Source organism: Polypterus senegalus, chromosome 10 (genome assembly GCF_016835505.1).
Source record: "Polypterus senegalus isolate Bchr_013 chromosome 10, ASM1683550v1, whole genome shotgun sequence".
NCBI classification, from domain to species: Eukaryota; Metazoa; Chordata; class Cladistia; order Polypteriformes; family Polypteridae; genus Polypterus; species Polypterus senegalus.
The window spans coordinates 23,630,539-23,689,546 of record NC_053163.1 but is presented as its reverse complement, the minus strand read 5'-3'; the positions used below and the strand labels follow the sequence as shown (position 1 = coordinate 23,689,546).

General features: G+C 38.1%; 3 protein-coding genes and 1 non-coding gene across 5 annotated transcripts in view; 3 read left to right on the top strand and 1 right to left on the bottom strand.

The window, feature by feature from the left end:
- rps19bp1 (ribosomal protein S19 binding protein 1) overlaps nucleotides 1-2,187 on the top strand; it is a 7,869-nt gene extending 5,682 nt beyond the window's left edge. The window contains exon 4 of the mRNA XM_039765538.1: nucleotides 1,479-2,187. Coding sequence (XP_039621472.1) covers nucleotides 1,479-1,622 — 144 coding nt within the window. The 3' untranslated portion in view covers nucleotides 1,623-2,187. The remainder of the gene's footprint in view (nucleotides 1-1,478) is intronic.
- A 4,839-nt stretch (nucleotides 2,188-7,026) lies between these two features.
- On the top strand, nucleotides 7,027-21,502 carry mief1 (mitochondrial elongation factor 1). The gene is made up of 5 exons (XM_039765537.1): nucleotides 7,027-7,127; nucleotides 10,707-11,461; nucleotides 13,091-13,271; nucleotides 13,809-14,086; nucleotides 18,737-21,502. The coding sequence occupies exons 2-5, from the start codon at nucleotides 11,315-11,317 to the stop codon at nucleotides 19,541-19,543; spliced, it is 1,413 nt and encodes a 470-aa protein (XP_039621471.1). The 5' UTR covers nucleotides 7,027-7,127; nucleotides 10,707-11,314; the 3' UTR covers nucleotides 19,544-21,502.
- A 14,512-nt stretch (nucleotides 21,503-36,014) lies between these two features.
- Nucleotides 36,015-36,088, bottom strand: trnai-aau. Its single transcript has one exon. It is a non-coding gene; the product is annotated as a tRNA-Ile (tRNA).
- A 19,174-nt stretch (nucleotides 36,089-55,262) lies between these two features.
- On the top strand, nucleotides 55,263-58,420 carry atf4a (activating transcription factor 4a). Of its 2 annotated transcripts, none has more exons than XM_039765536.1 (3): nucleotides 55,263-55,447; nucleotides 56,552-56,905; nucleotides 57,214-58,420. In XM_039765536.1, the coding sequence occupies exons 2-3, from the start codon at nucleotides 56,659-56,661 to the stop codon at nucleotides 58,128-58,130; spliced, it is 1,164 nt and encodes a 387-aa protein (XP_039621470.1). In that variant the 5' UTR covers nucleotides 55,263-55,447; nucleotides 56,552-56,658; the 3' UTR covers nucleotides 58,131-58,420. The 2 variants fall into 2 exon arrangements, with proteins under 2 accessions (XP_039621470.1, XP_039621469.1); XM_039765535.1 differs by having other exon boundaries at nucleotides 55,264-55,447; nucleotides 57,211-58,417.
- Nucleotides 58,421-59,008: the final 588 nt, after the last annotated feature.

Genomic DNA, 59,008 nt, shown 5'->3' with positions numbered 1-59,008 from the left:
TGCTCTCGTCTCTTATAAATTTTATTATTACAATAATTTTATACGTTATAGATGACACGTCAACAATAAAGCAAAGAAGAAAGAGCTTGGACAAACATTTGAGAAAGTAGTCTTATTTATTAGAGAGAAAGAAACGATATTCACTCACAGGCAGTTATACATTGCGTTGTCACAATGTCCAAACACAGAATCAAAACTCAATGCAATCTTGAAGTTAATTCCAAATATTGTTTTTACTAAAGTTTTAAAGTAAAAGTGAAAATAATGCATATGTAACAATTCCCATAAAAATAACAATCTCTTTAAATTGTATATCCCGTAAACCAAACCAGGGGGTGGGCGAGCAAAACGAGAAGGGGGTGGAGCCCCCTAGTGATCAAAAAAAAAAACACACTGGTAGGTTAGTTATATTGCACAATCCACATGTCATCTATCCAGTTATAGATACATTGATAGATAATATGTTTTTGGTCGCAAGGGGTACATTAATACTTTTTATAATAATATTATAACAAACATCCACCTCCCGAACAAACAGAGGAGCTTTAAGCTTGGATAATAAGAGAACTGTTTCCATCTAATTACAGCTGTGTATGATTGATCAGATTATGGTCAGAGGTGTGCACTTATGCCACAGGTTTGCGTTTTAAAGGCATTTAACACTTAAACAAAGCTAGTCCAGCTTGTTAAGTCCAAACATAGATTGTAACACATGTTAATGGATGTCTTGTAATTGTTCCACCCAGAGTTCCTTTGATTGAGGTCCCCATTATTTCATCATGAGAGTGTTGGTAACAAAGAGAGCCTCCCCCTCAATCACTGTGTTCCTGTTTGAAGAGGGAGGGATATAAATATTAATTGGGAAGATGTCACTTATCTCCCAAGGCAGTACCGTGGACACATTAAGTTAGTATCCTCACAATGTCCAAGAGAGATTAAAAATGTTTCTTGGCCTTCATTATAAACTACATGGAGTAAGTAACATATGAAAATATAATTTTTGGGTGGAGTATTTCTTGACAATGTGAAGGAAAAAGGGCAGTTAACATTTTTGAAATAACAGACATCTCGAGAGTGTGTCAAAGGTTCTAGTAGCTGTTTGCCATAAAACTGAGTGAGATTTTCAGCAGGGCTTTGGGCGAGTGATAAGAGGAGTGTCAGAAGATGGCATGAGCAGGAGAAGTCGGGATTCAGACTGTTTTGTTATGTAGATTGGTTTGAGAGAGCTGCACAAAGACAGTCTGGTTATGCTAGCTGAATTGCAGTGTGTTTGTTACTGCTCTGTATGTTATTTCTGTCAGAATGTTTTGTTTGTAATAAATCGGCAATGATGAAAAGGAAGGGTTAATTGTTTTTCTGGATGTATTTGTTATTTTGAAGTCATGTTTTAAAGGTAGTGCGTATTTTTATCTGATACACATACGAGAATTTCTGAAAACATCATTATGGCTAACTGTGTCTGTGTTTTGATTTTTAAGGTTGTACACCAGAATTATGGCAGAAAATCCCGTGATCAGCCTAATCAAAAGAAGGAAAATAAATCTGAGAAGTCTATGTTCACAGAAGCAGATTTCCAGCATTTCCAGAAGGATTACTTTGGACGTCAAGTGGAGAGGAAATAAGATTTTACAAGACACTACCTGAAAAGGTGCCTTTGCTGCTTTATGAGTGTTAATGTGTAACAGATGAATTCAGCCTGAATGTTTTGGAATGAACTTATTTCTCTTCGAGAGAGGGATCAATTTGGAGAAATACATAAATGAATATGTGCCAAAATATAAATCTGTTACCATTCAAGAATGAAGAGAGATGACAGAAAATGATGGGGGCCAGTTGTGCTCTAGTAAAATGTACAGAATGTGATGTACTGAAGTTTATAACTACCACCTACTGTGAATATCTTCTTTCATTTTTTATTGTCTTGGTAAAGTCAATACACTTTACGTTATGATTATTGTTAGGGAGGAAAAAAAAACACGAATGAAAAAAGTTGGTATAATTTCAGTCATGAATTGCATTGGTATAATTTCATTTTGTAAATTACTTGGCAACCTTTTTGGATACTGGCAATAAGCAGAAGGAAGTACTAAACTTTTATTCATATATAAAAAATAATAATAATGGAATTGGTTTACTCTGCCTGCATGGATGATCTAGCCTTCTGCAGTGTACATTTAAAAAAAAAAATCTACAGTTCAGAAAGATGAATTTTTAATTTATAAAGACAATAAAGCAATTCCAGAAATCAAACAAACCTTTTAAAGACATTCTCACCACTGCCTAGTAAAACCTGAATACATTATTATATAAAACGTACTGTATAAACACTCATAGGTTGATTTTTTTAATTTTTTTGTTGAAGATTGGCTGCTGTCAATTCTTTATTTCATCATTATATCAACCATTACTTCATTATCTTTAACATGTGTACTGTAGTATGGCTCACTCTTCATGATTTTTGTACTTATTTATCTAAAATAAATGAATTTATAATCTGGTTTGATTTATTTATTTATTTACTTCGATGCCTATGTGGGAAACAATCTCCTTTAGTTGTTTATATATAAAAAATTGCTTCCTTGTTACTTTGTTTTTCCATTCATTTTCACATCAGTTTAAAGTTGACCTTCTGTGTAAGTCAAAGTCAGTTTTAGAATTTGCAACCTCAACAATAACAACTTGGAGGACATTAATGAGATATACTGTGAAAGATAATTTTAAGTTTACACAAATTCTGCATATTTCATTATTGTTTCCTCAGACACCTTACTTTATGGTCCGCCAATGCAGCACGCACATATCTAGGATGTGGAGGGAAACCCCATACAGACACAGGTCACAAAGAATTGGATTCAAAATGCGGTTTCTTTCTTGTCTCCCTCCCATAAATGTCATTGTCACACTAAAGTCTTGGTCTGATATTGCACCTTTACTCCTCTCTCAGCCATTCAGTTGTGTAGATCTTCTAAGGTGATGGTTGGCCTCACGGTGGCTTACACCACAGGTCTACTTCTTGCTCAGATGACGCATTTTGACTTTCATCCTTTTCTAGGAAATGTGGTGCAATTCTGTTTCTTGATTACTGAGTTACTTGTGCTTAGAGGAGATCCTAATGCTGATTATGCTTTTGAACCCGATTCCTAATTAGTCCTCAGAGTAATCTTTGGTTTTAGTTAGATCTCTCCTTCACATTTACCATGTGACCAATGATTCCTATGGGAATCTTGACTTTTTATCCATAAAATGTGAATTTTGACTTCAATGACAATTCAGTCTTCCTTATTGCATTTTTTTAATGTTTAAGTAAACAAATGTTTCACTTTTAGACGTTTTAATGTCTTGACTTATACCTAATTTGGACTGTGTCTACAAATTATTTTTAATCAAAACAATTTGAAAAGCTTGACAGTGTCTGAATATGTTTGCAAGGCATTGTACAAGGGAGTGTACAAGATAGCAGAAAAATCCAGTAATGCAGTAGAACCAGAAAGTATTCAAATTACTTCATTTTCTGCACTCATTATTGTGTTGTAGATTTACTTTTAAATAGTTAAATTTGTCATTTTTGAGCACCAATCTACACTCAATAATCCATAATGACAAAGTGAAAACATGTTTTCAGAAAGGTGTCACATTCTTTAAAAATCAGAAACTGAAATCTATCATTCATATCAGTATAAACAGCCTTAATCCTGTACTTTGTAGAAGCACCTTTGGCAGCAATTACAGCTTCTAGTCTTCTTGGCAAACCTCTACAAGCTTTGCACTCCTGGATTTGAGCATTTTATCGCATTGTTCCTGGCAGATTCTCTCAAGCTCCATTAAATTGGATGGTACGTGCTTATAAACTGACATCTTCAGGTATCTCCACAGCTGTTCTGTGGGGTTTAAATCTAAGCTTTGTCTGGGCCACTCAGGGACACACAAGAGACTTGTCCTGAAGAAGCCATTGTCTTGATTGTATGCTTTGGGTCATTGTTAAACTGAAATTTTAATTGTTGCCCCAGTGTGCCACTGAGGACGCTCTAGAGCAAGTTTTCTTCAAGGACCTCTCTGCATTAGGCTGAATTCATCTTTCTTTCAATTCTGGCCAGCTTCCCTGTCTGTGCCACAGAGACCCAACCCAGAGACAAACCAAAAATACCATCATGCTGTCATCACCATGCTTTACCATAGGAATTTTACTACACAGGTGATGAGCACTACCTGTTTCTGTCAGGAGATCAATTTTTGCCTCATCAGACCAGGGAATCTTTTTCCTCATGCACTCAAGAGTCCTTCAAATGCAGCCATATGCCTTTTACTCAAGAGTGGTTTTCATTCTGCGACTCTACCATAAATGCCTATTCGATGGCATACTACTCAGATAGTCATTCTTCCAACAGACCTCTGGAGCGCTGTTAAGAGTGACCACTGGGTTCTCAATCACCTCCCTGACCTCACATTTATTCAGTTTGACCAGACAACTTACTGTAGGAGGAGTTCTTGTGGTTCCAGATTTCTTCCATTGCACAATTCCTGGGGACATTGCATTGCAAATGGTTTTGTACCCCTGTCCTGATTTCTGGTCCACCACAGTCTGACTGCACAGAATTCTACAGATTTCCTTCAACTTGTTGTCCTGAAATGCAGTGTGAAATGATGGACCTTATACTGTATATAAAGGTGTGTGCCTTTCTAAATGATGTCCAACCGATTCATTTTTCCACAGGTGGACTCCAGTCAAGGTCTGGACACAACTCAATGAGAATTAAAGTAAACCGAATATACCTGAGGTAAACTTGGAGTGCAACAGCAAAGGGCCTAAATACTTCCATGAATGAGAGATTTCAGTTTTTGATTTTTATTAAATTTGTAAACCTTTCTAAAAACACGTTTTCACTTTGTCCTTATGGGTTATGGAGCGTAGAGTGTGCAAGAGTTGAATTTGAACTTTGTTCTGATGTGCACCTAGCATGTGCTGAGTTTCACATTTTTATCTTCTGAGCTTATGCTTAGAGGCTGAAGGTGGTTATTTGGATATTCACTATGATAGAGCCATTTTTATTTATTTTATAGCAAAAATATATAAAGCTTAAGAGAAAAGGTCACATTTTAAGGCAAAATCATTGTTGTATTGTAATGCTTAGGCTAAGCCTCCAGTTGATGATCCCAAATGGATTAAAAAGGAAAAGCGCATTGTCCCGCAGACCCTGAGAAATGAAATGAAAGTTCATGTAGCGTAATTTTGCACACATTTTTAAAGTCAAATACTCCTAAGCTGACAGGACGATCAATCAAGTTAGTGGACCAGGTTAATTAACATATCAACGTTTGTCATGTCCCATTAGCAAATGGATGTAACCAAATCATGTTAAACATTTTCTGATTGTGTAATGAATTCCTTGGAATTGTGATCTAATCAATGAAGTGTAAATATAGCGCAGATGATGCTCCTTTCTTTTGTAACACTTGCTAATAAGTTGCTTCCTCATGCAAGACATAGATGATAAAGAAGAATGACTGGTGCTTTTTCCTGCCTGCTTTATTGCCTAATACACCAAGGCATCCAGTGATGGGCAAAAATGGCAAATGTATCCTCTTAAAGTTAAATAACTTTACAAGTAAGGTGTATGGGATTGAAGAGGTCAGAATACTTTCTGAATCCACTGTGTAATACTGAACACATGATTTCATTTTTAAAATACAGACTGGAACATTGTGCTTAAGTACAATTTGTAACCACCACTATTCAAAAATGTTAAGTGTCTGAATGCATTTGCAAGGCACTGCACAGGGTGTAGACAAAATAATAGAAACAGCCAACAATATATGAATCTCTCTCTCTCTATGTGCCATGTCCGATGGAAATGTTGGTGGTCATGGTCCTCGACCTGTCTCTTTTTCTTTGCTATACTATACATTGCAACTCTTTTTGTTCTCTAAATATCTCACAGGATTTTCACTGATGGCATTTCTCTGCCTTCCTATTGCTCTCTTTCTGTTACTTTTACCCAGCATTGTGTCAATTTCAGTGCCTTAAGTTCTGATCCTGTGTCCTAAATATTTTAATTATCTATTTTTTATCAAACTCGGTAAATGTCTTTTTGCCTGTGCTCTCTTTTAATACTCTTTCATTTGTTTTACTACATCTGTCCACAAATGTTAATAGCCTTCTTCTCAAGGGCAAAATAAGAAACAGGGCTACTTTTTGACTTCAGAACAGCATCGGTGTCTGATGTAATGCTGTAATCCAAACTCTGAGCTGTGGTAGTGTAATATTTCACCATTTTCAGGAAAAACATTCAGTTCTTTCAGGGAACAAAAACATGGGAATCTTCCTTCATTCTGTACTTGTATCCAGACCATTTTCTAAACCGCTTGATATTCCAGAAAGTACAAGGCACAAGGCAGGGACAATCCCTGGGCAGGGCGCCAGTCCATCACAGGGTGAACACACACGCACAAACGGTCCAATTTCGCACTGCCAATCCACCTTACCTGCATGTCTTTGGGCTGGGCAGCACCCTGTGTGGACCTATGTAGCCAAAAGGAGAACATGCAAACTCCACACAGGGAGGTCCTGTGCCTCCGTGTAAGGTGCACTTTTGTTAAGTTTATGCACGATTCTTTGACGCTCGTATGATGGAGAAATATTAAGAAACTTGTCAATATGACTGATAGATTAATGTCGGCGTTACTTAACTTTATAGCAACACATCACCACCAGACTAACAACTTTGCAATATAATCCAAATATGAGTAACGTGGAAGACTTCAAAATGTTGACGTTACACAAACTTTATTTTTTAAATTTGCATTCCATATTCGATAAACGCAAAATTTCTCCTTACATTTATTAATTTTATGAACACGCTTAGAATGTGACTACAACAAGAAACATACCTGTATGTTCTCCTAATTCTATTAGGTATACAGTAACATTCAAATGAATATCCTACTTGCAAGAACGTCGTTATCGGAGAATTATCGCGATCGTGACCTTGTAGCTCTACGGACGAGAGCACGGGAGGAAATGCGTAACCGCCTCTTTGACGCAACTTCCTGTTTGTCCTGCTGACCCAGAAGTGTTTCATCTCTGCCAAGGCGGCCATTCCTATTTCATGGTGGTGACCCTAGGGGTACAGGTAAAGAATCCGTTGGCTGGTGGTTGATGGCTCTTTATGGTATTTTTGCACAGATCATTTTTCTTTACTGTATCACATATATATGGGAGGCTGAAACGTTTCTAAAAATCCCATAAGGTTAAATGGTGAAAGCCTCAGGAGTGGCAACTTGACTTTAATGCAAGTGCGGTTATTATTTTACTCATACTATCATATGTTAGTACGTTTACAGATGGTCTTGAAAGCTAGTAAAATTGACAGCGTATATTTGAAATGTTTGAATACATTTCACCTTTGTAACATATGTGTATATTTTGAATGTTTGACCGAAAACAGCTCAACAGCGCAGCGATGAAATACTTTGAAGAAGCGCGGTGCTAATTAAGTCTTAAATGAAATCGGAGAGCTATTTAGTGATTTTTTTTTAATTTATACAAATGATATGAAGATTCTTAAGCTGGTTTGCCTTTTTATCATAATTTTTAAGTAATAGTATAATTATATTTACCAGTGTCTATCGTGGATTGCTCATTACTCATAAAGTAGTTAGAATTCTAGTTTCCAAAGTTTCAAAGATGCTCATAAGATCCTATGTTTAGTTAAACTGGCCAGCTGGAGCATCTTTGTTTTCATTGCCCTTTATTCCCTACAGAATATTCCAGCACCCCCATTACCTGACGCTTTACTAAGAAACGTAAAATAGATCAAAATAAAGTGTTATAAAGCAAGAGAGTTTCGTTTTTTCAGGTTTTATGTACTTTTATTTTACTGGACCAATGTAAGCGAAATCAACAGAGGCCTCCTGAATAACAATCTCCAATGTGCTTCGTACTTTATGGAAATAAACTTCTTGTACACTGTAACTAGTGTGCCAAACTTTAGCCTTGCATCTTCATTCATTTCCCAGAATTGGAGGCATTAATAAGGGGTTGCGGTGCAAATTTCACTTTAAAAGCGCGTGCCTCTAAAAACGGGAATGCTCCATAAAATAACTTTTAAACTGTTACTGCCAGATGCAGGAGTGTTCATTCGTATTTGATGTCTTTAAGTTCTAAAATAGTTGGTCCACCGTTGCATATTTGCCAGTTTATGCCTTGCTAAAAATTGTTTAAAAAGATGTTGTTCATTCTTTAGAATATGAATTCCCAGCCTATTACGCCCTGTGGCAACTTTTTGAAAATAAATTAACCCCCGCCCTGTTTAGGTCAGTAATTTGAGTTTATACTGCTACCATAATAAAGCGATCAACAAAGGGGACATTTTAATATATTGTTTGTAACATTTAAGTTCAAATAACAATAATAGCACATGATAATGCTATTTCACTTATTTTAAACCAACTAAGCAGATGCTGGTATAGCAGAATGAAACATACCGAGACAATGAGAGCACATCAGTCAGTAAGACAATTGTTGCTTTTCACCTACGATTTTGAATTACAGTATCTTGGCGCAGTAGTTGAAAGAGCAAGTCTCCTATCTTCTTTAAGAATTAATCAAAATCTTCATGACTTCAGCTTTTTTTTTTTTTTAAGCAAATTTACCCTCTGAGTAGGCAAAATTTACCCCTGGTTGTTAATCCCTCCCTGCTTTAGAGCAAATTTGGCCCTTTTATATCTCCACATTAAGCTATATCAGATCGTTTGAATTTTGTTAGCTATTACTCATGTTATAGTTCTTCTTTAGCAATTAGGTGCCTGTCTGAAAGAAATCAAACTTTCTGTTTTGTGTGGGTTTAAAAAATGGGAAAAAATAATTTCACGTTTATTTCAAATGCATATTGACCATTTATGACAATGTTTTCCATATAAACAATTATACTACTGGAAAGAGCTTATTTTAATTAACAAATACACAACATATGAAGTGGGTACTTTGAACCAAACTGCTGTTTATTTACTGAGGTATTCAATATGATGTGTTATAGTACTTGTAAACAGAAATGTTCTTTTATGGCATTATTATTATCATTATTATATGCAGATTCTGCCAGTAATCTTTAAAGCCTGTGAATCAACTGAAAGCTTTGATGACTATCTTTTAGAAGTGCATTGCTGTGTGCTTCTACTTAACAGACTTACATGATTGTTGAGGTCAGCAGAGCTATGCTACTCTTGATTATCTGGGTCAGCCACCATTCTTCAGACAAAAGGCATCTGCTCATTTGTTATACACATCCTTGTTTCATTGTGGATTTGAATAGAAATCATCCAAGAGCAATGGATTGAATTGCTGTGAAATCAGCAGTCTGTCTCACAGACAATTCCTGGGAAATTTGCTCTGTGTGTCTATGACCAATGTTGCTGAATGGGCAACATCAGAGGAGGAACAAGATATACAAGTAATATTTATTCCTCCTTGTGATCCCTCTAAGGCTTACAGTTGGCCCAAGTGATATGGTATTTGTTGGGTCCATCTTGAGCATGTCATGTAAATCATACACCAATGGGGAGGCAGTTTAAATTACCAAATGATGAAAAATATATAAATGTGTTGTTGAAACTCTTAAAGTAGGCACTATTTCTTTGCAGTTTGTCTAACTTGTAAAACTGTGATTAACAGAATATGGCAAAATAAAAACATTGACTATTGACATAAAATGAATGAATTCCTTGATACATTTTTATAATTACACAATTCTGTGATTATAAGCAGTATGCCTCTGTACTTTGTATTTCTCTTTACAGTAAAACATGGCATGTTTGATACCTTAAAAATATAGTTTTGTTCAAGGTACCAACTTCTTATTTTGTGTATATACTAATCAAAACACACTCTTTCCATTGGTATAATTCTTTTTATGCAAAACATTTCCACACATGGCCAATATGCTTTTGAAATACAGGCATGAAATGATTTTTTTTCCATTATATATAATCATTGCTAGTAAACTAGGACACAAGTCATACTTAAGATCTGTGTACTTATCTGTCCAGCATTTCAAAACAACTCCTAGGAATTGTACTAAAACTGACTAGGATAAGAATTTGTCCTACCTCAGAGTAGCACATTAAAAGTATTTACATTATATCCTGAAGAAATCCTGAGACCCATGGCATAGTCCACATTCACACTGAGAAGTTTACTATGGGGAAGCTCTGGTATGATAGTGTTAAATGTAGAACTGAAGTACACAAATGAGACCCTGGCATAAATAGCTGAAAGTATAAATGCTGTACGATGTAGTGGAGAGCCATGTTTACTGCACCCTCAACTGAGCAAACTGTAGTGGGTCAAGGAGAGAATTTGTGACAGACCTGAATGCTGAAGACTCGGAAGTTCAGTTTTTATTTTTACAGAGATCAGCGCCACTGGTCTGTATTCATTTAGATAGTAAATCTTTTGCTTCTTAGGCACAGGGATAATAGTGGACTTTTTGAAACAGGCAGGGGCTTGGCGGAGTAAAAATTTCTGTAAATACAGGCACTATTACAGTTCATTAAGAGAAAGCATCAACGTACTGATGCCTGTCCAGTGATTGTTTGTTCTTTATACCTGAATAAGCAGGTTGAGAAGATGGATTAATGGATGTCTTAGCTCCAGTGTATGATTGGTTGTTGGTTTGCACTTTTAATTTTTGATTTTTTTTTTTTCCATTCAGGTGTTACATCTGCCCTAGGCTGCAATCTCCCTCTACCTGATGGGTGGCTGGTCACGATCATCGGTTTTGGGGCTATATCGAGCTCTGCTGCGGGCAGGACGCCACCTTCAGTACACTGACAGAGATTATTACCGCTCTGTTGTTGCACGCGAGTTTCGCCGCAGTAAGAACTTGTCCTCTCTGGAGGATAAGGAGAGAGCTTTTCAGAAGGGACTGTTCTTCTTAAACACCAAGCTAGGTGGACTTGTTTAGGTCAACAAATTGCAAAGCAATAAGCTGGTACCAAGAATTTTTAACCTAATGGTACTCATTTCTTCCATAGTTCTAAATGTTTTCCTGTTCTTAAATTGTCCTGTAATAATTTCTAATCAATAGCAAAACATGCTTTCACACAGAGTGCAAAAGTTAAAATGTTAAAATAATAAAAACTACTTACCAGTAGGCAATATATTTTGTTATGAGGCAAAATTTCCCCCTAAAACCTAATCAGTTTTTACTGTATAAACGATGTGTGATTGGCTATGAATATTAACACGCTTTCTGTGGTAGGAAAGTATTTTATCAAAATTATCACTGCTGCCTTTGCTGTATCCAAGCAGTATTAGGCTATGGCAGGAGTTAATGGCAGCCAAAAAAATAAAAAGGAGGACAATGGAATTGGCACGGCTATTGACTTTGTCCTGTCCAATGCCAGACTGGTACTGGGTGTTGGCGGGGCTGCAATGCTGGGAATTGCAACACTGGCAGTTAAGAGGGTGAGTAGAGCATTGTATCCTAGTGTTTTTAATTTATCCTGTTTTTCTTTGGAATGTATTTTCTATTTGTCTTTGTAGCAATTCTGTAATAACACAGTTGTATACATATACACATATACATGTTTATATGTGTGTACATTTCATTTTATTATATGAAATTTCATATTCATATTAATTTTCATTATATTATGTTTGCTGTGTAACTTTTAATTCTGTTAATACAAATTTATTGATTTTTTCTCATTATATTTTTGTGTTTTGTTTGTTTTTCTGATTATAAAATTTTAGTATACTATATGCAGCTACCTTCCTATGTAATCTGATTTTTTTTTTGTTTTTACTCTGAACAACTGTTTATTTTTTTCCTGTGCTAGGAAGAAAGATTAAAATACTTCAATCCTTTCATTTTAAGCAGAGAGGTTAAGAGGTGAAATTATTTAATTTTTTAAAATAATAAGGTGTATAAAGGGTGGATGCAGGTAATACCAGAACAACACAGGCAAGTCAGCTATAGCAAATTTTCCACAAAGGCAGAGGAGTATTTTTTTTTCTTCACACAGTAAACTGAAGATACCATGTGGTATAACTCAGAGTAATGTTTAGGGGAACCTTTACATTCTGACTTGATGATATTTTTAAAGCATTAGGAAATTCCCTAAATAGAAACTCTAATGTGTTATATCTAAATAATAACTAACCCATCAGTTTATGTACTGTAGATGTGTATATTTAGACTCTATACTATACACTATATTACCATACCATATTTATTTGTTGAGCGCTTAAAAACACAGCATTACAACTGACCAAAGCGCTGTACAGTTACAACAAGCAGGACTAAAAGCAAAATATTAAAAATAAACATTAAGAGAGAATTAAAACAGAGATACTAAAAACAGGTCAAGGGACCAAATAAAATAGAGAAAATAGCAAAAGACAAGTGGAAAATGAAACAGGTTAAGAATTAAAAGCCAATGTGAAGAAGTGCGTTTTTAGGCGAGATTTGAATGTGGCGACTGAAGCGGCTTGCCTAACCACTAAGGGCAGGGAGTTCCAGAGACTCTTATATTATATTAGACTCTTTACAAGCAGTATTTTGTTTGTTTTCCTACTGTGGTGACCTAGACAATGGGCTTTTACATTTGAGTTTCCACCCTGTGCTGGGCTGTAAAAATGTCTGTCTTTTGAACTTGCTTATTCCATTAGAAGCTGCTGAAGTCTTGTCTGGCAGTTTCAGGTAAAAAGCAGGAACCATATCTAGTAGTCCCATATACAGTGTTAACCATGCTGGTTTATCATAGGTCACATTCAAGCATACTCGCCATCATATTGGGCCACTTCTTGAACCATATAAACACAATGTATATGATTTCAGTTATTTTACAGAAAAGGGTAACCATTAATTTTGGGTAAAATTTAGCAATCCTTAAATATACACAAAAATACTTCACCAGTTTTGTTGGTGGATCAAAACGAGCAAAATAGAGTGTTAAAATGTAGTCTTGGTAAAATATTGGGTCTGAACATTTAATTGAAATTATGCACAATTATGATTGATAGATCATTTTGGATTTTTATCTGCTGTTTTACTTCGAGTTTAATTGATTCCAATTAACTTCTACATTTCAGATGTATGACCGTGCTATTAGTGCGCCAGCCAGCCCCACAAAAATTGGTCAGTCAGGGAAAAGAAGCTGGGAGGAGCCCAGCTGGGTGGGATCCTCTCCCAGATTGCTAAACCAGGACATGAAATCTAACTTGAGTAGATCCTTGCAAACACTGCCTACCAGTACATCTGCATTTGATTCTGGTGAGTTGTGCTTTCTGGAGAGCAGTGATTATTTATATGTTGAAAATGAGTGAATATTGTTGATGACAGAGCAATTGAAACTATTTTATTCATATGCTGAGACATGGTGATTTATGATCATAGAACATACAAATATGTCAGTTAACCGTGAAAGAAAGAGCCATCAGGTTATAAATGTGCAACAGGTACTTGCATATTTTCAAATTGTGCTAGGAGTTGTCAGCATTTCTTATAAAGCTAATCTGAAAATCAAGGAATACTCTTATTTTAACTTCATTCTAGGCAACAAAGTAACAAGAATTTTCAAACATTGAAGCTAATGTAAGTTGTATTTATCTTGTATAAATCTAAGCTTTACAAAGATTTTCAAGACTTTAGGTTGATCTGTTTTGTGTTGTTCTGACTAGAATGCTCATTATCATACTAGGTTACACTGAACCACTCATAGATTATTTAATACATGTATTACTTTTTTAGATTGTGCTGGCTTTACTAGTAACTTACAGTTAGTTTCTGTCCTTTTTTCTTTATATTTAGACTCACTACCTCCACGTTTTCCAAAAGGGGATGTTTCTAGTGTCAAGAAGAAGAAGAGTCAAGCAGATCTCCAAAAAGCCCGTCTACGATTTTCTCTTCAGGACAAGCTGTTTAGCTATTATCGTCGGAAAGTATCCATTTCGGAAACAGAGCAGAACCAAGCCCGCCAGGCAGCAATGGATATTTGTTCTGAAGTACGCACCTTTCTACGCGCCAAACTTCCCGATATGCCACTTCGTGAGATGTTCCTGAGTGGCAGCCTATATGATGATCTGCAGGTAGGTTACTGTAGGTACCAGCTAGCTTAACATGTTTTCATTAAAACCAGGGTCTTGAAAGCACTTCTGATTTCATATATTGTTATGAATATTTAGATTCTTTTCTAGTGCCCTGTCATAATATTAATCAACTTCAGTCACAGTTAAGTAGAATATAAACAGAAACCATAATCGTTCTTCGACTGTTTTTTTTTTTTCTGTAATATAAACATTGCAAATAACTTCTAATATAGCCTTTATCCATGGCATTGAGAGACAGTAATAATAAAATCCATTTAACCCTCTGACCACCAAAAGAATTGGGCTCAAGTTTAGTGCTATTAAAGTATAAAATATAACTAGCTGAGTTATTTGCATTGCCCATGTGAGTAAGTGGAACAATATGGAGGTTGAAAAAATAAATTGTATTACCAAGCTGGGGTGTCACTGTGGTGCAGTGGTAGTGCTGCTGCATCGCACCAGGGAGGCTGGGGTTCATATTGTATTTATTACGATGCAGTAAATATTTTTTAGCATTAAGACAGCTTATTTGTATTCAGTAGTCCTAGTTTTTTTCCATATAGATGTGTACTTTATTACCAGTAGACTTGTATTTATTATATACACTAAATATTTTTTTTAGCATTAAGACAGCTTATTTGTATTAATTAGTCCTAGTTTTTCCATCTGGTGCCAAGAACCCCGAATTGCAGTTAATAACTCCGGAGACCATATAGCACCATCTGGGGTGGCTTGGATCCAGGAAAAAAATGGTCAAGGAAATGCTTGATTAAAAAAGAAGGTAAATCTAAAAGCCTGGAATCCAACCTGGATTTCTTGGTTCAAAACAAAGCACTCTCACAAGGACAAATGGTGATGTTCTGTTTTCCTGTTGATGGACCACAGTTTAGTATTTCATACCACTGCACTCACTATGTTGAAACTGTAGCTCCCTTTTCCCATTTTGCTTGGTATTCTTTCCGAACTTTGCTGTAAATTTAAATTCTAATTGTTTGTAGAAAAAATACGACATTGACTTCAGTTCATTATGACATTTTACTAGTGGATTTTACAATCACTTGGTGTGACCCTGAACTACCCATGTCTGCCCCAAAGGTGAGAGCAAGGGCAAAAGTTAAATGTGGAAAAACCTGACTTTCAGAGCTTCAGATACAACAGAGCAACAGTGCTGGACAGGTTTAGACTATAGTGAAATGGAGAGAGATTATACTTTTCAACCCAAATTGTACTAAACGGCTCAGAAGAACATAGCCGCTTTCCCACTTGTAGAATTGAAAAGTCTAAATTGTACCAAACTGCATGAAACAGGGACTTTTTAGAAACTCTGGAATATTTTTTGCATTCCCACCACAGGAACTCAGGCCATTTGTAGTTCTGGTACTTTTTGTTTAACCAGGAACTGCTGTGGGTGGGGCTCGGGTGATGAACTGTGCTGGTTGGTTGGCCACAAGCACTGGCCCCATCTTACAAATATATTTGTAGTTTTAGTTTTGACTTAAGAGAGTTTTCAATGAAGATGGAGTAGTGCAGTTCACACCGCATCACTCTTCATAGCCTTCTGCCATGCAGCACATTGAAGCAATAATCTTCCCTGTGAACTCACGATTGCTTTGAAGCAATAAGTGTGTAATACCACAATTGCTTCAAAGCATTCTGTGTGTAAGAAACATAGATACAGAGGATTTAGATTGTTAAGCCTTATGAAATACACATTCAGGCTGTTGATTCCATTGATAAGTCCCATAATTTCTTTTTCCCCCCAAGAGTGTCATTTTGTGTTTAAAAAAGAATTCAGTTGGGTTTTTATCAAAAGTCCATTTTTAAATGAGATACAAGAATATATATGGATATTAAATTAGATATATTAGTAGTAACATTGCAAGGCTCTAGAGTGCGACCAATTTGGTCGCACGTTCGACCTAATTTCTCAATGGTGCGACTAAAAAAAAATCAAAGGTTGCACCGGTGCGACCAGCCGTTCGAGGGGGAAGAAAAAACGAAACTCCGTGACTCTTAAAGTCTCTCTGTTGTTCAACAACAGACACACATTAGGCCCATATCGTGGTCTAAACCAATCAGAGATAGTGAAGGGCGGATCCCGCCCCAACACCCCCCCCTTTGATTGGCCGTGGTTCAGATATTCCTGTATGTGTGTGTACGTTTGAAAATGCATGTGATGCAGTCAGACAGAGAGAGGTGAGTAGCCCATAAGGTAAACAGTGGATGTAGCCGCGGATTATGAGAGAAGATGAAAAGAACGATTGACAGCTTTTTCGTTAAGAATGTTAAGTTAGGGCCTGATCCGTCCGAAAATCATAACCAATGCTCTGACATGGAGCCATCAACCTCCCAAGTTATAGCAAGCCCTGGTCCGGAGACGGCTTTAGATAATGAGCCACATACGATCGAGTCCGAGCCCACTGAAATTAAAAGGGGTAAAGTGTATACATTTCGAAAAGAGTGGCTTGACCAATTTCCCTGGCTAAGATACAGTAAAGCCGATAATATAATGCATTGTATGTACTATAAAGAGTGTGGGAAGACCATGGCCAGCAGTAGTGCATTTGTGCATTTGTGTTCTAATACATTTAGAATTGAAACGCTGAAAAAGCACAATGCATCTATAAAACACATTACATGCCGCGATAAATGCACTGCTCAAGTGTCCCCTCTCCCTGCTGCCTTTCAGCGGCAGGCAGCAGCAAACAGATCATCAGACGAGGCCGAGATGATAATTAAGTTTAACGTTGCCTACAATATTGCAAAAGAAGAACTTCCCTTCACTAAATTCAAGTCCGAAATAATTCTTATGAAGAAAAATGGCTTGAACGTAAACCCGACCTACAGCAATGATGTCGCGTGCGCCCAATTTATAGGAGTCATCGCAGATACATTGGAAAAAAAAGACATCTGTGCAAATTGAGAACAGTGCGTACATGGCATTCCTGATCATCGGAGACACAGATATCGCCACAAAGGAATGCGTCATTATGTACGGTCGTATCTTGCGGAGAGGAAGACCGGTGAATATACTTATTGGACACATTGAGGTCGAGCATGCTCATGCCTAAGTCTGGAAGATTTTGATGCTTGAGAGAGTGTGGCCAGCTGGTTTAGTCAAGGCCAAAGATCAAGAAGATCATCCGAGGGGCATGTGACTGCAATGGAGGATAGTCCATAAGACATTGAGCCATGAGATGTTCAGTTTGAAGCCCTTAAAACACTTAATTTAGATTTTCTTTTTAGTTAATGTATGTTGAGATTTTTTAAGTTTAAATTTCAGCTCAGTAAAGCACTTTAAGCACCAACACTTTTTCAGTAAGTTACCTTTCTTGTAGAATTGTGCTTGCCTTCAAATAAAGAACTTTATATTGACCAGATTGTTAGTTAATCATTTACAAGTCAATATTGCCTATATGGACAGCGATTAAAAAAACAAAACAAATAAATAAATAAAGTGAACGTGTAAAACTGTGGTGTTAAATGTGATGCGGTTGAAAATTTTGGTGCACCTAACTTTTGTGCTGGTGCACCTAAGAAAAAAAGTTAGGCGCACCAGTGCAAAAAGTTAGTCTAGAGCCCTGCATTGTACTTTTTTTCTGAAATATTAAGATAAAGCAAAACTGCTAGCTAGACTGAATTCTTAAAAGAGCAAGGTGTCTGCTTACAAAATTGACTGAAGAAAGGATCTTTATAAATGAGTATTCCACCCAAATTGCCCAAATTGCTTTTATTCACCTCATGTTATTTGTAGTTATTACCAAGAAAAAATTGTAATCAATATAATTCTTAAACAATATTTTAGCAAAATTGTGTTTGGAATATTGTGAGCATATAAATGGATTGTTGACATATGGATTATACTGTAGGAGTAAGCACAGTTTTTGGGGGAACTTTTGATATTGTTTGCTAGCTTTGATTCATATTGAAGGCTGTGGTGTCCGGCACCTTGTTATCTTGAATTGTAACTTATTATATGAAATTAAAAAATAATGTTCTCCACCATTACTAGAAATAACTTGGGTTACGTAACAGGTAAATTATTTTATGGTCGAGTATTCCTTTAATAATGAGTCAGTAGTCAGATGATTGCTATGTTGTTTAATTGCCACATTTTTTATGTAAACCTGATGTTCATAAATCAGTGCAGGCAGCAAATATTTTAAGAACTTCTCTAATTTTCCAGAGCTATGAGGAACAAAAACATCCTTTTTTATTTAAATATACCCAGTTTGTTTGGTTTGAGGTAGGGCTGCATGCCTGCATGGCAGATCTTGGCTTGTGTACAGTAAAGAACTTCACCCTTGGCAGAGTATTTTAGGATTGCAGTCAAAAATGAAACAGACTTTAAGATGTTTGCTGCAGACTTGTTGGGGTAGAGCATTTTAGTTTTTGATAGGCTAATAGTATTTAAAGAATACAGCTCTTTGCTAACCCAATTGTCAAGAAGAGCATTTCTCCAATTTTATGTTTTCAGTGATTCCATTGGTTTATTTTGGTGTAATATTTTGCATTGTGGAGGTGAAACAAAGAAGAAAAAAACATCAGATTTCGTTTCTTTGTGCTCATACAAAAGCTTTATTTTTTTACCAACATGTTTTAAGATCATTGTATGTCATTTTACTGACTACCTCCTTTTTGGCCTTTCAGGTGGTTACTGCAGACCATGCTCAGCTTATTTTGCCCTTGGTCCTGGAGAAGAACCTTTGGTCACCCATACCAGGTGAGGAGACCATCATGAACGTACCTGGCTTCTGCTTGATCCGGCGTGAAAATCTTGAGTACTTTCCACGTGGGAACAGTTACTGGGACCGCTGTGTCGTGGGTGGTTACCTTTCCCCTCGCACAGTGCTGGAGGCTTTTGAAAAAGTGGTTTGTGGCACCATCAACTGGCCAGCCATAGGTAGTGCATTGGACTATATCATCAGACCTGTGCTCCCAACAGAGAGCTTGACTCTGGAAATACAGTATGAAGAGGACCGTAGGTTGTACGTGGATTTCCTTCCACTGGTGGTCTTTGATGATATCTTACTTATTGCTAAGCCTCACCGAATAATCAGGCATGAAAACATGTGGCGTCAAAGCTTCCGGACTGCTGAAACAACACGGCTGCGCAGCCTGGATCAGGAGGATGGTGGCTGTCGCAGTCTGTGCCTCAAATTGCTTAAAGCCATCTGCAAACTCAATCCATCTCTTTCAAAGCTGAATGCCAGCCAGCTGACCAATGCCATTCTCTTAGCCAGTGAAAAGGAAAGGGACTGGTCTCAGGAAGCCCTGGCAGACCGGTTTTTGCAGCTCCTGCGAGAACTAGTTGGTTACCTGGAGGCAGGACACCTGCCTTGCATGCTTTGCCCAAAGGTGAATCTGTTTTCTGAGCTCACACCTGAAGAGGTGGATGAACTTGGATACACCCTATACTGTTCCTTGTCCGAACCTGAAACCTTGCTGCAAACATAAATGAAGAAGGAGGTGCCTGCAGTCTTCTATATGTTGGAAACAAGAGTCTAAATCTCACTAACCTGCAGACGCCATCACATTTTGCTCTCTTACTTTGCAAAATACATATTTAATTTAAAATGCTTCTGACATTGAAATAAATTTGAGTCCTAGCCTGTCTTCACAGTAGAGGAGCAGAAAAATCTCCAGTTAGCTAGATCAGGGGATTTGGTTTTATGAGAGCAGAATAATGTCAGGTTCTCCACAACTCTCGGCAAAACACTGTGCAACTTCCGAACATCTGCAAAAACATGTTAATATTTTGCATGGTATTAAATCTTTTATGAAGACAAAAGAAATCAGACCTCAAAATCAAATCATTGACCGCTTTGTGTATTCAGTTATCAATTGCTGGTGTCATGATAAGCAAACTTGGTCATGGTAAATTGAGTTTGCATTTTAGTTTTCTTCCCTTTAAAACGTCGACTGCTGCTTTCTCATTAGTCTCGTATTTTTTTATGTGTGTACCTTTTACATAACCATTTTGGTATACAAGCAATATTTACTAATCTCTGTATCTGTCTTGTGTCTATATGTATTCCATTTTTCAGATGGCCCTTTGTAATGAACTGTATTTGTTTCACCTAAAAACTTCATTATACTGTCATATTTAGGCACTCACACATTTTCTTCTGACTAGTCCTAGGATGAGATGGTAGTTGTACAGTGTGGTTACTGAGTGATTCCGAAACACAATGTAGAAGGTTTTTTTTTCTTCAATCTACCCTGATAGAAAGATGCCGACAAATCCAAAGACTGGTGCCAACCACCCACTACTTTGCTAATGAATTGTGCTGACTTGTCCTGCACATTGCAGTCTTTGTTTGTGTTTCTACAGATAATCACTTACCTCTTACACATTACACTGTAAACGTAAACACAATAAAGCCATGACAAAGCCGAGAGTCTAGTGCATACGATTTTTCAACGTGAAACTGTATCATAGTTATGCGAGAATTTGAGCTGAAATTCACAACAGATCGGTAGATCCATGAAGTATGAATACTCAAGCTGCTCATGTGTAGGGAAGGAATACATTCCAGTCTTTTTCAAAAAAATGTTAAGGCGACCTAATACGCCACATAGCCTCAGAATGGTGCTCTACAAGCCGGGCATTGAAAGCAATCCCATGTAATCTTATATTTGAAGGCTGTCCTACAGTAAATAACAAGCAAAATGCACTTTTCTTTGAAACAGAACAAGTAATGTTAGTTTTAACTAAGCATCAGGAGTTTTTTCTCAAGATTGTGTGTCCTCCCCGTTGGGTGCAACCAAAATGATTTTTTCAAATGTACACCTCAAGACTTGAATGTGGAAAAGTCCTTTAAAGACAAATATGTCTGCTTTTTTAAGTATTATTTTATTTGCTTGTTTGTATGGCTGCTACTGTCATTCTGACGCCCCCCATTCCCCCCTCCCACCTTTTTCCTTTTAAACTTGTCCCACATGCATGGCCATAGTCTTGAGCGCCTGGGATTCACACTGTGATTGATTGGGCCCAATTTGTTCATTTCACTTTCTCTGATAATGCAGCCATTCTTTTATTAATTTTAATGCACCTTCAAACTCGAGGGGTCCAGTATCCATCTTCTGATGTTAATTTTTTTTTTAAGCAGGTGTTGGCACTTTCTAAAAGATGATATAGAAAGACTATTATGTAGGCACCTGGTGTTCTGGGTATTTAGTATTGGAATAACTAGTGGTGTGAATGAGATGGGCTGTCAATGTTACCTTTTTTGGGTGTGTGTGTGTGTGTGTCTTACATTTATTGTGTGTGCCCAGTCTGGGATTTCAGATTGAAGTTTGAATCAGAAAAACCTACAGCTCTTATCCCAACAGTATTTACTTAAAAATCCATTCAAGCAAGATGTCTGAAATGCACTGTGAAAACCAATAAAGTTTATTTTCTTTTTAAAAATGGTCAGTCTGCCAAAGGTGTGTTTTTGTTTTAGTGGTGGTATTGCAACAAATTCTCTACCTCAGTCTAGTGGTGTTTGTAGAATGAGTCGACCAAAGCGCCATTAATGGCTGGAGTTTGGTTCTGTGAATTTGCTACTGGAGTTGCCTGCAATGTTCCACAAGGCATTGGGAATGCAGGTGACTTGTAACTCTCATGCCACTTCCTTCTCAAGAGAGAAAGGCTTCCTTTTTGCAAAATATCTCCTAGGATATTGTAAATGATTTGTAAACTGAAGCGAATTAGTGATTCTTCGTCCTTTTTCGTTTCAGTGTTTCTTCCTTGAATTTCATTGCACCAGATTGTTCATGTTGAATATACAGAGTTTTAAATGGAAACGCGTAAGACAAAGAACTTTTGTTTCCTTTGTTATTTGCATTTTGTTGCTAGTTAAGGAGCAATTAAAAATGGCAAATGCAGCCGTTTAAGACTAAAATAAGGAATTCAGGGTGAGGAAATCTTAGACAACCAAAATGAAGCAGAAAAGTGTTGTTTAAGCAATAAGTGGTTCAACAGCAATAGTTGTCTTCTCATTCAGAAATTGGAGTGGAACAAAAACTTGCAGCCAATATGGCCTTGAATACCAACTTTGCCAACCCCTGCTATAGTGAATGCCCCTACACTGTTCTGAATACAGTTAAGCCATGTACAGTTTGAGGATGGTATCTGTGTAAAATACATGATGGGCACATTTACATTATTGCTAGGCATAGCTCTTATTAGATGAAAGCAAATTGTGTGTCAAAATACATCATACTTAGGATTGACAACAGCTAAAACAACAATGAGGGAAAATCAACAGCATTGCACAAACATTGGGCATAGCCAATACAACAGTCTGGAAAGTTCAGAAAACGAAACCACTGTTGTACTAAGCAACGGACATCAAACTGATCTGCCATGGAAAACAACAGTTAATGACAGGAACATTGTAGGAGCTGTGGAAAAAAAAATAGTTGTCAGTGACCATCTTATCACCAATAACCTCCACACAGCAAGGATGAAGGAATCACAACCCACCACTTGAAGATGTTGACAGCAGAAATATAGAGATCATACCACAAGATGCAAACCACCTATCAGTAGTAAGAACTGAAAACCAGATTGAATTGGCAAAAAAAAAGTACAAATAGAGACAACTTCTGGAAAAAATGTTTTGTGGACAGACGAGATTAAGATTAATCACAACCAAAGTGATGGAGAGTATGGATGAAGACAGGATCTGCTGATAAGCTCATCTGTCAAACGTGTTAGAGGTAGTGTTACGGCTTGAGCTTTCATGGCTGCTTTCTGGAACAGGCTCATTAATCTTTATTGATTATATAACCCATGATGGTAACAGCAGAATGAATTAAAGAATTTACAGAAGCATTTTGTCTGCTAATTTATAGAGAAATACATTCAAATTGATCAGAAGGAGCTTCATGCCAGCAAGACAACTCAACAAAGGACTTCAGAGAGGAAAAAAAAAAAGTGGAAGTTCGAGCTCTTTTTGTCTGTTTCTGATCTGAAAAAGGTGACTCCTGCCTTTATTTCTTCATGACTGGACCACTGTAACTCATTATACACTGGAACTGCTCAGTAATCCCTTTCCTGTCTACAACTGGTCCAAAATGCTGTGGCTAGACGTTGAATGGGCACACGTAAGCGTAATCATAGTTTTCCTTTTTAGCTTCCTTTGCTTGGCTTCCAGTCTGTTACCAGATTGATTTAAGATGCTGCTTTGTTTGTTTAGGTGCCTAAATGGATTAGCACCTTTTTAACAGTTTACCCTCCTTACATTCCATCTTTCCAGTTTATGCTACGTTCCGATGTCGGAGCAGGTAATGACATCACACCCGAGTTGACTGTGTTCCCGTAAAACATTCAGAAAACCAATATGGTAGCGTCCAGACAATCCTTTGTTGTGCTTGCCCAATTGGAATAAATGGCATTTGATGATGAAGAAGCATCACATGGTATTCTGTGCATCCAAGCACCACAGTAACATGTTTACTTAGAGAAGTTGGATAGTACTGTGTGCACAACTGATTTAATGAGACACAAGTAGACAGAAGTGCTGCTAAGGAACAATATACAATTATGGCTTTCACTAAAGTTTGTGGTGTACGTCTCAATTTTGTGTTGACGCCATGATCTGAAGTCAGACAAACTTTGACTTAACACACCAGCCCCGGAATTCTGAGTTAGAAATCCGACTTCAGGGGGCATTCTGTTTGAAAAGTCCATCTAGGAACTCAGAAATTCTGATTTGCCATTTCAAACAGACTACAGCATTAAATTGGCCAAGTCATTCACCAGACCTTAACCTTATTGAGTCTAAAGAGGATATTGAAGGATAAAAACCCTGAAATAAACAACAACTGAAAGAGGTTGTGGTAGCAGCCTGAACAAACAGAAGGAAAGAAGAAACCAACCATTGATGCAATGGTTTGGCAACCAAATATTAAGCATTATTTACTTTTCCTAAAACATTAGAGGGTCTGCTACAAAAGGTGTTTTCTTCTACATTGTTTAATAGATCTTGGTGTCATTTATCATTTGATTGCAAACCCTGGCCTTTCTGAGGAGACTTTACAATTCCAAGCAAATCCATAATGTCTGAGTAATTAAGAGGGTTCAGTAAATGGGTAGATGGGTATACAAACACTCCGGCTCCTCTGATTATATAGTTTCAGAGATAACTTGACTTACCCACTAAAATGAAAAACTGACTTGTGTATGAGAAAGAGAAAATGCTCAGGTGTTTAGTTCAAAGACTGTGGTAATCTCTCTAATTATCACTTGTCCATGACTCTCATTATCACTGGCATGTACACCCAAACAAAGACATCTGTGAAAATGTTGTCATGTTAGTAATCAGTAAGATTTCCTGGGAAAAAAAAATTGAATTTGTGGGGACACATTATTGGTTGTATTCTGTTTAAGGCAAAGCAATAACATTTGATCAAAGAGTGGAAAACAGGCCCACGTGAAGCTCTGATTGAACAGATATGTGATGAAGCCCCCTGGGGTTGTATAGACAGATTAACAATAAGAGGATTTTTCTACCAAATATAGAATATAACAGTTTAATAATTATGGTCACTGTAAAGTCTGTAATGCATTACCTTTGTTTTTCTGATGGTAGCTCAGTAGTTTGTCTTGCTTCCTCAGTGCTCTTGAACTGTGATCAGGCTCTCTTCTTCTTATCACCCTATAATGGATATGCAGATGGATGGTGGGATTAATTCGAGCAACACTTTTAATGCAGCCTACTTACACATTTCTAAATCTTTTGTTCTCACATTCTTAGGAGCTGAAGGTCACAAGTCACTCATAGTATCGACTGAGTCCGCTTTTACTGTCCAGCGTGTTTAGCTGCTGGTCTCCAAGAGAAAGACAAACAGGCAGCAAATACAGACTTGATTCAGAAACTCGATGGGAAAAGCAGCGATAAAGTGATAACGGCTGCAGCAGGCCTTGGACACAATTTGCTAGTGTCAGTAGTGTGCCCTTCATCTGGATTACATCTGTCTTTTGTTTTGACCTTCACCAGAGGTGAATTTGCTTATATACGTATGACAGAATTTACAAAATGCAGTTTCATTTATCGTCTTTGTGCCTTCCATGCATACATTGTTAAACTCACTTAGTCCAATTTAGATGGGTTTGGAGTCAATGTTTTAGCAGGGCCTCACACCCACAACCCTAATGCCGATGCCTTTGCATACAATCAGTAAGATTTAGTGGAGAGAAGAAAAATGAAGAGTCTGAAAGCAGTGTTAGAAGTGGGAGAACGTGCAAACTCCACACAAATGACGACTGGATCTGACATTTGAACCCAGGAGACTTGATCCACAGGGCTTTAGTGCTAACTACTGTGCTAATTTTACAGTACAATGAATAGAAATTATGGCCTGTAACACTAGTTCAGAAACATACAGTGATGAAACAAAACCTTGTAAAGCAATAAACATGTTATTAAATAGAGCAATGGCAATTAAATAAAAAAAAAGGTTCACAGGGTGTAGGACCCACTCTTGTACACAACCCACCCTCAGGCACACGTTTTCTGGGTGGGAAACGCCACATGGAAGTGGAAGGGAGAGCAAACTTCACACAGACAGCGGTGTATGAGCCAACAGGAATGCACCATTGTGGTGCCCTAATGAATATTTACCCTTTCCAGATTTAATGTGAATATCCACATAAGTAAATGTCACATTAAAACACCCATCTTAATAAAAGGGTAACGACTGTTTGCGTGTCTGTGTAAGTACAGTATGTGTCAGTCCAGTTGCTATGCCTCTGTCATTCCAACAGATGGCGAATCCGAAACATTTGTACTCATAAAATGTATTACATCTTCTAATGGCTACTTCAAGCATGATAATGCGCCATGTCACTAAGTAAAATGTCATCTCAAACTGGTTTCATAAGCATGACGATGAGTTCAGTGTTCTTCTGTGGCCTTTCCAGTCCCTGGATCATGTGGTAGAACAGGATATTCGCTCCATGATAGTGCAGCTGACAAATCTGCAGAAAATCAGCATGGACCAAAATCTTAAAAGAATATCTCAAGCATCTTGTGGAATCCATGCCATGATGATCTGAGGGTGTTTTCAGAGCAAAAGAAGACCCAACCCAGTAAAAGTACAGTGTACCTAATAATTTGCTCAATGTGTGTGTTTGTGAAGCCTTTGGAATTATGTGAATTTCTTCATTACTTACTGCTAAAAATGTGGTCAGATCCTCAGCTGACGATAACAGCCAAACACAAACTGCTTAAACTAACACCTCACAAACAATTAGACTTGAATTGTTTAAACATTCACAGCCCAGTCTGGAATACGGCTGTGAAGATGTGTAGTTAGTAACTGGCAGAACCTCCTTTAGCAGCAAAACCTCCACCAAACTTTTCCGGAAGCTGCTGGTTAGACTTGCACAACAGTTAATAGGTTGGGGGAAAAAAAGCCAAGAATCTAACAGCCACTGCCCAGCAGCAACACACAATCCACAACCACAACTACATGAAAGCTCAAGCTAGAGAAGATTTATGAATCAGAGCAGAGAGAGCAAAAACAGGCCCAGCGAGAAGGGAGGAGAAGTCGTCACACCCTGCAGGAGTTGGTTCACATTCCAACCCAGTTAATGAGTCCATACAAATTCCTTTCTCTCTCTGTATGGGTGTGCGTTATTTTCTCCAGGTACTTCAGTTTCTCTCCCACATCACAAAGATGTGCACTGAACATGCACGACTGATTCTGAGTGTTTTCATTCTAATTCTTTTCTTAATTAGTGACCAGTTGTTGCTGCTATTGAACTAGCTCCCTTTATTTTGATTGACGTTTCTAGAGACTCTGACCGCTGAACTGATTCTTTTTTCCTTAAACGGCATCTAAACATGAATTTGATGTGAAGTGAGCCAACAGATGAGCAACTAAGTTGGGGCCTCAAACGCCAATCAACTTTACTTTCATTCAGTTTCCTAATTTGAAGCCAGTTCTCATAGCTAATTAAACCCATTATGTAATCCATGGTGCTCATTCTCCAATGGCAGACATTTCCAAAACTGTTTTATTTTCTTTTATAGGCACACTGTCAAAATGTTTTGTGGACCTGAGCAGATCAACATTACTGAGGCCTTCACCTATCTTTATTATCAGTTATTTTGTGATGGATGCAGGTTGTTTTTTACGTGTTAGTACATTTTGTGTCTTAATATTGTTTGGGGGCGGCACGGTGGCGCAGTGGGTAGCGCTGCTGCCTCACAGTTAGGAGACCCGGGTTCACTTTGTGGAGTTTGCATGTTCTCCCCGTGTCTTGCATGGGTTTTCTTCCGGGTACTCCGGTTTCCTCCCACAGTCCAAAGACATGCAGGTTAGGTGCATTGGAGATTCTAAATTGTCCCTAGTGTGTGCTTGGTGTGTGTGTGTGTGTGTGCACGCCCTGCGGTGGGATGGTGACCTGCCCTGGGTTTGTTTCCTGCCTTGCGCCCTGTGCTGGCTGGGATTGGCTCCAGCAGACCCCTGTGACCTTGTAGTTAGGATATAATGGGTTGGATAATGGATGGATGGATGTTGTTTGGTTGCTAATTAAGGAAAAAAGAAATAAGAGGTCTGAGTCTTAAGTTATGCATCAATTAAAACTAAGGCAAAGAGTTAATTAGCAGCAAAATCTGGTCACTAATTAAGAAAAGGGTTAGAAAGAAAACCTACAGCCACAAGACTGGAGTTGGAGACCCCTGGTTTAAACACTGCTGGGAAAACTGCAGATCAAGCTCCTCTGGACTCTGTGGTGGAATAAACAGAAACAAGGGGATAGATTGACATCAATCCCATTTTTACAGGGGTGCAAAGAGTACTTTATTAGCCTCAAAAGAAGTCACTGAATCACAGGAGGCCTTTTCCCTAAGCCTTACACACAAGTGTGAAGTAAAACACTAGGACTGGCCAGCAAAAGGATGACACAAAATGGTCACTTTACTGAGCCACTGAGAGGTCACATCCCACATAGCCTTAATGGCGTTCGCCTTCTTCATTGTCATTCACCTCTCTGGAGTTTCCAGAACAGATTACGCTAAACTGAGCCCATTCAATAGGCTTGCTGCTCATTTTTTCCTTTTGCACTTCTTTTCTACTCCACTAAATAAAGAAAATGTTTGTGTGCGGTCCTGCTGACTACAAATGAATCGACTTTTTGTACTCCCGCTATGCAAAGCAGAGAATGGCAGCCTTTATGCTGGTCAGCTGACTGCATGGTCTGTCGCTTCACTTTAAGCTCAGCAGCACAGTGCATGGGGCTCGCTGTTCAGTGCCTTCATTAGGGCCGATTTCCTTTTTTTTTAATTCATCTGACCATTGAGCAACAAGCTGATGGTGGTCTGGACCCTATTCTGACAATACCTGGTACAAGGTGGGAACCTATCTATTGTGGGGCACACCCACAGCAAGCCAATTTAGAATCATCAGTTAGTCCACATTTTTTTAATGGAGAGATTGTGCAAACTCCATGTAGAGACCAGACCAGGATTAGGACTGTGAAGAAGCCCAAGTGGGCAGAGTGTCAACAATACAAACTCCATACAGAAAGTTATCAGACTAGGATTATAGCTGCGAGGCTGCAATACCAACCATTGTACCACTCACTAGTAAAAGTCACATCTTCACATCTAAAATTTGGCACACATTCAAAGCTGATGCTGAATCACTTGACTATAAATCACAAAGACAACTTTTTTTATTTTCATTTACTCATTATAAAGAGCATTACGTAGTGAAGTTTACAGTAAGAAAGGTATGTCATGCTTTCAGGAGATGAAAAGGAAGATTAGTTTTATACAGGTTGTGACCACAAGGGGGCACAAGAGAGCCCCAAACCACAGGCACAGTAAAGCATCACAAGTTGAATAAAATAAAGGTTTTTATTCTTCCAAACCACCTCTTCACAGTCTTCATGATAATAAGCCACAATTATACAATAGACAAACAAAATAAGATGCCAATTCTTTCCTCCTTTCATCCTCCAGCACAATTATACAATAGAAAAACACAATAAACTGCCAATTGTTTCCTCCTTTCCAGCACTGAGTGTTGCCCACTTCCTCCCCACTCTGAATCCAAGAGCTATGGAAGCAGGCTCCTTTTATGGTGAACCTGGGATGTTACATGGTCAGTTGGAAGCACTTCTGGGTTACAAGAAAACCAGGGAGATCATCCCCTGGCAGCGCCTTCTACCGTCCCCCCTGAAACCTTACAGGGCTGCACTTCCTTCCAGACTCCAACTCCCATGCAGCCCTGTGGGTATCCATACTGGGACCCTACATGAGGAACACTGCCACCTAGAATGGTGGGGGATTAATTGCTTCCCTGCTGGTTTCTGACGTCTTTGTGCATCCCAATCAGGATGGGAATCATAAGGCATCCCTGCGAGGTATTGCCCCCACTTATTCCATCCTTCTGTTATGGCATCCCGGCCGGGTAAGGAATTCACCTCCATCCTGGGTGGGACACTCACTCGACCTGTGGGGCATCTACAGGGCTTAAGTAACATCTGACTAAACATTGTCTTTTTGGAGTTTGCATGTTCTTTATGTGTCTATGTCAATTTTCCTACAAATCCTCTTGTTTTCCTCCCTTGTCTCCAAAGATATGTGGGTTAGGTTAACTGGAAAATCCAAACTGGTCCTGTTCGAGGCTGTTTCTTCCTGCCTTGTGCTCTGTGCTGCCAGGACAGTCAGTGCCCCAAAACAAAGAATCATGTCAAGTGACTGGGTGATAGTGTTATTTAATGTTATATTTCTTACATTATGACCTGTTGAGGTCCTACTTCCATCTCCTGAACCTGCTTTCTTATATTATATTAAATAGAGCTGTAGCATCAAGAGCAAGAAAGGAATCAACTTCAGATTGCTTATCACTAATCACTGACACACTCCCACTCACTCAGATCAAGTCAACGATCAGACATCAGTCAATCTAAAATAATTTCTTTTCATTAATTTCTCCGTCCACCTGTTTTGTTAAATTAGAATTTTTCATTACAGGGTTACATGACGTTTTGATTATTCCTAGCCTATAATAAATGAACATTAAGCATGAACCCAATAGGATGTTAGCCCAGCATGTAGTACACATGCACACTGACTCACACAGAGCTAATTTAGATGTGCCAATGAATGTAAAGCCTGTCTTTGGATTAATTCATACATCCATCCATCCATCCAATATCTCCAACCCATCCATCCATTTTCTGAACCCACTTTTTACATAACTGGGTTGCTAGAACTAGGAATCTAGCCTGGCAGCTTTGCACAGAGGCCAAGGACCAGTCATGGTTATGGTATCAATCCATCAGTGCGATGTCTAGGCACCTGCCCACAATCTATGTGTCACCAATTCATTTAAAAATCTGTCTTTGACTCGTTTCATCTATCCATTCATTTTCTACAACAGAATTTTACACTAAAGAGCCATGGATTCATTAGTCACTAAACCCAGTGAGCGGGGAAACAACAATGCTTAAAAAATTACATAAAATATCATAAAAGAATTACCATACACACATGTATGGCACAGTTCATATACAGTATGTATGCATTTGCAAAAATGAACATCTTAAAATTTCCTTTAAACCTATTTGGAAGCCAGTGCAGTGATATTAGAACTTGGGTTATATGGTTGTGCTTCTTAGTTCTAGTTATTATCCTTGTTAATGCTGTGTGTTGTATGTAAGTAAATGATAACATATAACTTTAAATATACACTTTACATAACTATATACAATACTATAAATACATAGTTGCTCTCTTTCTGATTCCTTCTAATTTTAATACTGCATGTTATCTGGTCTGCAACCACATTTTAATATTAAAGGAAGGGCACCTGTGTAAACAGATCTCACATTTTTATTTCATTTATGTCATGAACAAAGTTATCCAATGCCATTTGCCAACATAAAAACATAAAATAAAAGCATCGCCTAATTAGTTCATCCAATCTAATTAAAAATGATAATTCAAGTCAAATGATTGATCACGGCCAGACATACTTACTGCCAATTCTACTTAATATAAACCGTGCTTATTTTGGCCATTACTATCAACTTCAATTTCCCAGCCAAAGGATCATCTATAACTTAATTCCACAATAAAATGAAATTCCTGAATTTATCGAAAAAAGTTATTTGTGCCTGTCAGTCCTGGGAAGGAGTACAAAACCATTTTTAAGACTCTGGGACTCCACTGAATGACAGTGAGAGCCATAATCTGCAAATTGAGAAACACCTGGAACAGTTGTGAATCTTTAGTGGCCAGCCTGCCAAAGCTACTCCACAATAAAGGATATACTTCAGACAAAACATATGGATTGATACAAACAGTTATTTGACTTTTCCAAGGACAGTAGCTTTGGTAGCATAAAACAATCCAAAGAATGTCTGGCTTCATTTATTTCAATACAGTTCAGTGTTCCCTGTTAGACAGACCCTGGGCTTCAGAAGAGTAGCAAGGTGGTAATTACTGCTAACCATAAAGATCATAAATGCTCATCTCTCACTTGCCTGGAAGCACCTGGATGATCCCTAAGAAGTATGGAGGAGTATTTGATGGACAGATGAGACAAATTTAGAACTTATTAGATAACAAAGGTCTTATTGTTTCCCAAGTAAGGCAAACACTGTATTTCATAGGCATACCAACAGTTAAACTTAGTGGGGTGAGTGTGATAGTGTGGGGATGCTCTGCTGCCTCAAAACCTGGATGACTTGGCATAACTGAAGGTCTCATGAACCATTCTCTGTATCAGAAACTTGTTAGAGAGATTTTTAATTTGTCCATACCTGTGGAGCGGAAGTATAGATGGGTCCTGCAGCAGGACTATGACCCAAAACACAAAAGAATTAGAAGGTGCCATTAGAACAATCTAGACAAGAACAGGCCATTCAGCCCAACAAAGCTTGCCAGTCCTATTCACTTAATTCTTCTAAGATAACTTCAAGTTTAGTTTTAAAGGTCCTACTGTCTACCACACATCTTGGTCACTTATTTCACGTGTCTGTGGTTCTCTGTGTAAAGAAAAACTTCCTAATGTTTGTGTGAACTTTTCCCTTAACACGCTTCCAACTGTGTCCCTGTGTTCTTGTTTAACTCATTTTAAAGTCACAGTCTCAATCCACTGGACTAATTCTCTTCATAATTTTAAACATTTCAATCATGTCTCCTCCTAGTTGTCTTTTGCTTAAACTGAATATGCTCAGCTCTTTTAATTTTTCCTAATCATTAACCCCCTGTAGCCCTGAAATCAGCCTGGTCACTCTTCCCTGGACTTTTTCAAGCGCTGCTATTTCCTTTTTGTATCCTCATCAGAATGGCAGAAAAGAAGCAAAGTTAAACTTTTGGACTGACCTAATCAAAGTCCGGACCTAAATCCAGCAGAGATGCTGTGGCAGAATCTGACAAGGGTAGAAACCTATCAATGTTTCTGAGTAAAAGCAGTTCTGCAAGGAACAGTGGGCTAAAACTTACTCCTTTGTTATGAAAGACTGGTACTAAGTTAAAAACAATAAAACCCCTGTGGTTGCAGCCACTGCAGCTAAAGATGGTGCAAACAAGTTATTAAGTCTAAGGAAGTATTTTTCATTTAAATTTTACTCTTTTATTCACAGTCTTTATATAATATTATATTTGTTTAAAGACCAGAAAGCATTCAATTTTAAGAATTTCCAATAATGGGAGAAATTAGAAAAGGACAGACACTTTACAGAACTATGCATGTAGAGAAAAGTCAAGCAAAATGTCGCTTGACTTTTCTCTACATTCATAATGGCTAACACTGTGCAACAGCCTAGTACTACAGAACTATGCATGCAAAGACTCAAGTGTACACCCATCCATTTTTCACAACATCCTCACAAGCATTAATCCAGTTGTAAGCCACAGGGGCCTGAGAGTATCCTAAGAGCAATGGGATCAAAGCATAAGAGCCATTCGTGAACGGCACGCACACATGCAGTCAGCCAAAATTATTAGCCAGGCTTTTTTTACACTTGCTTGTTGGTGTAGAAGAAAATCTAGAGCATAAGAGGAAAACCACGTAGTCATTTGGAGAATGTGTGAACGTCACAAGAACAACGTCCAAGCGTCGGCTTCGAACCCCACACGCTGCGCCGCCATGTTCTCCTCAAGTCACTATGTGTCGCTGCAGTGTTGTCGCGCTTTAAGCACAGCCACATGTAAAAGCAACTTTGCCATGTTTTGCAGCAAAATGCGTTTTGTTTTGTCGCATGTCGGTGTTGTTTCCAATGTAGTTTCGCAAAAATCAACGAAAATTTGATTTCTCAAAAGAAGCGCCAAATCGCTTCAAATTACAGCGCTAAAGACTCGCTACACGTTTCGCTTGCTATACTTAGTATGCTTCGTTCACATTCATTTTCATTGAACTTCTCTGTGAAATGTTAATATTAAGTGCCTCAGACTTAGGGTTGCCAGACATCCCTTATATACGGGACATTTCCCATATTTGATAATTGTGTTCCCTGTCCCGTACTGACCTTTCAGGGACACACAAAGGTCCCGTATTTAGTTAATTTTCAAATTTCGTAATAAAAATACATTTTTACTACCTTCTTACAGTATAGTTGTAACTTTATAAGTAATTATACTTTCATTTCTCAAATTCTCTTGATGAAAATAACCCAAATGTAACGAGGAAGCGAGTGTTTGTTGCCTTTTCGCAACTTATTCAGTTGCTATGGTTGGCTGAGGACGGCGACACTCTTACCGTTTTGCTCTCCAGCTGCGCTGCTGTGCAGTTCTGTATCAGCATTGCGACATACAGTGACTGTCCACAAAGTGTGTTGTTACTACTTGCCACGGCCCGATTTTTTTCTAACTGCCTGTCTTAAATAATAATTATATTTCTCTGTTGTCTGTATTAAATAAATATTTTAAAATGATTTCACTTTTACACATTTTTTTTTTAGCTTGTATTAAATAATTTCAAATAATTTTATTTTTGTTTTCCTCATAACCCATTAAAATCCTTGCTATGTTTTTAACTTATGTCTCTACTCTTATACAGTGGTGTGAAAAACTATTTGCCCCCTTCCTGATTTCTTATTCTTTTGCATGTTTGTCACACAAAATGTTTCTGATCATCAAACACATTTAACCATTAGTCAAATATAACACAAGTAAACACAAAATGCAGTTTTAAATGATGTTTTTATTATTTAGGGAGAAAAAAAAATCCAAACCTACATGGCCCTGTGTGAAAAAGTAATTGCCCCCTGAACCTAACAACTGGTTGGGCCACCCTTAGCAGCAATAACTGCAATCAAGCGTTTGCGATAACTTGCAATGAGTCTTTTACAGCGCTCTGGAGGAATTTTGGCCCACTCATCTTTGCAGAATTGTTGTAATTCAGCTTTATTTGAGGGTTTTCTAGCATGAACCGCCTTTTTAAGGTCATGCCATAGCATCTCAATTGGATTCAGGTCAGGACTTTGACTAGGCCACTCCAAAGTCTTCATTTTGTTTTTCTTCAGCCATTCAGAGGTGGATTTGCTGGTGTGTTTTGGGTCATTGTCCTGTTGCAGCACCCAAGATCGCTTCAGCTTGAGTTGACGAACAGATGGCCGGACATTCTCCTTCAGGATTTTTTGGTAGACAGTAGAATTCATGGTTTCATCTATCACAGCAAGCCTTCCAGGTCCTGAAGCAGCAAAACAACCCCAGACCATCACACTACCACCACCATATTTTACTGTTGGTATGATGTTCTTTTCTGAAATGCTGTGTTCCTTTTACGCCAGATGTAACGGGACATTTGCCTTCCAAAAAGTTCAACTTTTGTCTCATCAGTTCACAAGGTATTTTCCCAAAAGTCTTGTCAATCATTGAGATGTTTCTTAGCAAAATTGAGACGAGCCCTAATGTTCTTTTGCTTAACAGTGGTTTGCGTCTTGGAAATCTGCCATGCAGGCCGTTTTGCCCAGTCTCTTTCTTATGGTGGAGTCGTGAACACTGACCTTAATTGAGGCAAGTGAGGCCTGCAGTTCTTTAGACGTTGTCCTGGGGTCTTTTGTGACCTCTCAGATGAGTCGTCTCTGCGCTCTTGGGGTAATTTTGGTCGGCCGGCCACTCCTGGGAAGGTTCACCACTGTTCCATGTTTTTGCCATTTGTGGATAATGGCTCTCACTGTGGTTTGCTGGAGTCCCAAAGCTTTAGAAATGGCTTTATAACCTTTACCAGACTGATAGATCTCAATTACTTCTGTTCTCATTTGTTCCTGAATTTCTTTGGATCTTGGCATGATGTCTAGCTTTTGAGGTACTTTTGGTCTACTTCTCTGTGTCAGGCAGCTCCTATTTAAGTGATTTCTTGATTGAAACAGGTGTGGCAGTAATCAGGCCTGGGGTGGCTACGGAAATTGAACTCAGGTGTGATACACCACAGTTAGGTTATTTTTAACAAGGGGCAATTACTTTTCACACAGGGCCATGTAGGTTTGGATTTTTTCTCCCTAAATAATAAAAACATCATTTAAAAACTGCATTTTGTGTTTACTTGTGTTATATTTGACTAATGGTTAAATGTGTTTGATGATCAGAAACATTTTGTGTGACAAACATGCAAAAGAATAAGAAATCAGGAAGGGGGCAAATAGTTTTTCACACCACTGTATAATATATTGATCTGGGTGTGTAGGTGGCATGTATAAACGTGCAGTGATATATATATATATATATATATATATATATATATATATATATATATATATATATATATATATATATAGTAATAGAGAGAGATTTTAAAAGTGTCCCTTATTTCTAATTTTCTAATCTGGCAGCCCTACTCAAACTGCCACCCGTAAGTAATCATAATGAACATAAAGCCATAATTCTTAACGTGCAAATGTTACTGGTGTGGTTGTCGTGTACGCTCAAGCGTGAAAAATAATAGATCAAATAGAAAAAAAGTAAAATTATACTGGCCCGTACGGGGATCGAACCCGCGACCTTGGCGTTATTAGCACCACGCTCTAACCAACTGAGCTAACCGGCCATATACGTCATTGTGTAAAGACTTTTATATATCTATAGTTTTCAGCTAAAAAAAGTCCAAGAACATTGTCTAGGTTTAATTTATTTGGTGGTATTTTACAAATCTGTTATAAGCTACTTATGGTTATTTATTAAACCTGTCATGGATCTAAATAAAAGTTCTTTCTACCTTTGTGTGGATGGCTTTTTGGAGAATCAAAATGGTTCCCCTACGATATCACTCCGAAGAACCTTTCTGGAACCTTTGTTTTGAGTGCAAGCACTCACTACTATCCAGCGCAAACCCCAAACTAACCAAGATCCTCACCGATATAAACCCCTCCAATCACAGGTAAATAAAAAAAATCTTATATACGAGATCAGGTTTTGAGGAGTGGGGGGTTTAGGATCAGCGCAGATGTATAATTCGTCACATTTATGAGATCATACATTTGATGTGTTATCGTGCCACGAAAAAGAAAAAGGCCAAATGGGTTATCATTCAACAAGAGAGCCCGGTGGTGCAGCGAATAGAAACACCAAATAAATAAAAAAAACATTGTATACATATAAATAATAAAAAAGAGATTGAAATAAAATATGCTGCTTTGGTGGAAAGCATAACTTACATTTTCAAAAAAGAAAAACGAATGAAAGAAGTAAAACAAAATAATCAGAACAAGACGCAAATAACTGGAGTTGAGACTAATTAAACCATTGTTACAGATATTCAGGTCAGGAAAAGGCTAATATCGCCGCTTCAAGTGCAGCCCGATTCTGCGGTGTTCCATAACATCGACATAGAAGTGAACAACAAAGAGGAGGACAACGACGCCACATGCAGCTGGAAACAAGACGGATCAAACAACGCCATAACCGAACGAACGGTCTTTTATTTTACATGGAGCAAACATTCGAACCTATTATGTTCTACATACCACCTTTTTACCACTAAGTGGCACCGTCTTTTTACAAAAGCTGAGCTATCAGAAGCATTTTTTTTGCGCCAATGTGATTGTTTCACTCATCAAATAGCTATTAAAATATACAAATAAACAATAAAGGAAAGATGACGTTAACCCCATATAAATTGTATCCCTGACTTGTTCACGTACAGTGGGTACAGAAAGTATTCAGACCCCCTTCAATTTGTTACTCGTTGTTATATTGCAGCCATTTGCTAAAATCATTTAAATAAATTTTTTTCCTCATTAATGTACACACAGCACCCCATATTGACAGACAAAAAAATTTTTTGAAATTGGTGCAGATTTATTAAAAAAAAGAAAGAACGAGATCGCGAATACAAGCGGCTGAAATGAGTTTCCTCCGCAGGATGTCTGGGCTTTCCCTTAAAGATAGGGTGAGAAGCTCAGTCATCCGGGAGGGGCTCAGAGTAGAGCCGCTGCTCCTCCGCATCGAGAGGAGTCAGCTGAGGTGGCTCGGGCATCTGATCAGGATGCCTCCTGGACGCCTCCTGGTGAGGTGTTCCGGGCACGTCCAACCGGGAGGAGGCCCCGGGGAAGACCCAGGACACGCTGGAGGGACTATGTCTCCCGGCTGGCCTGGGAACGCCTTGGGATTCTCCCGGAAGAGCTGGAAGAAGTGGCCGGGGAGAGGGAAGTCTGGGCCTCTCTGCTTAAGCTGCTGCCCCCGCGACCCGACCTCGGATAAGCGGAAGAGGATGGATGGATTTATTAAAAAAGAAAATCTGAAATATCACCTGGTCCTAAGTATTCAGACCCTTTGCTCAGTATTTAGTAGAAGCACCCTTTTGAGCTAATACAGCCATGAGTCTTCTTGGGAACGATGCAACAAGTTTTTCACACCTGGATTTGGGGATCCTCTGCCATTCCTCCTTGCAGATCCTCTCCAGGTCTGTCAGGTTGGATGGTAAACGTTGGTGGACAGCCATTTTTAGGTCTCTCCAAAGATGCTCAATTGGGTTTAAGTCAGGGCTCTAGCTGGGCCATTCAAGAACAGTCACAGAGTTGTTGTGAAGCCACTCCTTCATTATTTTAGCTGTGTGCTTAGGGTCATTGTCTTGTTGGAAGGTAAACCTTCGGCCCAGTCTGAGGTCCTTAGCACTCTGGAGAAGGTTTTTGTCCAGGATATCCCTGTACTTGTCATGTGTCTTGCCTTTCCTCAGTGTGTGGAGACAACCAGGCACTGCTCATCACTTGTCCAATACAGTCCCCACAGTGAAGCATGGCGGTGGCAGCATCATGCTGTGGGGGTGTTTTTCAGCTGCAGGGACAGGACGACTGGTTGCAATCGAGGGAAAGATGAATGCGGCCAAGTACAGGGATATCCTGGACAAAAACCTTCTCCAGAGTGCTAAGGACCTCAGACTGAGCCGAAGGTGTGCCTTGCGGGGCAGTGAGGTGAAGTGAGGGTGGCCTTTTGAGGTGTGACGTCAAGGGGCCGTGGAGGTCTTTTCCTACCTCACCTTTCATGCTGAGCTGCCAGGAATTAGCACCTACACCTACTTCACAGTCTATATAAAATTGGGTTAGAAAGGCGGATATAAATACAATGAATAACTTATGTTCGACAGATAGAGGGCAATAGTATAAAATCAGGTTAACACAAAGGGTGTATGGGGTTGGGATTAGATGACAGAGCCACACTGGGCCCAAGCCAAAAGAGCTAAGGGCAGGATGGGCATAAGACCTACACGTTCATAATTGCTTTTTGACGTCTACATCGACCTTGCTCAAGTGTGGACGAAAGCGTTTGTATGAGAGAGCCTTGCCATGGACTGGCTGTCTTTCCAGGACTGATTCCTGCCTTGAATCTGCTTTGTAAACTTAATTCTGAGAACACGTTCTACAAGTTCACCTGCGTTCCTCTGTTCAGGACAAGTTCCATTCCCAGCGGCATATTGGCACGTTCTTGCCGATTGGTCGAGTTTTTTAATTGCTTATGGTAAATACAATCTTATGTTACTTGACTGCCCAAAATGCGGTGTGCGTGCACACAATTCTGCGTGTATGTCCTTCTTGCTACATTGTGCCCAATTACAGGCTTCGACTTGAGGCACTTAATCGACAGAGAAGAGCGTATTTTTAGTTTTTCTTAACGAAATATTTGCGATTTATTCGTTGCAGCCCTTATACTGTCATTATCGTTTTGAGAATGTCCTTGCTATTCATTTTTTACGTTGTGGCTTTGCAATGTATTATTACATCTTTTGTGGATGCGCTCTGCTAAAAGCTCTGAAGCTTAAAAATGGACGAAATGGCTGGTGTTTTAAAATACTGGACATCCGCATAAAATTAACTATTTGTAATTAATATTAACCACAAAGACGAAATAATCTGTAGAAAATAATAATTATGATACAATTTCAGAATCACATACTGCTCTGCAACACAATTGAAGTCTTCGTTAACGCCTTAATATTAATACAGCACGGTTAGCAATTCCGAGATACAGAGACGTATACACGCACTCTTAAAAACACTAGTTCTTTAATGGCACTATATGGTTCTTTCCTGGGTCATGTGATTCTAGAACCTTTGCTTGACAGCGAACCATTTTATTCTGGAGTTTCTGGATTTAGACTGTTTTACTGAACGTATGCAAGTCCTTTTCAAATCATAACTCATTGATATTTCGCAAATCTGTTACAATCTATTCATGATCATTTGGAGTCTGTTACACACATACATAAATAAAGGTTCTTTCTGGAACCTTCATGTGAATGGGTGTTTTGGGGACCACAAATGGTTCCCCTATATGGAATCGCTTTGAAGAACCACTCTGCCCCACATCCGCCCTTATTTTTAAGAGTGCAATTAAATGCACGGAGATCATCGAAATATGACACGGAGAGCCATGCTGAAAAAAACTAAGTTAATGACGAACTCTGGAAAAATCAATCACAACGAAGATCGCAGATTATGGGCATGAGTTGGGGACCGGTAAGTTCATGTATCTGGATCCTATCATCAGTGAAATGAGCTTAAAAGCTGAAGTCAAAACAAGATCTGTACGGACAAAAGCAGGTCTGGCCTGAGAGACACACGGATCAGCCTTAAGGTAAATTAACATTACCGCGAGCCCCCTTTCAGTCGTTTATATTCATGTGAATCCAAGCCCTTGACAGCAGAACTGCAGAACAGAATCAAGCCGTGCATGTGCGACAGAACTTTCTGATTATTTCGTTTGCGTCGACTGTGTAACCAACGACGTGATCCGCTGTATCATTCAGCAAGCATGGCAACTGAACACCTCCTAAAAAAGAGGAAGCTAAAGTGGTATGGACACGCCAGAAGTTTCTGAGTGCCTCTCAAAAGCAATCTTCAAAGGAATGGTCCAAGCAAGGTAGGCAGACCAACTAAAAGTTCATTGACAGAATCTCCGAGTGGACCCAGAAGACGCGACAAATAAGTGACAGTGAATAGGCAAGTGTGCAGTCTTCAGGCTAAATGTTCAAATGCACAAGGACCGCCATGCACGAACGCAACCGGTTAGGAGACCAGAGAGATACATTACAGCAAACGAGGGTTTTTTAAGGTCATCTTACATAGCGTTAACTGAGCAACATTTGCACCAAAGGCACCTATTCTAAAGTTTACACACAAACACGCGCACACACACACCCACACACACACACACACACACACACACACACACACACACGAACACACGCGCACACACAGACGCATTCACACACAGTACAACTTTTATAAATAAAGGTATTAAAGTGGTTATTCAGAGTGATGCCTATAGGGGAAGTTTTGTATCCCAACAGAACCATTCAGGTGAGGATTCCAGACCTATCCGAGTCCGTAACAGGTTCCATAAATATACCATGAGTAGATGATAACAGATTTCCGAGGTGGGTTCCTCATGTTTAAAGAGCCCTTGCTGCTCTTAAAAATAACGGTACTTTATGGGTTGTGTGTTTCCTTGTTGAAAATTTGCTTGACAAAGCACCATTTCATCCTGAGAAAAGTTCTTTGCATATGAAGTTGGCTCTTCATGCTTTGAAAAACGTTCTAATATGTTGGAAAAAAACTGAAATTTTTATGTATGGCAGGCTGCAGCAGGGGACTAGTTACTGCATGTATGTACTGTACAGTGCATCCAAAAAGTATTCACAGCGCATCACTTTTTCCACATTTTGTTATGTTACGGCCTTATTCCAAAATGGATTAAATTCATCTTTTTTCCTCAGAATTCTACACACAACACCCAATAATGACAATGTGAAAAAGTTTACTTGAGATTTTTGCAAATTTATTAAAAATAAAAACATTGAGAAAGCACATGTACATAAGTATTCACAGCCTTTGCCATGAAGGTCAAAATTGAGGTCAGGTGCATCCTGTTTCCCCTGATCATCCTTGAGATGTTTCTGCAGCTTAATTGGAGTCCACCTGTGGTAAATTCAGTTGATTGGACATGATTTGCAAAGGCACACACCTGTCTATATAAGGTTCCGCAGTTGACAGTTCATGTCAGAGTACAAACCAAGCATGAAGTCAAAAGAATTATCTGTAGACCTCCGAGACAGGATTACAGGTTACAGAAAAATTTCTGCTGCTTTGAAGGTCCCAGTGAGCACAGTGGGTTCCATCATCCGTAAGTGGAAGAAGTTCGAAACCACCAGGACTCTTCCTAGAGCTGGCCAGCCATCTAAACTGAGCGATCGGGGGAGAAGGGCCTTAGTCAGGGAGGTGACCAAGAACCCGATGGTCACTCTGTCAGAGCTCCAGAGGTCCTCTGTCGAGAGAGGAGAACCTTCCCAGAAGGACAACCATCTCTGCAGTAATTCACCAATCAGGCCTGTATAGTAGAGTGGCCAGACGGAAGCCACTCCTTAGTAAAAGGCACATGGCAGCTTGCCTGGAGTTTGCCAAAAGGCACCTGAAGGACTCTCAGACCTTGAGAAACAAAATTCTCTGGTCTGATGAGACAAAGATTGAAGTCTTTGGTGTGAATGCCAAGCGTCAAATTTGGAGGAAACCTGGCACCGCTCATCACCAGGTCAATACCATCCCTACAGTGAAGCATGGTGGTGGCAGCATCATGCTGTGGGGATGTTTTTCAGCGGCAAGAACTGGGAGACTAGTCAGGATAAAGGGAAAGATGACTGCAGCAATGTACTGAGACATCCTGGATGAAAACCTGCTCCAGAGAGCTCTTGACCTCAGACTGGGGTGACAGTTCATCTTTTAGCTGGACAATGACCCTATAAGCACACAGCCAAGATATCAAAGGAGTGACTTCAGGACAACTCTGTGAATGTCCTTGAGTGGTCCAGCCAGAGCCCAGACTTCAATTCGATTGAACATCTCTGGAGAGATCTTAAAATGGCTGTGCACTGACGCTTACCATCCAAGCTGATGGAGCTTGAGAGGTGCTGCAAAGAGGAATGGGTGAAACTGGCCAAGGATAGGTGGGCCAAGCTTGTGGCATCATATTCAAAAAGACTTGAGGCTGTAATTGCTGCCAAAGATGCATCGACAAAGCATCTTCAAAGGCTGTGAATACTTATGTACATATGATTTCTCAGTTTTTTTTTATTTTTAATAAATTTGCAAAAGCCTCAAGTAAACGTTTTTCATGTTGTCATTATGGGGTGTTGTGTGTAAAATTCTGAGGAAAAAAAATGAATTTAATCCATTTTGGAATAAGGCTGTAACATAACAATGTGGAAAAAATGATGTGCTGTGAATACTTTCTGGCTGCACTGTATGTATGCTGTGAGAGTTTTTTTTTGGAACTCATTGGCATTTCACAAATCTGTTATCGTCTCGGTTATAGATCTAAATAAATGAAGTCTTTTTATAGAACCATTATGTGGACGGGTCTTTTGGGAACCAAAAATGGTTCCCCTATGGCATCGCTCTCAAAAAAAAAAACACTCTGGCACCTTTATTTGTAAAAGTGTACAATAGCACAGGCTACGTTCAGGTTTTCTTGACCTGTTACCGGCTTTGCAGAATACTGCGCATTAAAAAATTGTTCTTCATACAAACATACAAGCGACACCTTTTCTAATACACTCCGGCAACATATTTGGCATCCCTTAAAATCGACCCTTATTCAGCTTAATCTAATTAGACATTTTTTTAAATAAAAGAGATAAACCCCAAATCTTAGATTCCAATCTCAAACCATAATGAATGGAGTGAGCAGTAACGAAATTATAAATATTTCTGCTTGTAGCATTCACGCGTTGGCCATTGTATTCTGAGTTATTTTGTGCCTGTTATCACTGTTAAAAGACATATACAGGGAGAAGATATATTAATTTGACAGCTGTCCGCCTCTAACGAAACGCTTCCGACATCTGTCTAAGGAACAGACAGGGTAACTTCACAGCTATAAAAAGGTTTCCGGCAGATTAAAAGGCTTTACATTTATGACAGAGGTGTGCCCATAGCTTTGTAATTTAAAAATAAAAAAGTAGCCTACTTTACACGCTAACAAAAAGTAAGCGTTTTTTTTTTTTTTACTAAAACTAATCAAAAATGCTTACCAAAGTCAAGGCCAAAGGTTTATGATTATGTATTTTGGCTGAAGTTATACTGTAATCCACTATCTCAAATGAAGACAAATTAAATAAAGATAAATGCATTTTCGGTCTCCTACCCACCGACGCGTGGTTTTTCCTTTTAAAGAAGAAAAGCGCAAGTGATGACCTTGGAAAGATAAAGCGGCACCTGCAACTGCGACAGTGAATTTTTTTTACAACTCATAGTTTGTGTTTCTACATGTTTTGAGACGGTAACAGCAGTAATTTAGGTAGCACGGTTTGCCCCGAAGCTGTCACTTTAATCATCATTCTCAGCAGAGACGCGTCTGGAATTTTTTTTTTAAATTTCCAAAACCAGACATTTTGTCGCATTTTAATTTACTTTACTTTTTTTTATTTGTAGCCCTATTCATGGGTTTCAAATAACACGATCTTGTATTACCTTAACTGACATATATCGTTAACATATATTAATGACTTATTGTAATAAGATATTGGGTGTAGCACATCTGATTCCCTGGAATATTGTTGTCTCGTTATGACTCCCAGTTTAAAAAGACAAGATAAATTGGTGCAGTCCAGTCGGTACAGTTTCGGATATATTAGAAACTGCATAGCGTGACGAATCAAACAGGAATGCCTCCTCACAGTTCGGTGGGGTGACTCATTTGAAATATTCGAATGCTCTCTTGGTGACTTGTTACTCTCATTCCCGAGAAAAGCAAGCAGTTCGTTTAATTCATCCATTTAATCATTCATCAGTTGAACCAATCAATTATTATATGTACCGTAAACAACTTAAATACTATATTCATTAACTTTCTATACTAAATTCACTTTGTAAATAAAAACCAAGAGACACGCTTAACCACAAAAATCAACCGTTTCAGAATTAATTAATAAACAGTTTACAACACTGCTCTAGATCTATCCATTAAAATACAGCAGCGCATGCAGGATTTTAAGTAACAGAGAAAACTATAGGTGGATCAGTATTTTAGGAAAAATGGGTACAATTTTGCCGAATTTCATACAAAATCTTTTTCAAGCATTCAGTGTTTAATAAAACATCTTCATAAGTGTTTGACAATACAACACTTTTCTATAAAATATTCTTGCATGTTGCAACAATTAATTGGCATGTTAAAGCACTGCTTCACTGTAAATATAAACGCATTTATCTGTATTAAATCTTTTATTTATTTACTTTTAATTTGTATTACATCATTTTATTTGATTTATTCACCTGCATTGCCTTCATTAATAACAATATTTAGCAGAATCTAAAGCCCGACGTTTCTGTTTTATTATGCATATTGTGTATACTTAAGGGAGTAAACATATTTAGACATCTCATTGTTACCAGTTTGTAAAAATAAGTTGTGCTCCACAGCAAGGAAGTGAAACTCAGGTCTTGTAAAATCAGAGTTGTTGCTGTTTTTTTCCTTAAATCCGGCTTTCCTCAGTTACTTTGGTACATTTCCCAGATGAGAACTGAAATTCTCAAAAGTAGTTATCCAACCTCCACATCATCTAGTCACTTGTGCACATCATTAGAGGAATGTCTCATTGTTTTGAACAATGCAAATTCTTTAGCACATTCATGCCAATAATTATGTATAAGTGTCTGCGCTTTCCTACATTATCAATTGCTTATGGCAGGTTGATTAAAATGTGATCAGTCGAATAGTCTTACCCTCCAAAACATTGGGCATTAGTTCATTGCATAAGTCATTTAATGCAAACAGGCTGAACCTATTGTCCTAATCTGTTAAGCATATATTCTATAAATTTCTATTAGACTTTTACAGTAAATGTGCCCTGAATTGGTGAATTGCTTTCAGGTAAATCTGGAGTTTCATCAATGAAGGGGAATGTTTGAAGCATTAGATCAACCAATGATCAGCTAGTCCTCAGAATAGCTCAGAGGTGCATCTCACGAACCTTCAATTGGCAATCATATATTGACAGAGCACAACACAGTGTTTCAATTTCTGACAATAGAAAAAGAACAAGGAAATGAAGAAGGTCAACAGCCAGGAAAAAAAAAGAGTAGCAAGGCTGTGTGGTCAAAGGGTATGGGGTGTTGGATTCTGGTTGGGGGAAGGGGGCAAAACAGAGGAAGAGGTAGAAGAGGCCAAAGACACAGGCACATTCCCAATGAAATAAGGGCGACAGTTGTGGACCTTGCTCTCAATCATGGCCTTACAATGGTCAAGGCTGGTCAAAGGGTGCAGCCAAAATGCATAATCTCAATCATTCAGACATTTCATGGAGACAACAGGTATGTAATCCAACAATGTGCACTGTACTGCTGCACTTACTGTAATACTTCATATTAGAGTATGCCAGTTGCATTTTACAGTACACAGTAAATATGCTTCATACAGATACATAATGTATAGATAGATAGACAGATGATTCAGTATAGTGTATATACAGAGTGACATATTTTTTCAAATTTCACCCAATCTTCTGTTTTGCATTACTGTATTTTTTCCACATAGGATTGCAAGATTAGCTCTCAGGGATGGCAGAGGGACCCTTTTCGCACCTCAACAGGAGAAGGCTATTTGCACCATGGTCACAGCAAGAAATTTGATTAAAGGGGATACATAGTGCCAGTATGAAAGACAACAATGTCAACAAACATCCAATCTGTTAGCATCTCAACTATTGACAGGATGCTGAAAAGACACCAAATGAGCATGAAGCAGCTGTACTATTTGAAAGGAAAGGTGACACAGTGAAGGAACTACAGCACCAATATGTACAGGTAAACCATCTGTGTGCATACAGTAACTGTGCTTTACAGTAAACAATACAACATTGTATTGTAATATACAGTACAGTTAAGTGTGACCTGCACAGATTTTCTATGGCTGTAGAAAAGAACATGCAATATGTATACATTTGTATCTTGTCCAAAATGAAGATACATGTAATTCATACAACTCTTTTTTTTCTTCTAGGATAGAGAATATAATGGATCAGGAATCAAGTGATTCACATCATGACTGCATATACCTGGATGAGGCTGGCTTCAATCTGGCCAAATGCAGAAGGCTTAGTTAAAAAGTCATCAGCCACAGAGCTGCTATCAAGGTGCCACGCCAACGGGGAGGGAAGATCACTATGTGTGCTATTTCAGTGCATGGTGTGCTAACTCATATTCCCATTATAATACCATACAACACACGGCATCTCCCTACCTTCTTAGACACCCTCTACAGGGATCGTCATCCCTGATGGTGACAGGGGTCTAATTTGAGATGATCTGCGAAAGTATGTGGTAATTTGAGTTTCCATCACTCAAGCACCGTCAGGCAATTATTTGCAACCCACCAGAGGATGCTGATGGAATTCCTTCCAACCAATTCCCCATTCCTTAACCCAACCGAGGAGTTCTACTCAGCATGGAGGTGGAAGGTTTACAATCACCAGCCATATACACAGATGACCCTGCTGGATGCCATGGATGCAGTATGTGAGTACATCACATCAGATGCCTAAGGCTGGATTAGATGTTCCAAAAGATTCTTTCTGCACTGCATTGCAAAGGAAGGTATCCAATATGATGTGGATGAGAATCTATGGCCCAGAAGACAGGAACGTCAGGAGGTGTAGAAAGACTGCAGTGTAATTCCCCAATACAGTGCAACATGCACAGTTCTGCCTAAGGGGTGTTTCCTGTGTTTACACTGCTAATTTGGTATTTTTTTCCCTTTGTGCTATATAGTGCTGTAAAACAGTCCTTTTATTTTCTGTATCACAATGAAATGGTCTGTCAACAAATTTTAGTATAAGCAGCAAAAGCGTAAATGTGAATCCTGTCCAATCTCTTGCAATCAATCTCTCACATACAGTCATGTGTAACTTTGTACTGTTGAAACAGATATATGCCATACATACAAAAAAGTGCAGCCTTGTACATTTTCAATTGTTGTCATCAAAACCTTAGTCATAGTTCACATCAGGAAATACATGGTTAAGCATTTTGACTATCTTGTTTGTAAACAATAACACAAGGATTTGTTATTTGATGGCACTGACATGTTCATTGACATAAATATTTAGTTTTGAGAGATAAACTAAGAAGTCTGAGCATGTTACTTGCTTTTGTGGGTAATCCATTGTATGGTGGTGTTGGTACAAATTGTTTTGAGAAATGAATTACTGTTTTGAGAATGTTAAGGATGATTTGTGAAATGTTCCAAAGTGACTGAGAAAAACTATAAGATTAAGAAATTAAGAAGTCTTAATTAAGTGTAACTGAGAAAATGAATTTGTTTCTTATTATCTTCTTATTCTGTTATATTTAAACCTGACAGGTAGACTTTGAAAATGTGGTATCAAGTTAGGCTTCCTAAAGCCTGCAGTGCTACACCCATTCAAAACAGCACACTTTACATTTGAACCCATTGCATAATTATGCCTCATTTTTCCCTGTTTCAGCATATTGACAACTGCAGAAATTTGTATTCAATGTAATTTCATTAAAATGTCTTCTTATATCATGAGCACCATATTCAGTTTCCTGTAACTTCTTGGTTCCCTTAATTTTTCAGAAGTAGTTGAATATTGTCATGTGAGAATTCATGAAATGTACAGGCATACTGCATTTCATACTACCTAGGAATGATCAGTTGGGGCATATTATGTGCATTTGTATCTCAATGCTGTATTGCTATCAGCAACAATATTTGAATAATGCAAAAAAAAAATCATAATAATTCCAGAACCCATGTGTGTTTCAATTTTTAACCTGCTTATTCCAGTTTAGGTTCAAAGCAAAAACAATTCCAACAGCCTTGGGTGGTAAGGCAAGAACTAGTCCTGAAGGGGAGCAAGTTCATTCTACGTCACATTCGTGCATACATCCATTGGGCAGTTTAAAATTGACAAACAACACATCTACAAGCAGGAAGGAGCACAGAAGCAGATGAACAAGCAGTAGGCCTTCACCTTCTACACAAGCTTTCTACAGTAAACTCCATCTTGGTACCTTTTACAGTCAGAGAGCTGTTGTACCTCTTAACAAGAGCACTGAAGAGCCAAAATACAAATGTGCTTTCTAGAAACAGAATGTGAAGCTATCCTATTGTTAAACCAACCAACCAATTTAAGCAAAAGAAAAACAAGACGTTTAAAGAAGCTTTTACTTGTAACACATTGCTCCAGTGCTGTGGGAAGGTCTTTTTTTACCAGTTGACATCATATGCAACAACACAGTTTTTTCTAGACTATTATTTTTCTAACCTTTATCGTGTTCATTTTAAATAAATTACTTTAGTTGTTTATCTTAGCATTTCAGCATGCATGTATTGTGTGTAGTGCAAACCTTTGTGTATTGTCTTCTGTAACATTGCAATGAGATCAATGAAGAATCTATCTATCTATCTATCTATCTATCTATCTATCTATCTATCTATCTATCTATCTATCTATCTATCTATCTATCTTAGATAGATAGATAGATAGATAGATAGATAGATAGATAGATAGATAGATAGATAGATAGATAGCTAGCTAGCTAGCTAGGAAAAGATTATCTTTGAAAAAGAGGTGAGTCTGAATCAAGAGAAAATCAGCAGCTGAGCGTCTCTCATATAAACTGAGTTTTGGGGACCCAGCTCTGTCATGTCCTCAGAATCTCTTTGTCTATTTATTTCTAGACATGCAAACTCTTCAAGAGGTGAGAAACTAATCTGCAATGAATTGCCACAATTATAAATCATCACAGCGCACAAGAAACACTACTTGCACCCACATCTTCAGTTCATGAATTGGCGGTCTATTCAGAAGTGAATCAATAATAATGAAAATACGTAAATACACTCTTAAAAATAAAGGTGGCAGAGTGATCCTTCAGGGTGATGCCATAGGACAACCATTTTTGGTTGGCAAAAGACTCATCCACATGAAGGTTCCAGAAAAGAACCTTTATTTTTTTGATCCATAACAGGCTCCATACAGTGAATAACCATGAATAGATGGTAACAGATTTGTGACATACTATATGGTGATGATTTTAAATGGGCTCTTGCTGCATATGTTCAGCAACACAGGCTAAGTCCAGGTTATTTTTATAACATAATAGGAAGTTTTTAAAGCACAAAGAACCAACTTCAAATGCAAAGAATCCTTTCCAGAATTAAATGGCACTTGATCAAGCAATATTTCTACAAGGAACCACACAACCCAGGAAAGAACCATAATTTGCCATTAACGATTAAAGATATTAAAGACTATGTTTTTACCAGATCTTTGGGGGTCGCAGTGCAGGGTCACCCATTGTACAGATAAAAACCAACCAGTTCAAATATTTTTTCATTACAACTGTTATTTATCTTCTTAATGATTTAAACTTCACATCCACAGACTCAAAACATGATTTGCATTAACCATTAGCCAAGTTCTAATGTTGGTTTAATTTTTACATGTAACATATATGATCTAAAGTAATGCCATATACATTCACTGCTCCATTAGTTATTATTACTAATTTTAGGTTTGATGGCTGTATTCTTTGTGATGTGTTTTTAATATTATGTCATGATGTCTCTGTAAAACCTGATGACAAACCAAGTCTCCTTTATGGGCAAATCATTCTGAAATGAACTGAATTGAATTGAAGCATCTATTCATCTGTTTTCTAGCATATTTATTTCCACATAAAGCTACAGAGTGACAGTGCCTATCCTGGAAGCATAGAGCAAAAAGCTGAATGGGGTGAATATAATACACTGCAAAAGGTAAAAAACGTAAAGCACTCGTCCGCGAATCTATTCATAAAACATTTGAGAAATGTTGAATGAGGTGGAAGCCAGCAAGTACTGCAGATCACTGGGAACCGTCTCTCACTCCACGTTTGGAAAATAGCTATGATCTGGGATTCGTTATTTCAATATGTTTCAGGATACCAAAAGAATGCACTACATAAGTAAATACGAGATATCGCACATTTTGTCATATTTAGAAATAATACAGCATGTTTGACTTACAGATTATAAATAGCTGATGCACCTTAAATCGACTCAATTTTTAACATCTGTTTAGAGTTCCCGCGAAATCGCTTTTACGTCACAGGGGAGTGGCGGTGTTGTTTGTTTACGTCACCGCCTCATTGCCCAATCAAGCATAGGAGTACCTGAGCGAATTAACCAATCGGCCGTCGTGTTTGAGGCTACGGCGTTTGATAAAATCATGTGGTACTTACTGGTAGTCAACGGAGGTGATGGAAGCATCTAGATGTTGAGTGAAAAGTGATGCCGGCGTTTTGTTGTTAAATTGCACATCAAACCTTATTTATTACAACGTATTTTAGTATGGTTAACAACAGAAAAGAACACATCTAAAATAATAAGAATAACTGCGTTGTTACACCCTGCAGCAATCAGTAGACATAAGGTAGCATCTTTCATTTGACATAGTAGTTAAAAATACCTTTTTAAAATGTTTACTCAGTTGTTGTTGATTAATATTATTGTTCTCCGTATTAATTAAAAAAATCAGTTAAAAACAGGATTAATTAAACACGTGAGTAAAAAGACCAGCGTTTATGTACAGTGTAGATTTCATTTGAGACACTGTAATTAATTTATTATATTTCTGATTTTGTGTTTATAGTTATTTTTTTATGACCCTTTTATCCAGAGTTTGTATAGTACTCAGATAAACAAATTACTGTGTTGTTTATGACAACAATAACAGTAATAAGCTGGGATTTAAAAATTAAAACTAAAAGAAAATGCCATTTCGGCGATAAGACAATTCTCCCCTATAAATGATAATATATCAACAATGGAAAGTTTAGATCAGCATTGAGCTTAAACAACTACAAAATACTGCTACTCACTGTATTTTCTTTGCATATGCGTATATGTAAGACATGATTTGATAGGTAATATTCCTGTTTGAAAAAATCTACATTTGGATTTTTTGTGGCCTGTATTCAAGTAATAATTTAACTTTTATATGGCCTGCACGGTTTTGCTAAATTAACAGGGAACTGGTTCATTGTCTAGACTAGACAGTGACAAAGGGATTTTGTACATATTTATACATAATTTGGATTGTGTGCTAAAGATGTATTTAAATGTATAACTATATCTTGGAAAAATCGTTACAATTTTAGAATTAGCTGGTGACAATCTTTCATAGAGTGGATTTTAATTTTTTTGTTAAGGTATATTTTAATATTATCTGGTGTATCCATAAACGTAAACATTGAAAAATGAACATTGCTTTTCATATAACAGTGTCACTGTCACTCTATTTGAAATACTTTATAAAAGAACAAAGACCAATGTATTTTGGAATGCATACATATTTTTAAAACCTAAAATATGTATATTGGAATTTGATTATGCATTAAAAAAAGTTTCTAGTTACAAATCTAATTATTACAGTACTGTATATCTTATGCTATATTAACTAAAGAAAATCTAATCAAGTTCATGTGTTTGGCCATGTTTACAGTTAATGTAAAGTATTGTGTCAATTTGCTGTGTCATTATTAAGATATGAGATATAGTCAATACTTTTAAAACATGTACTATATGTTTGGACTGTCAATTCTGTAGTTTTGCTTTGCATTCATTCTCCTTTCTCAAATCCAAATTGCCTGAATAAGTAGGAAAAATAATAAATTTCTGAATGTAAGCTCTTAAAATACACCATGAATTCCCTTTTGTGTGTAAACCAGTGTGACCTTTGATGGCCTGACACCCTCTCCAGGACTTCTCCATGCCACACTGAAATGGGAAAAGCTGGCTCAGAAGGCAATCCAATCCAAAATGTATGTATGCATGTTCATACACAAATCAAGTTTGGTAGTAAGTCTGGCCTTTTAAAAAATTCTTTTAACTCTGTGCTAAAAGTGTAAACAAAAAACGATTATATCTCTCTCTATTATAACCATCATAAAAATAATCAACATGTTTTTGGGTGTTCAAACATAAGGAAAAGAAATAAATCTTAATTCATTAATTACTCTTGAAATACTGTGTTACCAATAAAATTAATGATATGTTATAAAATCTAAATGTACTCTAACATTCCCCTTGCCTCTTTCAAGAATTTTCCTACAAGTAGGAAATTTTTTTCACCCACATCACAATGACATCTGCAAGTTAATTGGTAATTATAAATTCTCCTATTGGTGCAGTGTATAGTGCTTGCAGAAGCAGCATCCTGGGTTCAAAGACCATGTCTACTTGTTGTCCATGTGGGACGTACATGTTCTCTGTGTGTTTTTCTGTGTTTCTTTGCTTATCTCCGCATACAGAATAGGTTCTATCTAAATTAAAGTATGAGTGGATCTCCTAGTGTTGCTGTATGCCCGGGTTTGAGAATGTAATGTAAGTTGACCCTTGTGGGTGTGTTTGCCTTGTGTCTGATGAACTACAATAGGACTCGGGCTCCTTCTGACCCTGAAGTGGAACAAGTGAGTTTGGAAATATAAAAAATAATATTCTTAAACCCGCTTACTATTTTCTTACTGCATCTGATGTCCAAATCACATAATAAGTGACTTGAAAAGAGTCACAGGCAAGGCAGTATTATTGAACTGAATCTGCCTGTGTTAAATTCAATGCCTATTCCGGTAAGCCACCATTAAAATTATAGACCCTGAACTGAATTAAGAGGATTTGAAAATGAATCGAGTCTGGTAAATCATAACACTAATTTCCTGTAAAATACCTCTCACAAAATGATGTCCTCAAATTGTATTTTGTTTAAAAAGAAGGCAGAAGATCGGTATCATATAATATAAAGAAATGCGGCTATTAAAAATTAAATCGTAAAATACACTGAATTGTTGGCGTAATCAACTGCCAAATTTATTTTAATGTTTTGTGTAAAGAGTGATTTGATTTACATATTTCGTATGTAACTTGGCATTTTGCTACGTGAAAGTAGTTTGTATGTTAGATGTGCTGTCGAGTATATTCTTACTATCGGTGTCTTCTCCGGCTACAGTCTATTGTTAACACTCCTGTCTTCTCACTCCTTCAGTAGACCGAGTTCAAGTCCCGACCCAAAATATGCTATTCCAATCGTTGCAGTTTTTTTTTCTTTATTAAATCTCACATCCAGGAATTCACTTGTCCACGGTATGTTAGTAAGTAGGCATAGGTGTGTGTGCCCTGCAGCTGATTGAGGCCCGGCTCTAGCAGTTCACCATGTGGAGTTAGCAGGCTCTTTCGTGTCTTATGGATTGCCCTTCTCAGATGTGTATTTTAATAATGCGTATGTACCTCATGAGTATGTAGTGGTACCGTGTTCAATGTCGTTTAATGTTTCGCGACACTTAACGTGTAGGGCTCGGCTTAATTTCCTGGCACAATGACCAAATCTAAACTGACAAGGTATAATAATAATAACAATCATCATCTTACTGATAAGTTACTATGTGTTTTTGTCGTATTTTAATTATATTCCACACGTAAAACTCATTCTAAATTTGAACAAGGAAAAACCTGTATTTTATTTACAAGGTTAATAATCCTCACTTGAAGATCTGAAACTCAAAAAACTTTACAAAAGGAACGAGAGCATGCCTGCGATGGGCTTGTCATAGATCAGCCAGTTTAGAACATTGTTCGTGCCAATAAGCCACCAAAGAGCAGTATTTCTTGCCCGTCTATACCGGACACGCTCAGTGGTGGTAGGGTATTGGGAGGCTCGTAGGTGGTTATGGGCGGACGCTTCACTTTAGAACTATTCATGAGAAAGTCGCACATTTTATATTCGCACATTTTTACTAATACAAAACAAAACGTAAACGTATTGTGGAAAGGTTGCCACGTTGGCATTACATCCGATAGACTTTTTATTTCCCAATTATGAGGAACCCAATGTTGAACAAATGTTATTAAACATGCATTAGACATGCGTCATTCAAACATGTATATATACCAGTGTGAGCAAGTAAATTCCTACACCAAAATGGAGATCGCCCGCGGTTGCCTTCTTTCACCTACAATCGAAGTGCGCCTACATAGTTCCTCCCTGAAATTACACACAATGTGACATGTGCCGCTGAGTTAAAGAGAACCTGTAAACTGCGCGGTTGATGTCGCTGCTGTTAATGACGGCCATACGGTATAATACAACCCAGTAACTATCAGAGCCCACCTTCATTTAATGGTTCAATTTTGTCAGGAACTTTAAGCAACCTAATAATGTCGCTTCCAGATGGCGTTTTTTTGTCTTTCTGTAAGGACAGTTTATAATGTGACAAAAGGTCTCTATTAAGTTAAAATATATCAAGGATACATAATTCGATGTTCCTCATTACTCTTTAAAATTTCATAATATATAGATAATAGCATTGGGAGCGGGAGCGTACTTTAGCCAGCCTCTAATTAAAGTAATCGATTCAGTATTTTGTACAATTGTTACAGAAAATATTTGTAGTTTAAAATGTTTTGTTTGTAAACCTGTTTTACGGAAGCCGGTGTTTGGAGAACATGTTCATGTGAAATGTTTATTAAACGCATTATAGGAACTTAGGCAAACTATAATGAAATATGTAATAACAATTGTATAATTCGAAATTACATAAACAAATATACAGTTTATTTACTTTTCTAACCAATTACAGTATTGCTCTATATGTAGTACAGTAGGCGTATTGATCTATAGCGCGGAGGGATACGCGGAATACAGCGTAGCTATAAAAACAAGCGTCACAGACGCCCGCTCTCACTTGTGTTCTGGATGCGGAGAAAGAAACTATTTTGAGAAGTATAGCTCCTCCCCTCTCCGGGAACGCGCCACAGCAGCAATGGCAGTATAACGGCGTGCAGCGGCCCCAGCAGCAGCGGCAAAAACGGCAGTGCAGCGGCGAATTGCACTGGCATTTTATTCGGCAAAAATGGCGTAAGTATTTTAATTTATTATCGACTCCGTGGCCTAGCTTGATCTTCAAAAGGGAAGTAAATCTTAAGACATTCGTGGGTGATCTAATGTCTACTGTAATTTCCAATTGAAGAAATTAATATAATTTAAAATGGCAGTACAGCGGCGAATTACACTGATATTTTATTTAGCAAATATGACATGAGTATACGTCTATTCTTAAAAGTCAGGCTTCGATCGATCTTCGAAGGGGAAGTAAGTCATTGAGGGTGTACTAATGGCAGTTGTAATTTCTAATTTTAGGTAACTTTGATGTTTGTCATTTTTACTGTGTAATATTGTTACTGTTTAATATTGACGGTATTCAGTGGTAACTCCGCAGTATCTTGGATCGGATATTAATTTCATTTAAATGTTTTTTTAATAGTACAGCTCGAATGGAAATGGGGTAGTGCTAATAAAGTAAGCTAATAATTAAAATAGTCGTTTTATAGCTTTTTTTTGTTCAGCAATCGGTGACGGAGCCATTGGTTACAAAACGTGGCAGACCCGTAAAATGGCCGGCTGGTGTGTTTGGGTGTGTAAAATGGCGGGCCTTCGTGCGGGAGTGGTGGCTCGCAGCTGTTTCCTTAGTCCTATGATGACGTTGCTTTGGAAACAAGCGGTAGAAGAGTAAAGTTGGCACAGCTCCTACCGACAAAAAGGCGCGGCAACTGAGGGCTATGCCCAAATTAGGTAATAAAATAACAAGTGGGCGGATCCCAAACTTCTCTCGTCATCTGCAGCTGTTACTGCAGGAAACCATGTGCTTAGTGGCTCGCAAAATAGAATTGTGTGTGTGCTTATCAGTCATTGTGGTGTTCACGCTGAGCATCAGGATTGGAGAACTAGGAACTAAAAATGGTAAATCATGTGCATCCGCTTTCGTAAATGGTAATCTGCTGTAGAGAATCCTGTCCGTCATACTTTGAATTATCCACTAGGAAGTTTGAATTTTATACCCAATGTCTTGTAATATTGGACAAGTAATGTATTTACAAGAATGCAGATAACATTCTCATGGCATTTATTTTTTTCTTTTAAATAGTTTGATGTGTGAATTAAATATTCTTTCATTGTTTTTAGGTCCCCCGTGGCATTCCTCAGCATTGCTGCTGTCGACAGCATAGAAGATCGGCTCGACTCCTTCTTGTTAGATTATTTGTACCCCTTCCAATCTTTGACCCACTCCAATGATGACTGCAATGAGCTCCTTGTCCTTAGACCTGCCCTTCTTGGACCAGTCATTTCTGACGGCTGACTTGGGGCAGGGGCTGGGGGACTTCCTCCTCAATGACTACGAACCACATCTGGATGGGGCCATCTTGTCCCCCTCATCCATTTCCACCTCTTTCTGTCACACTGGAAAGCAAGTGAGCGATGATCCGACTGCCCTCCAATGGTTACTTGAAAATCCCACGCCTCACAGTGACAGCAAAGGTGAGTTTATAGACTTTTATATTAAACTCATTTATTAAAAAGCTTGCCCCACTCAAGTGTTAAGGAGTAAGGTGTAAATTAAATTTGTGTGTAATTATTTTAGAATATGTGAACTGAAAGTTCCCACTAGAGTAGCATGTGGTTTTGTAACACCCAAAAAGCCAGAAAGATCTAGACTACTCCATTATCTGTCCTTTCTTTAAAAGAAAATAGTTCAAATCACAGCCGTGTGCGAGTGTACTTTGTAATTTATCCATTGTTGTGGCTTCATGGTTTTAAGAGATTTTGTTTTTTCTTCTTTCTAGCAGATTCACCCTGTGACATGGATTGGATGACTGAGCAGATGAATCTGAATGAGTTCGACTTGGATTTCCTTGCAGGATCCTGTGATTTGGAGGGTTCCAGTAGCTCCCCAGAGGAGCTTATTGCCTCACTTGACCCCTGTAGCTTGGACCTGGGAGAACTACCACTCCATCCTCCAGTCTCATTAATGTCTCCTGCCAGCAGTGACAATATTTCAGAAGAGACTGTACCTCCTGTTGAATTGGTACAAGAAATGTTAAATGTGGAAGAGTTTGAAACCCCACTATGTATTTCCGAGCCTATAACTGGCCTTAATGAGATTGAACAGGATATTGTGGTGGTTCTCTCTGTACCAGAAGTAAAATGCGAACCTACTTCTCCTATATCTTTAGTGTCAGAAAGTAATCTAGAGAGTGAAACTATTTTAGTCTATTCCTCTCCCTCTCCCCCATTTAAGGAAGAGGTGGAAATAACTGATGATGGCGATAGTGGCATAGGATCCAATTGTGGTTCACCACCAGGCAGCCTTAGCCCCAACAACCCCCCCAGCCCAATGAATTTGGAATCTGAATCTACCATGGTGGTGGTAAGTGTGGTTGGCTTCTCTCGGGCCAAGCCTTATGCTCGTCCCCCTGTCAAGGCAGAGAAGCCTCACACAGCGAAATTAAAGTCTGCTTCTTCAGAGCCTAGAGTGGTGGAAAAAAAGATAAAAAAGATGCAACAAAACAAAACTGCAGCTACCAGGTATCGTCAGAAGAAACGGGCAGAGAATGATGCACTGCAGTCAGAATGTTCAGAATTAGAAACGAAGAACAAGATTTTGGTAGAGAAGGTAGAATCGATCACTAAGGAAATTCAGTATCTTAAGGATTTGATAGAGGAAGTTCGTAATGCAAAAAAGAGAAAACAAAGCACCCTTTAGTGTAGGCCTGTATTCAGTGTCTTGTCCACTCCACTTTTCACCTAGCACCATTTAGCTTGCTTTTGTTAGTCCTTGAGTCATCAGACTTGCTGAGATTATAGTTCAACTTCTACAATCTCCAATATTAAATTTGGTTGTATATATTTCTGTGCTTGTATAAATATGCATTTTCTTCCCCTCTGATGTTCTTGGTTTTTATTTAGATTTCATAAGCCTTACTGAGTTCAATAGAAGATAATTTATTGTTACAGCTTGTTCCTTTTTTAAGACCTAAATAAAAATGAAATTTAGCAATGTCTTGGCTCGTGTGGTGTTTTTCTAGATAAGTTGACAAAGTCTTATTTGGTAATAAAATGCATTAGCAGTTGTCAAGTAAATGAAGGAATGTCAAAACAGTTTATTGTATGAGAACCAATAGTGATAAGAATGCACTGTTCAGTGTATAGCAAGTTTAACTTGATTGGCTTTTTCTGCAGTGCCCTTTACTGTTACTGCATTTGACTCTCTGCTGTCCTCCAGTAGCAGCTTCTAAAACATGACTAGAATAAACCAAATTGCTTTAGCATGTGAGAACGACACAGCAGGTTACTTTCTAGGGTGTTTTGTTTTTGACCTTGTTCTATCATAAATCAAAATCTTAAGTGGTTATGAAGTGTCATATAACAAGCATTTTTTTTTTTCAGCCAAGTCTGTATTTTTATCTCACCAAAGTATTGGCTTTATATTTTGTTTATGGCTGCAATAAAAAGGATTATTTAAGTGCAAAAAGATGCAGGATAGTAAGTTTAAATTTAATCTAATTTTATTGTAATTGAAATGCAACAGTAATTAACTTATTTCCATTGTATAAAATATGGTAGGTTGGCTACTAGCGTGTA

Bases quoted from the DNA above. Each gene is read 5' to 3' on its own strand.
- mief1 (XM_039765537.1), top strand. From the start codon at position 11,315: ATGGCAGGAGTTAATGGCAGCCAAAAAAATAAAAAGGAGGACAATGGA. The intron at 13,272-13,808 runs GTGAGTTGTGCT...CTTTATATTTAG, and splicing joins TACATCTGCATTTGATTCTG to ACTCACTACCTCCACGTTTT. The intron at 14,087-18,736 runs GTAGGTTACTGT...TTGGCCTTTCAG, and splicing joins GCCTATATGATGATCTGCAG to GTGGTTACTGCAGACCATGC.
- atf4a (XM_039765535.1), top strand. From the start codon at position 56,659: ATGATGACTGCAATGAGCTCCTTGTCCTTAGACCTGCCCTTCTTGGAC. The intron at 56,906-57,210 runs GTGAGTTTATAG...TCTTCTTTCTAG, and splicing joins GCCTCACAGTGACAGCAAAG to CAGATTCACCCTGTGACATG.